Source organism: Paramacrobiotus metropolitanus, unplaced genomic scaffold (genome assembly GCF_019649055.1).
Source record: "Paramacrobiotus metropolitanus isolate TYO unplaced genomic scaffold, Prichtersi_v1.0 Parri_scaffold0000207, whole genome shotgun sequence".
Classification (NCBI taxonomy): Eukaryota; Metazoa; Tardigrada; class Eutardigrada; order Parachela; family Macrobiotidae; genus Paramacrobiotus; species Paramacrobiotus metropolitanus.
Window position 1 is genome coordinate 7,640 of NW_026570427.1, and position 52,667 is coordinate 60,306.

At 41.2% G+C, this 52,667-nt stretch overlaps 3 protein-coding genes across 3 annotated transcripts; all 3 read left to right on the plus strand.

Annotated features, from left to right (window-relative positions):
* The first annotated feature begins 3,956 nt into the window (after nt 1–3,956).
* On the plus strand, nt 3,957–6,205 carry LOC129600984 (uncharacterized). The gene is made up of 2 exons (XM_055499674.1): nt 3,957–4,241; nt 4,961–6,205. Exons 1-2 carry the CDS (start codon nt 4,004–4,006, stop codon nt 5,770–5,772), a joined length of 1,050 nt encoding a protein of 349 aa, XP_055355649.1. The 5' UTR covers nt 3,957–4,003; the 3' UTR covers nt 5,773–6,205.
* A 7,829-nt stretch (nt 6,206–14,034) lies between these two features.
* On the plus strand, nt 14,035–16,723 carry LOC129600991 (insulin-like receptor). Its single transcript, XM_055499682.1, is given in 3 exon segments — nt 14,035–14,254; nt 16,301–16,389; nt 16,391–16,723. Coding segments are annotated over 3 exon segments (642 nt in total).
* LOC129600977 (insulin-like peptide receptor) lies at nt 16,699–33,083 on the plus strand. The gene is made up of 17 exons (XM_055499668.1): nt 16,699–16,869; nt 17,951–18,111; nt 18,691–18,874; nt 19,118–19,225; nt 19,949–20,100; nt 21,132–21,381; nt 22,027–22,275; nt 22,822–23,088; nt 23,680–24,164; nt 24,656–24,767; nt 25,392–25,585; nt 27,854–28,131; nt 28,899–29,097; nt 29,483–29,547; nt 30,592–30,938; nt 32,342–32,610; nt 33,000–33,083. The coding sequence occupies exons 1-17, from the start codon at nt 16,839–16,841 to the stop codon at nt 33,066–33,068; spliced, it is 3,420 nt and encodes a 1,139-aa protein (XP_055355643.1). The 5' UTR covers nt 16,699–16,838; the 3' UTR covers nt 33,069–33,083.
* Nucleotides 33,084–52,667: the final 19,584 nt, after the last annotated feature.

Below are 52,667 nucleotides of genomic sequence, written 5' to 3' on the forward strand. Positions count from 1 at the left end.
CTTTCTCCCGACGGACGTTGCACCCATAAGCGGTTTTCGCGCACTACCTATCATTTGTATGCTTATCATTTGACTCTAAAATTATTTAAACAAAGGACATAAGGGTTTGGGGTACGCTAAAGCCAAAGAGACCGTTTTTGTACATCGATTTTGTACTATATACCGGCACATTTCCCTTAATTTTATTGAAACCAAAGCTCATCTGCATATGCTGCATTTTTACCGGAGGTAAAAGGAATGCAACGAAAGCCGAGTAACAACAGGTCCGAAGTGGTGTGTCGGCTGCAGCGTCTACCGTGCTGGTACTGCACTGACCCGGTGAGTGTAGGTGATAAAAATGCGCATATAATTGTTAATCGAAACAGCACCGCGTCCAAGCGCAAGGCGTATTTAAGGGGCTGCATCCTAGATCTGGAAGCACTGCGATTGTATTATCGCGCCTTGTCATTTTTTTCTGTGGTACTTGTACTCTGCGCAACGGCGAAACACAGTGTGACCTTATAAAATTTGTATACATACCGGCGCTTACATACGCACTTTATGCATGACCATTAATTCTGTTAATTCTTCAATGACTTTATATGAAAATTGACCTTTTAAAGAATTATATAGTTGACCAACCACTTTTAACCCGCTTATTAAGTGTGCCAAATTTTACGCGGCATCTGCCAGATTTTATCGTTTGCCAGTTGCCAGAGTCTCCAGGTTTTATCGCTCGCCATGCCACTGGCAGTGCCATTGGCAGGTGCCACTGCCAGGTTTTACACCCTGCCGATCTCAGCAGGGCGCCATCCGAGGGAAACCGAGGAACGGCCGAAAACTGCACCGATGGGGGAATCGAACCCCGGCTGCGTCGTAAGATCCGCGTAGGCAATACCACGGCGCAACGTGTTAAAAATTCTTGAAAGACTTTGTCGCTGTACATGAGCCGCTTCTTTCCTCACAGAGGGTTGACAAGGATTTCTTGAACGTTGACCTTTCTATGCTTGTAACGTTCAAGATTGTTAAGCTTAAGGGAAGTATGTCGGTACATACCTACATGGTACCAAATTCGGGTACATGTACTGAAATTTTCACTTTCGCGCAGTCCCCGAACACTTTTTTGCATTGTTTTATCACTTTTATGGCATGCTATAGAAAAGCAGTTTGTGTACATTGGCGTGAAAGCCGGTTGGTTGTGCGCGCAACATCCGGTTGGGAAGTTATCGGGGAAATAAGATTTCAAAAGTTCAAATACGAGGAGGTGCACCAAAACTCTCACTATATAAACCGATCCTCTTCAAATTTCGCATTAAAGCGCACATTACCATGAATATCGTTTTTACACCGAACGTGGTTTCCACCATCGTTTCGAAATTTTAAAATGATTTTCAAAAATAATGACACGGCGTTTTGGCTATTGTCACCACAATTCAATTTATTGCTTAGAATTTTGCCACCAGCGGCTCCATTCCAATACTGTTCCGGCCACCACCGGCAGAAAAGGCACCAAGCGAAGCTTATTGACACTTATTGGATCACTAAAGTGCGGGCTTGCATTTTCGACATTAAACTTAGCTTCTTCAGGATTTGTTTCTGTTGAGTCCTGCAGCCAATTATCGCAAATCGTGCCCAATTATAACTGACCATCCCATTGCTGCTGCACTTGCAGAAACGAAATTCCGGTGCCATCTCTTCCGGTTGATCTCAAGGCTTTCTTAATCAGTGGTGCCGATATATGCAGTTTTACGAAAAAAAAATACTGGGATTGATGCTGTTTCCGGTAGGCGCGAATGTTCAAGTTTGCATAACACAAAAGGGAATTTGCATAACACAGAAGGGAAAGGTGGTTGAATTTTCGTTTTTAATTTATGTCCATTTTTTTATACAGTATTTTAATTTTACAAGGGTTGGGCTTTCTGTCACGTACGCGGTAATGGGGTGGTAATACGACTATACGAGATACGGGATAATACGGAGTGGTAATTTGTCACGCTAGCGTTACAAGTTACAAGTTAACAACAAGGGAGTGGGGGTGAAAAATCGTCTGAAAAAAACAAACTTGAATCGGGTAGAGCAGCTTTTAGTGCAATGTATGGAATAATACAAATATCTGTATATTATGATACTGTACTTGTGAAATGTAAACATTCAGTTCGAACGGTGCATTATTTAAGCCGAAGTAAAAGTCAAATTTATTATAAAATTAAACATACTCATTCTAGATTCTAGAAGCGGTGCGCGTTACTGCGTATGGTTATGTGTGTTATTAAGAAAAAGATCAATACTACGCGCGGCCTCCACACAGTCTGCAGATCTCTCAAAAACTTTTAAAAAAATCTGATACCACAGTTAGATCGGCCGTGGTTCAGAACTGCGTCACATGACGTTTATTTCTGGATACGTCCGATCAGAATCGTGCCGGCACGATGGCCGCAAACGATCCAGTCCAGTTCAAGGAAGCTTGGACAAATTTTGCTGGATACAATACGTAGAATTAGTCATTAAAACGCAAATTAAACGGAATAAAATGTACTGAGTTTTGTTACTTTCGTACAACGCCCCACCACCAAATCAATTAAGAAATCACAGGTTAGACTTTCGGCTTTCGTTGTCAGTACAATTCTATGTATATGTAGAATATTAAAAGTTTCAAACCATTCTGACGGTACGTTTAATAGAAGTACTGTAGAATTACAGTAGTTTATCGGGCTGTTCGATTTTTGTTAGGAGTCACTCTTCCAAAAATTCGGTACAAGTTTGATGCAGCATTTAGAAATGAAAGGTGAGTGAGTGACTGAGCAAGCAATACTGTCTTGTAAGCAAAATCGCTAGGTGAGTGAATGAGTGATCCAGCTACCACCACTGTCCAGTGAGCAAAATCGCTACTAGTATGGTCGTTTAAGTGAAACAGTGTGATAAGTGAATAGGCGATGGTCGTTTAAGTGAACCAGTCGAAATATCATTTGCGATTTTCTTTCGGATTTTTTCTTTGTCCGATTAAGCAAGGCGTACCCTTTACAGAGGACTTGAAATTTTAAAAAAGCTTGAACCGTTTTCTTGCAAATGCGTCGCAAAGAAATCAGTGACGAAAGCACTTTAGCCACGCCACGGGTGCCACTGCACTACGCTCAAATAATTGCAATCACCGCCATACATGGGCGGCTGTTAATTCAAGTCAGTTAAATTTATGTTAAATTGAATTTTTTGTTCGTTTCTTTGAAGCTGGTGTTTTTAAGCTGAATTCGTTTTAGTCATAGCAATCTTCTTTGTACAACCGCCCATGTGTGGCGGTGATTGCAACTTTTTGAGCTAGTGCAGTGGCACTCGTGGCGTGGCTAAAGTGCTTTCGTCACTGATTACTTTACGACGCATTTGCAAGAAAACGGTTCAAGCTTTTTTAAAATTTCAAGTACTCTGTAAAGGGTACGCCCTGTTTAATTGGATGAGGAAAAAATCCGAAAGAAAATATTGGTTTGTGGAAAATGATAGTTCGACTGTTTCACTTAAACGACTGTAGAATTTCGAAAATCTCGATACAAATTCTCCTTAAACGACCATACGGGTCGGTAAATAAGTGAGTGGGTGACCGAGCAACAACTACTGTCCAGTGAGCAAAATCGCTGCGTGAACGAGTGACCAAGATATTCGTTGATTTCAGCCATGGATCACAAGAAACGCGAAGCCGAAGCCGCAGCTGTTTCTTGTACGTATTATATTATGCGTATGGGTTACATGGGTATGTGCATTATATGTATATACGCATTATACGCCGTGTCATGTGTGTACATCATTTTGCAGCGTAGGGTACGAGTTAGGTAGCTCGTAACTTAACAACCCTCACCTTTCAAGGACAGGTGTTAACAACAGATCACCATGACTACCGATGCATCGTTAATTACCCGACAAACAGACTCTTGAATTGCGCTTTGATGTTGACCCTTGGGTGCTTATCATTAGTGCTCCGGTAGTGTACGTACTGTGCCGCTCCTGCAACGCGACAACTGCTAACTATAAATAGTTTATGAATATTATATTTTTTTTACCTACAGCGCTCTTTACAAATATCGAACTTATCAAGTTGCAGCGAACTAAGATGTCTGTGTGCACACGAAGGACGCGTCCCAGATTGGGCCAGTGGTCAGGATGCTCCTGGTGTCTATCTTTGCTGCTGCAGATGTGTGAGGGCTTTCCGGCACCATCTGGAAGTCTGCCGCCAATCAGCAGTGGCCGTATGTCCCGAAGAGCGGGCAGCCCGGATTGTGAGTACAGTGTACCGTTTATTACTTACGAAAGCGCCTTGCCAATTTCGCAAAATATGCAATACATTCTAAATTATTTTATTTTATACATGAACATAAATTTCGATTGTAGAGGAATATATCGCCAAAAACACTTATGCTTGTAGTTGTTTAACAGGTACCGTAACGGCTCCGCTACCTACCAGTAACATTAATGGAATACAACTGCTGTGGGTACGCACAGGCGGCAGGCGGTCAATTTCATTCAATTTCCCTTTTAGGAATTGTTTTCAATTTTACTGATCGTTCTCATCATATGCCGTTCTGGTGACAAAACGTTTAGTAAAATGGCTGAATTAATATACAGTAAAACCTCCCTGATACGTACACTTTTATGTACGTACACCCTCTGTATTAAATACACTAAAACACTTAACCAAAATTACTCTACACTGCGAAAAACACCTCTGAGTTCCGTACACCGCTACACTAGCGGTGGTTCCGAACCACATTATTGCACGAGCGCGAGCGCCAATACCATTGGGAAATGGTATTGGGGTTGTGGAATTGCAAAAGCGTGACGTACGCTCTTCGTGGCGTCAGACAAATTTTATGCTCTGGACGAAGACTTATTGCCGCACCTCGCGCTTCGCGCTCGGTGCAAATTACGTACGAAATTTTCTTAACGGAGGTGTACGTATAAGAGAGGTTTCACTGTACGTGTGAACGATATATTGTAGTGAACGACATGCTGGCGCAGGCGATGGTCAACAGCCGGCAAGACGACCGCATCGTACTGCCGCAGCTAACCGCCAGCCACGATGCGTTGGACAGCGTGGTAGTACGGCCGCGACTCGGGGAGGATGCGACGTTCCAGTGCGAAGTGCTGCCGGGCATGGACTGGCGCGATGTCGTCTGGCTGCATGAGAACCGCATCGTGTTTAAATCAGGACGACTGCTGCCGCTGCCGGTGGAGGACATCTCGGGACAGGCCTACAACTATAGCCGCATAAACCACACTCTCTCCCTCCACATCCTGAATGTGACCATGCGGTCGGGGGGATCCGTGCAGTGCATCACCGCCGCGCCGGGCTCCGACTGGCGCGTTCTGCAGCGCTTCATGCTGCTGCCGCTGATTACTGACCATCGCGACGTCTTTTTCTATGAGGAGCACGACACTCCCTACCTGAACGTCACCGAGGGGAAGCATGTCGCCGTGCCGTGTACTGTCCGTCTGCCCCTCCCGGAACGCATCCACAGGAACCTGCACAACCATATGATCTGGCGCCTTAACGGCCGTATCATCGTCGGTCCCGAGGAGGCGCCGTACGGGCCCCTGTTGTCTACCCCGAAACTGGCTGCCACCACCCGCAGAGCGCCGCCCCCCAACCGTCCCGGACTGCTGGCCAGCTTTGTTTTCAACTTTCGGGCGATTCGACTGAATGATACTGGAGAGGTTCAGTGCTTGTTCCGCCCGCATCAGGATATCCACGAGTGGATCATCCATACGAGGGCGCTGTGGGTGTTTCCTGAGAATGACTTGCCATGGTAGGCGATGACTGCTGTACGACAGTCAGAATGCAATTTCTTGCAGACATTGACTGATGCAGTCCTCTAGCCGTTTGCTTCTGTAATTAAAGATATTAAATTACACTAGGAAAGTGCACTCGCTTTTTGCGGGCACTGCATGACCGAAGCGCGTAGCAGGAATATGTGTCTAAATTGGAATAGTTTGGGCAGAGCCTCTAAAGGTAAAGCAATTTGAGCTATTTTCAACACAACAGCACTAGAAGATTGCCAATGTAATCGGGAAAGCCATCTATGTAACAGAAAATCCGTCCACGGCTCTAATAACTTTGTTTTCGCAAGCGAATGGTTTTTTTAAATGTAACTTCTGCTATACCAAATAGAGATCATGTTGTTTTATTTTAGAAATATTGTTGTCCCTGCTAGACAAACTTTTCTACTCGAGATGTTGCAGTCTTTAACACCGGACGCATGTGGTATATAATATTTCGACAACATCTCTCACATCAGAGGTTTTTTACGGTTACTCTGCAAGAACAATCCCGTCTTGATTAATAATGCGATGTTATCACTTTTGTTAGGCAGTAACAGCACTTGTGGAATGGTCCAAAAGGTCACACCTTATTCTTTACTACGGGTCAGTCATCTCAATAATTTTACCAATGGTGGCCAACGAGTTCCCATTCTAGCGATTGTATAAAGGATAAAGTCAGCAAAAACATCTGCTGGGCGTTTTTGCCGGTCCGGTTCTCTCAAAATTTATGGGACACAAATATAAATATGCAAACCCAGAAAAGCACTTTTGTTCACGTCACAGACAAAACGGAACCAGCCAATAAACCGTTGCCCATCTTTGTTGCGTATTTAACTCGCACTTTCTAGCTTTGTGTTCCGTTTTCCGACTTGCATATTACTAACTAATTACTGTAAGCATATTACTGCAGTCTGTAACTCAAATCTTCCCAGCGCATTTAATGTAGCTCCGTTCAAGCACGGTACTAATAAATTAAAATGTTAAATTAAAATTTGTGGAAACTACAGCTTTTTTAGTTTTTTTGTTTGTTAAAATAAAAAATTTAACTTGCTCTTCATGCTTCGATCAGTTCTTGTATTTTCTTGAGACGAACTGTGATCACCGTAGGAACAGGCACAGCCTCAGATGCTGATGGGCTCGAAGACGAAGAGCAGAACATGATTAATTAGTTCAAAAACAATACGAAGTTACGGACTACCGTTGTTAAGTGCTAAAGAAAACTATTTCAAACATAACAGCTATAGAATGCGAGAGAACCATCAGGGAAAACCTGAGGAACCTGCTGTTAAGCCTCCTGAATCCTGATCGTAACATATTTCATTAAGTATTGTAGGTGCCCGGTGTACGTTGGAATAAGCAGCTTATCTGAGTTGCCATTTCAAAAAAACTACTCCGGAGTAGTTTCTTTATTTTGCTTATCCTGGGCGGGATATGCCAGTTCTGCATATTTACGTCACGCCATGCGAACCAACTGCCGTAGAGGGGAGGTGCCTGTGACGTGAACAAAAGTGCTTTTCTTGGTTTGCATATTTATATTTGTGTCCCATAATTGATGCAGTTCAGATCATAGACACACAATAAGAATTTAAAGCCGCTAGGAGAGAGGGCGGGTCCAGTAGCTTTGCCGGTACGACTTTTTGTTTTGTCAAATGGACTACCTCTGTCTGTAGCCTTGACGGGCAACGTTGACAGGATATTAAACTTATTAATGTTATTACAAAATCCTGGAAGAGAAAAATTTACGTACGACGGATTTTTTTTTAACCGACTGATGGTTCTGTCAGTCACAAGCGCATTGTTAGCATTTGGAAAACAGATTCGAAATGTTTCCATCACCACAATTTTTATAGATCATGAGTGTATGTGGCTACGGTGTCCATCCTTTTTTGGATCAGATGGTGGTACCAACGAACTGGCAAAACAAGTTACTCGGGGTGTAAGCGAGTACGGTTACCGTGCTTGTGTATTTGTCCTTAAGGTGTGTTGGTGGCAGTGACCGACGAACGGACATCGCCAGTTACATGGGGTGTAAGTATATACGGCCACCCCGCACTGGTGCATCTCTTTCCAATACACCGTGCTTATGTACATTTGGTGGCGGTGACCGACGAACGGACATTGCCAGTTACATGGGATGTGAGTATATACGGCCACCGCGCACTGGTGCATCTCTTCCAATGCACCGTGCATATGTGCATTTGGTGGCGGTGACCGACGAACGGACATTGCCAGTTACATGGGATGTGAGTATATACGGCCACCGCGCACTGGTGCATCTCTTCCAATGCACCGTGCATATGTGCATTTGGTGGCGGTGACCGACGAACGGACATTGCCAGTTACATGGGATGTGAGTATATACGGCCACCGCGCACTGGTGCATCTCTTCCAATGCACCGTGCATATGTGCATTTGGTGGCGGTGATCGACGAACGGACTTCGCCAGTTACATGGGATGTGAGTATATACGGCCACCGCGCACTGGTGCATCTCTTCCAATGCACCGTGCATATGTGCATTTGGTGGCGGTGATCGACGAACGGACTTCGCCAGTTACATGGGATGTGAGTATATACGGCCACCGCGCACTGGTGCATCTCTTCCAATGCACCGTGCATATGTGCATTTGGTGGCGGTGATCGACGAACGGACTTCGCCAGTTACATGGGATGTGAGTATATACGGCCACCGCGCACTGGTGCATCTCTTCCAATGCACCGTGCATATGTGCATTTGGTGGCGGTGATCGACGAACGGACTTCGCCAGTTACATGGGATGTGAGTATATACGGCCACCGCGCACTGGTGCATCTCTTCCAATGCACCGTGCATATGTGCATTTGGTGGCGGTGATCGACGAACGGACTTCGCCAGTTACATGGGATGTGAGTATATACGGCCACCGCGCACTGGTGCATCTCTTCCAATGCACCGTGCATATGTGCATTTGGTGGCGGTGATCGACGAACGGACTTCGCCAGTTACATGGGATGTGAGTATATACGGCCACCGCGCACTGGTGCATCTCTTCCAATGCACCGTGCATATGTGCATTTGGTGGCGGTGATCGACGAACGGACTTCGCCAGTTACATGGGATGTGAGTATATACGGCCACCGCGCACTGGTGCATCTCTTCCAATGCACCGTGCATATGTGCATTTGGTGGCGGTGATCGACGAACGGACTTCGCCAGTTACATGGGATGTGAGTATATACGGCCACCGCGCACTGGTGCATCTCTTCCAATGCACCGTGCATATGTGCATTTGGTGGCGGTGATCGACGAACGGACTTCGCCAGTTACATGGGATGTGAGTATATACGGCCACCGCGCACTGGTGCATCTCTTCCAGTGCACCGTGCATATGTGCATTTGGTGGCGGTGACCGACGAACGGACATCACGCTTCCCATTAATTCTGAACATAGAGGACCTTCGCTACGCTTCGGTCGACAAAGCATACGGCAACGATTTTCGTTGAACAGGATCGGTTTTCCTCACTTTTTTTGTTTCAATCTGTTGAATTTTTACTGGGCTAAGTTTGACAGCTCATCCAGTTTGTGTGACATTGATCGACAGCCATCATCAACATAATGTTAAAAATAAATTACCGTAACTTGAAACTAATTTATCTGCAAATGCCATAAATAATTAAGAATAGCTGCCAGCGCCGGTACACTATATGAGCTCCAAAGCCCGAAAATTAAAAAAGCAAAGTCTTCTCTCGAGTGGACAGGTTAAATACTGTACCGGTACTTAAGGAAAATGGCAGGGAAGATGGCGTCGAAAATGGGATACGTAGTATTACGTACACTAAAACTTTCGCTTTCGCGCACTCCGAATCACTTTTTAGTAATACTTTATATCATTCTAAAGCTAATGATTTGTGTACATTGTCCTGAAAACCGTTTGCGCGCGCAACATCCGGTTGCCGAGATATGGCGTACTAAAATGGGCGAAAAGCTTAAATGCATTGTTGTGTACCAAAAGTCTGATTATTATCCGATCTTCTTGAAACTTTGCTATAAAAGACACATGGCTATGAAGTCGAAAGTGAACCAATTTCAGGTTCAAAGCACTTTCCCATAATGTTAAAATGAATTTAAAATTTTTTGAAACTCATTTTAGAAATCGGAAAAAAATGCTATGGATCTGGTATTGGTTCACTTTCGACTCATGACCATGTGCCTTTTACAGCAAAGTTTTAAGAAGATCGGGTAATAACCAGACTTTTAGTACACAACAATGCATTTAAACTTTTCATCCAATTTTGTACGCCATATCTTGGTAACCGGACGTTGGGCGCGCAAACGGTTTAGCTTTATAAATCGTTTAGCTTTAGAATGACATAAAGTATTACTACAAAAAAAATTAATTCGGAGTGCGCGAAAGCGAAAGGTTTAGTGTATGTATCCCACTTTTGACACGATATACCGGGCCATTTCCCTTAAAACAGCCGTAGCATTTCTTGCACAGCCAGCCGCAACGCGAGTAAAGCAATTGAAGGAACGGCTGAGTTGAGACGGCGGGTGAATGCATGCCGCATGGGCCACTGCCAAAACGCCGGCCGAACTTCCAGGCAACCGAATTTTTGTGGGGTAAAAACGCCGGCAGAATTTGTTTTGAACAATTTCAACTGTAAGTAAAAATGCTAAAAAATATTACCTGCCTCCAGGCATACTTGCCACGCGGTGTAACGAAGGTTTGGGACTCTACACTTACAATTACACAAGTATCTTTATCGGCATGATTTTAGTGTTGCTTTAAAAGCGTGCACAAAAACTCGCGAAAGAGAATGAAGAGGCCGCGCAAAAGAGACAAAATTTAAAGGAGTATCCACTGCGCTTCCAAAAACCAATCACTAATCTTTCATTGAGCGCGCTAGCTGTACCTTTACAATAGAAATTACAGTAGGAACTTGCACAAACTATACGTTTCGTATCAATCGTATGGATTTTTCGCGTCATGTACAAAAAATATATAATAAAAACACTGTATTTACATGATATATTTTAAATATATTAATAAAAAATGTTTTTATTGTATATTATAATTTTTTAATATAGTATTTTATTATGTATTTTTATATACCTATGTATAACACGGAACGAGGCCTCTGTCTGTCTGCACAATTTAAATGGATTATACCTTGTAGCATGAACTATGTACTGTACATGAATTTTCGCACGTACTATTTCTTAACTATTTACCAATAAAAATTAGAGAGGCAAAAGCCATAGACCAGCGCGCACGTACATTCATCTGCACCGGAAACGGAAAGCGGATGCCGTCTTGAAGCGAGCCTGCACTTCCTGTTGTCAGCCGCGCAAAGTTGTTAATTACAATATGGGAACAGGGAGGTGACCGGTATATTGTACATGGTAATCATATAGATACCCGTACATAGGTGTACATGCTCGGGGATTTCCTTTTTCGTATACTCTAAAACACTTTTTTGCGTTTTATGACATTCCGTGGCTAACTGGTTCGTATACGTCAGCGTGTAAAACGTTTGGGCGGCGCCATATGCGCTTGAGGAGTTTTGTACGGGTGAAATACTGTACTGGCAACCTGCACTGGAAGGAAATTCGTACTGAGTGCGAGGTACACCATTTTTCTGGATATCAAAATAATAGGTCCACTTCGCTAACGTACGTGCAGCCCCTGCTCATGGACCTAGATATTTTTATACATTTTTTAAAAATATAACAAAATATATTCAGCTAGTACATTACAACAGCGTACGCACTTTGGTTTAAACTGCGCACGCCATGCGGTCGTACATTATACTAAAGGCAGCCTACAAAACCAGAATAAAATTCATAATGGAATTACTGTCTGTATTCGTTCCCATAAGTGCGGAATCGCAGATGGTAATTGTTTACATGAAGAGCACATTCTGGAAATACAGCCGGGCCAATGTTCGCATCATATGGGCGCTGCAACATTAGCCGCCTTTATTGACCCATTGAGGCTCGTGCTAATGAGTCATTAGCGGCAGCTGAACAGCGTCAAACGGAAATCCAGGTGAGCCGGATGCGGTGGGATTTTTCCCGCCGATCAGCTATCGATTGCCGAATCACGCGATAAATTCACGATAAACGCTTGTGCTTGCTGAATTACTTCCAACAAACAATTTCGTGCACTGAAAGCAACAATTCGTTAACAGCTGTGTAAGCAATCCTATAAAAGCGAATCAACTGGAAAAAACCGAGAAAATGGTCGCCAAAACCAAGAAACTGAAAATTCGCTGAGTGTCGCATAGCGCACCCGCCTTGGCAAGCACTTACCGCAGCAGAACGCTCTATCAGAACCGGAAAAATACAAATTCACTGTGTGTCGCACAGCACGCCCGCCACAGCGGCGGCTAGTGTGAAAACCGTGTTGCCGCTGCCACCGCCCTGAAACGGCGGTGTGAGTTGTTATTCTCGTCCATATTGGCGGTCATTGGCTGCTTTGGTTCGGTTCACAACGCCGCCTCCCAGCAACCAACCAATCGCCCCGCCCACTCTTGACGTCACGGTACAATCGGGTCGTACAACAGCGCATTGAAGTCACGGTACAACCGGGTCGTACAACACCGCATTCAACACACCCAGTGCAACGGACAAGCCGTATCAACCGTATGACCGCACCACTCAACTGGTAAACAAGCCCGTATAAACATGACCGTTCCATCAGCGCGACGCTGCAGTAAATCCGTAAACGGGCCATTTTAGGAGTTTCCTACGCAATTTAGGGATCAGTCTGTTTGATGTTTTTTTATTCCTGATTTTAATCTTTTACCTGTCACTTGTACAAAGCTGAAACGGTCAGAATCCCTGTTCCTTGGATTTTTTATCGAATTTTATCTGTCGTGCGGAAAGTAGTGTGTTGACTGAAGAACCTGTGATTTGACGGTTCTCGCGCTTTTTATTGGGATCCTCCGTCTTCTTCTCCTGGCGACCCGGGTAGGGGACGACCTTGACGCGTTATTGGGCCCGGTCTATGGAGGACAGAGTGTGGTGCTGTGTTGATGCGTGTGGATGAAATGATGATGATCATGATGATGAGGCGCATCATCAGTCTTCCCTGTGATTAGTGTTAACGGACACCCACCACTCGTCTGCCAACGGGATTCGCCGTACGTCAGCTGCTCCGTGAGTTCGCAAGTGCTGACGTCCTGGGAGAAGTGGAATAGTGTAAGGTGTTAGGGGAAATAATCCCGGAAAATGAAATAATCACGCTGACGTGGGGATTTGCGGGGGAAACTCGTAGAGGATTTTGTCGATTTTCCGATTTTCTGTTAATGATTAAAATTGTTTAAAATTTATCTTCTCATTTTTTGATTCGTTTTTATAACGCAGACAGTGTGCGTAAGCAGTTAAGAAATATTAAAATTAATTTTAAATGTGTGGAAATGTATTTGTTAATCAGAATCGCAGAATTTCTTTCAGAGCGTCGCAGAAAATTCGGATTTAAATTGTATTATTTTCTTCGATGATATGTGAACGAATAATCTGCGTTTTATTGTCTTGATTTTTATCAGATTTATGTGAAGGAATATTAGCCTGATGTGTAAATTAATTGGACACGTTTTCCATTGCCTACTAATGTTTTCAACATTTCTGTTGATTTTTTATAATTTTTTTAGAGTGGATTAATTTAATGGGAATTTTAAGGATTTTTTCGAAAGAATATTAAACGGTTTTACGGGGATTTTTTTAGTTTTGCAGATTTTCCATGGCCTGCTAATGTTTTGCAGCGTTTGGATTATTTTTTTACGAGTGTTTCGAAAGAATAATTCAGTGGAAATGTTTTCTGAAAAGCCTTGAATAATAATTTTTAATTTTTTGCGGACGAATATTGAGCAGTGCAACGGGGTGTTTTTTTTCGTTGGAGTATTGCATAAAAATTTAAAATGGTCATTATTTTTCTCAAAAGAGTAAGTGTTGGCTGACAATTTAAGAAGAATCATCCTAAGAATATATAGTAATTAAATGTGGATTTGTTTCGAAAGAACATTGGCTAATACTCTGTTGGGATTTTTTTCCCGGAAGAAAATTGCAATAATAATTTAATGGGCAATTAAACCAGGTACGCAATGGAAGTAGGTGAATATCAAGCGATAATACGTTTCAGACGTTAATTAAGCGTAATCAGGCTTGAAATATCGTTGGCTGACCGCAGGGTGGATGCGCGGTGCGGGTGAATGGGATAATTGGGTTAATTGGGTATCGGGTAGTGTGCAGATAGCTCCTGGAGGGAAGAAATGCTCATCGTGGACCCCATCCGGCCGTTGGCGCTCCTCTGTCTCCTCCTCGTCAGCGGCCTGGACGCCGCCCGCGGCGGGCAAGGCGCCCAGGGCGACGGCAGCGTGGAGGACGAGATGCGACGGTTTATTCGCCAGGCGGTCACCCCCACCACCCGCAAGACCGTCCTGCGGCAGGCGCCGCCGCCTACCGACCCGCCGCGGCTGGCTAATGAAAAAGGTACGGGGAAATTCTTTACTAGAATTTTACTGGAATTTTTACCTTTTTTTTGTATTGCTCCCCTTTTTGTTTCTATTTCTTATTTTTTTCCCGAATTTTTTTCAGTTTAATTTTTGAGGGTTGCAGTTCTTGGTTATGAGAGTGCTTACGATTTTTTTATTGATTAAAACTCTGATTGTAAATATTTTTTTTTACTTTTGTTTATTGGAATTTTGAAGTCTCAGTTCTGCTGAAATTTTAAATGATAAAAATTTTATTATGAATATCTTATATTATCAGTAGCGGTGATTGATAACAGTTCTAATATTATTTTTTGAATAGGAAATTTGTTTATTATTTTATCGAAGAAAATTCTAATTAGGAAATATTCTGCGATTATTTCTGGCGTATGGGATTTTTTGAAATTATTAAAATGTCGATCAGGAATTTATTCGTTCTCTTTAACCAGATTTTCGTCTGTTTTATTTTTTGAATCGGAGTTTAACCATTATTTTATCGAAGAAAATTGTAATTCGACGATTTTTTATAGCGTAATTAAAATTGTATGCATGCGGTTGGTTTGTGTATTAAAATTTCAATCAGGAATTAATTCTTTATTTTATTCTTATTTTCCGCCAATTTCACCGGGATAATTTTTATATCACGGTGATGATTTACAAGCGCCGGATAAAATTGCGGTATAAATTTGTTATTCCATCCACCATCGATTATTTATTTAAAAACAAATGACCGCCGGTGGTGGTGAGAGCGCGCGAGAGGTGTCAACACCGTATAAAAACTAGGCTTTTATTACGCTTTTTATGCATACAACCGGTGTGAGTATCCCCCGCTAGCGCCGGGAATTCCTTGTCGGGAATCTAATCCGATCAGCGTCATTTGCCTATTTATCAGGCCGCGGCGTAATCAATAATACTGAAACTACAGTCTGTGTGTCTCGCTTCCCCATATCCGCCCCGGCGCCAGGAAGCGCGCGGCTGGATTAATTGCATTTTATGAGGAGGAAAATATCCATCCCCGTGTTGTTCCGTGCGTTGGCTGACCGGCCGCGTCGAGAGCGGTAATCAACGCGGAATTCCTGCATGATAGGCATCGCGAGGTGATGCGCGACCGGTAAACACGACCGGGCACGTGCTGATAGTGATAGAGGGGAGGTTATGTAACGGGGGGTGCTTGTTGTCGGCCTGGCGTGAAAGTGCACGCCGTGGTGCATAATGACCTGGTGAAATATTGGTGAGATGGAGGGATTCCGTCGCGCTCGGATTGGCGTTTGACAGTCAGGGAAATTGCCCGTGAATTATTTTTAATAAGGTTTTTCTGGCTAATTTCTGATTTGTACTAGGGAAATATTGGAAAAATAATCAGGAAAAATTCGGAAGAAATAGAGAATAGCAAGCGGGTAAATTATGTCTTCATTAAGGGCTCTCTCATTAGTTTTCTTAAGTTTATTGGGGAAAAATTAGAAAAATAATGCGGAAAAAAATTGGAAGAAATAGAGAACAGCAGGCTGATGGAATTATTTTCCCGGAAAACAATATTTTTTCCTATTAAGTTTTATTTGAGAAAGTAACGAGGAAAGAATTATTTAGAAGGTACACAGAAAACCTCGAAAATAAATAAAACAATAAAGTAAGAAAAAAACATAAAATTGAGAAAAAATTATTAGGAAATGATCTGAAAATAGAGAATTGATTAAATAGAGAAAGCATGAATTTATTATTTAGAAAAACGGAAATACATGTAATTGCAAGGAAAGAATTATCCGGAAAATACAGAATAAAGACTGGTGGATAAAATTAAGTAATAAAACAGTAAAATCAGAAAAATCCATAAAGTTGTTAAAAATAAAAAAACTGCGCAATTAAATAAATAGGGAAAGCGTGAATTTATTATTACGAAAAACGGGAAAAATAGCGAGGAAAGATTATTCGGAAAATACAGAATAAAAACCCGAAGATAAATAAAACAGTGAGAAAATCAGAAAAAACGGATAAAATTGTTAAAAAATAATAGGAAAAAAATTGGATTACATAAACTGCTGGTTTGCAGTGTGCGGCAGCATCGACATCAACACGGAGGTGGACACCCTCGTGACGCTGCTCTCCCGCTGCACCGTCCTCGAAGGCTACCTGTCCATCGGTCCCCTTCGACGACGCCAGCACCTCCTGGGAGAACGTCAGCTTCCCCCTGCTCCGCGAGGTCACCGACTACGTCCTCCTGTACCGCGTCACCGGGGTCAAATCCCTCCAGGCCTTATTCCCGAATCTCGCCGTCATTCGCGGCCGCAGCATGGCGCGCGACTACAGTCTGGTGCTGTTCGAGAACATGGATCTGGAGAATGTGGGGCTGGTGGCGCTGGTCAGTATCCAGCGGGGCGGCGCTGGTCAGTATCCAGCGGGGCGGGGTGTTCATCTGGCGGAACGGGCAGCTGTGCCACGTGCACACGGTGGACTGGTACAAGGTGGTGTATAAGGATTTCTACGGGAAGATCTCCATCCGGGAGAATCGCGAGGCGGGACTGTGCGGGAACGTGTGTCCGGGGAATTGCGAGCGGTTCTATGATTCCGCCGGGGGGATACAAAGACCCATGTGCTGGACGGCCGGGGTGTGTCAGCAAGGTAGGGGAGCGACTTCCGGTCGCAGTGATTTATTTTTTTTTAATTATTGTGATTTTTAGGAAATTTATTTTGATGATTTATTGGCGAATTTTATAATAATACTTCGTTTTAAGAAAATTATACAATAATACTTCGTTTTAAGAAAATTATTCAATAATACTTCATTTTAAAATAATAATAATTTTAAATAAATAACAATAATAGTTATTGTGATTTATCGAAAATATATTGTGATTTTTAGAAAATTTATTTTGCTAATTTATTGGCGAATTTTCCAGTTAACTTTATTTTGAAAAATAATACAACAGTACTTCATTTAAAAGAATATAATAATAATTTTAAATAATTGCAATTATAAGTCATTTTTTTTAAAACAAATAGAGCCGCATAACCGGAAGTGAGAAGCGCATCTGTGCGCCTCGCTTCCAGGATGCACTATTTTTTCAAATATTCCATAGAAAGAACTCGATAATAAATTTGTAAAATAAATTGTCTTTTTTTGTTAAAATGAAGAATCATTGTAATTTTGTAGGAAATTTATTTTGCTAGTTTATTGGGGAGTTTTCTTTCTGGAATGATTGAAAAAATAATGCATCATACAAGCGATGCGCATAGATGCGCTTTTTCACTTCCGGTTACGCGGCGCTACTTTAGGTGTTTTTTTCTCGCTACCATCGCGCAACATGTGTTTGTTTTTACTTCTGGTCCCACGGATGCTGTTATTTAAAAATGATTGTTAAATCGTTTATTGTGATTGACATATTTTCGTAACAGAATTTGGTAATTACGAGAATTTTCACGGCCAGTTTTAATTGTCTTAAAATTAATTTTATTTTTTATATTTTTTTATTTATTGAGTATTTTTTAATCGATTTTTAAGCGTGGTTCCACATTTGTAATTCTTTGTAAGAATCGGCATTCGGCATGAATAATTCGGTAAATATTCTTGTAAGGCTGCGGCATCGATCGTGTTGCTCTGCCCGCTATTTTTCTCGACGGAAGCCTTGTAATTATTTTGGGCGGAAGAACAGCGAAGCCCCTGTTGAGTAATTAACACTGTATACGATTTCCTGTTCCGCAGCGCCGCCCACCTGCAGCGGCGAGGGGGCCGGGGTGGCCGGCTGCTGTCACCGCAACTGCCTGAGCGGCTGCTACGGGCCGTCGCGCAACGAATGCCTGGTGTGCCGCTCCGTCCACCATAACGGCGCCTGCATGGACGTCTGTCCCGAGTTCACCTACAAAGTACGTACAAAAAGCCATTATCTTGCCGCCATTTTTTCCTCATTTTTTGTGTGATTTTTTTAATTTTCCCCGAATTTTTTCACGTTTTTTTTGTTGGAAAATAAATTGATAAAATAAATGCTTAATAATAGTATTACCAAATAAATTCGCATGGTCTATTCCCTGTTTTTTCCCATCGCTTTTTATCATGGTTTTCTGATTTTTTCGATTTTTTTCATGATTTTTTCTTTGAAAAAATAAATCAGAATTAGTAATTAATATTAAGAATTAACCAGTAAATAAATTCGCATGGTCTCCGTTAGTTTTCCCCATTTTTTGCATGATTATTTCTTTGACACAATAAATTAAAATATGTAAATAATAATAAAAATTAACCAATCAGTAAATTCGTATGTTATGTCCGCTATTTTTTCCCATTTTTTGTATGAACTTTTCTTGGAAAAAATAAATTCAAATAAGCAGTAAATAATAATGATTAATTTATAAATATATAAATAAAATCGGGTGGTCTCTCCGCTATTTTTTTTTGCATTTTTTTGCCTGAGTTTTTTGTTGAAATAAATAAATTTCACGTGGTAGTTATCGGATCGGCGGTGTATTTCGGAGGAGCAGTGCCGAGCACACCGCGGCGGCACTTTCAAGCTGCACAGCGGATCGGCGACCGCCGTGGGTAAGCAGTGCGTCCCGTCCTGTCCCAACCGCTTCACCGATGATCCCACCGATAAGAACAAGTGCATCGGCTGCATTAAAGCCTGCCCCAAAGGTAAACAAAATCAACTGATTTTCCTACACTCATAATTTACGATTATTTTTGATTATTTTGTAAAATAAATATTTTCAGGAATATTTAAATTTTACTACGCTCATATTACGATTATTTTTGTTATTTAAGATAGATATTTTCAGGAATAATTATGTTAAAATATACGAAAAATTATGTTGAGGCTTTAACGTTAAACGATAGCTAGATAATATTTTGAACAAAATTTTAATATGTTTTCGGTAGTTTGCACGATGAATATCAGCATCGGGACGGCATCGGAAGCGGAGCAGCTATACAAGCAGCGCTGCACGGTGATCAACGGCAGTCTGGAGATCCAGATCGGCAAAGGCGGTAGGCTCGCGTGGCTCGCTTAATTTATTTTGTACAAATGGATTTGATTCGAATTTGTACTAAATAATTTGATTTCTCACTTTGTAAACCGTGTAATAATAAATTTGATTTTCTCTTTCATTTAATTAATTTTGTAATGACAAATTTGATTTTGGTCTTTTGTAATTTTTGTATGTAATGAGGAACTTAATTAAATTTTTTCGTTTATAAATTAAATTTAATCTGTAGTCTTTTTCTGTTTAATTTTGTAATATAAGATTTAGTTATTGAGCTGTTTAATTTTGTAAATAAGAAATTTAAATTCATTTTTATTCCGTTTAATTTGTATTAATAACTGTAGTTTTTTTCTGTTTACTTTTGTAATAAAGAATTTAATTTGATTGTTATTTCGTTTAATTTTGTGCTATTTACTGTAGTTTTTTCTGTTTAATTTGGTAATAAAGAATTTAGTTGTTGAGCTGTTTAATTTTGTTATAAGAAATATAATGTGATTTGTAATTCGATTGATTTTGTACTAATAACTATAGTTTTTTCCTGTTTAATTTTATAATAAAGAATTTATCTTTTAATCGCTTCCGTTTCATAATACTTCTGTTAATTTAGTGTTTCCTCTGTTTAATTTTGCAGAAATAAATTGAATTTTCACTCTGATTACTTCGCACACAAAAAATATATTTAATTGCATATTACATGTAATTGGCTTCGTTTGGTACAAAATTACAGACCAGATGGTGGCGGCGCTGGAGCAGGCGCTGGAGGATCTGGAGGAGGTGAAGGACTACATCCGCATCGCGCAGTCGCACGCCCTGGTCTCCCTGGGCTTCTTCAAGAGTCTGCGCGTCATCCGCGGCGAGCGCCTCTACCTCGGCAGTTATGTAAGTTCATTCTTTTACAACACGCTGTTGACATTCCGCAGACAATGCGCAATTTTGCCGTTACGTGCCGGGCCGGGAAATGCGTGACGGTATTGTCGCGGTTGCGTTGTTGAGTGTTTTGTTATTTCATCATCCACCGTTAACGTACGCCGGAATATTTATGCGATTTTGCCGGTTGATCATTTTTATGCCGTTGCATAATTTTATTACCGGCGTGGGAAGCAGTTAATGTCGTAATATTACAGTCGTTCAGGTTGTAAATTACACAACGAAAAAATATTCCCGAAATTGCTCGGTATGGTTGTTTAAATTAAATTATTAATAAATTTTCTCAAAATAAATGTTCCTTTTTATTGTTGAAACTAAAATGATACAAAAATTGTTAATAATTAAATTAAATTAAAGAGTTATTATTAAATTAAATTAAATTTTTTATTAAATTAAATAAAAGAATAAAAATAGTTGGAAAGAAAATGTCAAAGCAAATGCTTAGAGAATTGATTAGAATAAAAATGTTGCTTCATTTAAAATTGCAAGACTTGAATTTCAAGAATTCATTTCAAGGCTTGAAGCAAGAATTTCTTGAAATAAAAGTGGTTACTTGAATTAAAATGGGAAAAAAATTGCCTAAGAATTCATTAAAGATGGTTGCCTAAATTGAAATATTAAATAATTTAATAAAAAAATGATTGTGTTATTAAAATGGTTAAAAATTGCCTAAAATTTAATGGAATTGTTGTTTAGATCAAAATGTTAAAAAATCATTGCCTAAAATTTAATAAACATGGTTGCTAAATTAGCATGGTAAAAAATTGCTCAGTGTACAATTTTTGGGTTAAATTAAAATGATAAAAGAAATAACTCGAATAAAAACAGCTGATTAAATGAAATAGAAATGGCCAAAAAAATTGTACAATAAAAAAATTGCTCCATTTTGGCGGGAAAAACTGGGAGACAATTTCCGGGGATAGCGATAATTATAGCGAAATTGGGATTTATTTTTTTTAAATTTCTGGACATGCTATTGGTAGGCGCTGCAAGTGATGGACAACCAGAATCTGGAGAATCTCATCGAGTTCAAGGACCGCGCCCCGCTGGAGATCACGAACAAGGCGGCCAACATGTCCTTTCACTACAATCCGCGGTTGTGCCTGTATAAAATCGAGGATTTCCTCCTTCAAACCAAACACAGCAAATTCTATACCACCAAAGATATCAGTGAGACCTCCAACGGCGACCGCGTGGCCTGCAACATCACCAAACTCACCATCCTATCCATCAGTACGATCACATAAATATCTGGCAATTAATACAGCAATTTTACTATTTTTTTCTTATTTTTCTCTGTAATAATTTTTTTACCGGTTTTTTCTCCATTTAATGTCTTCGCAGTTCTGTTATTATTATATTTTATTGCAGATTATGTTTTCGTTTGTTGTGCTACATATTTCCGTTGGTTTTTTTATTTTTGTGAAATTAATTAATACCTATTTTCATTTTGACTTATTAACGTTGTTATTTATGTAATTTTTTTAATGTTTTTTCCTATGTAAGTTGTTATTTGTGTTACTATTTGTCATTATTCCGTTCTTCTTTTATTTTTTTCTGTTATTTAATTGTTCATTATAATTTTTATTATTTAGTTTCTTATTTATATCTTTTTTTATTTATATTTGATGTAATGGTACTTATAAAATTTTTTAGTTAATAGTTTTTTACTAATTTGTTGTGTTTAATTTGTATAATTTTTTATTTTTAATTTCCTTTCTTATTGATATTTATTTTCTGTTTTTTTTTGTAATGGTACTTATAAAAATTTTTTATATTTGATAGTTTTTTAATACTTTGCTGTATTTTAAATTGTTAGAATTTTTTATTTTTAATTTCCTATCTTATTGTTATTTATTTTCTGTTATTTGTTTGCAGTGTACCAGTGGAACAACGAAGTGGAGGTGACCTTTAGCACCTTCCGCGAGCTGGAAGCGGGCGCGGACGATTTCCGCGCGCTGCTGGGCTATATCCTGTATTATCGCGAGGCGCCGGGGAAGAACGTGAGCAAGTACGAAGGCCGCGACGCCTGCTCCTCCGACCTGTGGAAGCGCATCGACGTCGGCCCGCACGACCTCGGCGAGCTGACCAAGTCCGCCGGCATCGACGTCAAGAAGCTCAAACCCGGTCAGCACAATGATTTTCGGCTGTACTTCATTCGTAAAACATTCTTTGACTTTTTACTGAGTATTTTTAGAAGGAATTTGATACAGGTTAATGTTAATTTGCTGTTTATGTTCCGGATAAAATTTGCGCTTTATTTTCCAGCTGAGTGTACATAGAATATAGCGAAATAAATCGCTTGGCCATGTAATTCTTACTTTCTTCTCCTGTCAATCATTCGGATTAGTTTTTAATTCAGTATTTCAGCAAATGTTTTATTATCATATGCCTAAAAACAGGTAGTGCAGAATTCAGATTTATGTCACGATAGAATTTCCTGTACTACGACTATAGTTTAGTCTAACATTCGAAGAATTTCTTGTGAATTTCTTTAAGATTTTTAATTTTGTATTGAATATTTATTCTCCTTTTTTTCCAGGGCGAATTAGGGATTTTTTCCCCATGGAATTTTTTAAATAAATCGTTATCAAATGTTTTTTTTTCTTATGATCTAATTCCGAACGGAATTTTTAAAAAAAAATCGTAATTAAATAGATTTTTTTTGTGCAGCGCGGCAGTATGCGGTGTACGTGACGACGTTTACGATCAGTACGGAGCGGAAGGGCGGCCAGACGGACATCATGTACTTCACCACCCGGCCCAAGCAGCCCAGCAAGCCCCTGGAGGTCCGCACGGAGTCCGTCGGCCCGCACGACATCAAAGTCTACTGGAAGCCGCCCAAGGAGCCCAACGGCCCGGTGACGTACTACCGCGTGCGCTGGTACAAGGCGCGCGCCCCCGCCGACCGCCTCACCGAGCGCAACTACTGCAAACAACGTAAGAAGTGACTTTAGCAGAAATAGTTTTGCAGCAAATATTTTATATACTTAAGTATATATGAAGCAAATAATTCTTTCTTTATATTATTTTGCTACAAATGCTTTAGTACAGTATTACTGTTCATGGTCAGTTGGATTTAGTATTAAGAAGTACTATTACAATATTTTTCATGGTTTATTTTCTGGAAACATTTTGGGCACAGATTTTCCTGGAATTTGTTTTTTTGGAAAATTTGTAAATTTGTAAATATTTCGTACAGTATTTCTCTTGAATTCAGTTTTTTTTTAAAAATCCGCTATAAATATTTTAGGGCATTTCAGAAATTTTCTCATTATTTATTTTGCTAGAAATATTTTGGTATCAGGTTTCGTGGTCAGTTCTGCAGTAATACCGTCACTAATGGGTATATGTTCTACACTGGTACGAGTATATTTTTAACAAATATTTCGTGAACGCTACTGATATTTTGGATTTTTGTACAATTTATTTTCCTGGAGATTTTTATTGGGATTTTTTCCGTCTAATAGGATTAATTTTCAAGGAATATTTCCATAACATTTTCCCAACATTCCGGGTATATTTTCACAGCGATCCAGCGTCCACGCAACTACTTCGAAGAACTGACCACCACCACCACCCCCCGGCCCGACCTGTGCCCCTGCAACGCCACCCTGGGGGGTCCCGGCGGCCCGGGCGCCGTCCAACGCCTCCCCGACGAGGAGATGATGAAGGACACCATCGACATGGAGAACTTCATCCTGGACAACGTCTTCTACAAGGGCGACTTCGGGGGGCGAGCGCGCCGCGACACCGCCGCCGCGGGGCGCTCGCGGTGGGCGCGGCAGGTCACCGGCAGTGTCCTGCCGACCACCGGCGCCCCGCGGAACACCACCGCCCCCGCGGACGGGAATGGGACGCTGCTGGTGACGATTCCGCCGGGGCTGACGATGCCGCCGGTGACCCTCCGCACCACCACGCCCAATCCCAAGCTGGAGGCCCGGGAGACGCAGGTGCGTGATGCGCGCGAGTGGCGCATCCGCGGGCTGCACCATTTCACCGATTATGTCATTTCGGTAAGGCGGTTCTGGCATTGTGAAGGAGTTTATGCAATTTGTGTATTTATTTTTCGTGAATTATTGTTTTCCTGTGATTTGTTGCTTATTGAATTTTTTCTGCTTTCGTTAGATCGTCATTTTGCACTCATACATTATGGTTTAATTTGCCTACTAGGAATTTTCTTAATAATGTTACGCAGAATTTGTTAACAAGTAATAGTAGTAATTGTATAATTATTTATTAATTTATTTAATAGTAATTTATAATTATGCAGAATTTGCAGTATAATTGATTTTCCTGTTTAATTAACAGTTAATTATCGGTTATGGTGTTTCGATAGTATTTAGTTCACCATTTTAATTCCAGTTGCAATTTAGCGGTATAATTTAATGAAGCGTTTGATTGGGAGTCAGAAAGCTGATTGTTTATCGTTTTACAGTTGCTTGATTGTTGCAGCTTGATTAAGCTGCTTTTTTTTTGCTATTTGATTTACAGTTGACTATTGTAGGTGTTTGCGTGTCATGAGCCGTCGTCGGAGCCGTCGGACCAGAACAACAGCTACATGTACCCGCTCTGCTCGGATGAGGCCTTCGCCAATCCCAGCCAAACCCTCGCCAAACGTGAGAATACACACCAAAACATATATTTTTGTACTCAGAATTTTTTCTTGAATTTAAAAAAAAAACATTTTCATTATTTCATAATACACATACAGTTTATAATAAATATTTATTTTTCAATAATATACATTCAATTATATCCGTAGTAAATATTATTAAAATAATATATAAATTTATATTAAATATTTTATTACATTTATACTGCATAATGTATTTTATTTTTTGTATGCTGCATAATATTTGTTTTGCTGGTGAATTTGTTTTGGTGAATTTGTATATTTATATGATATAATTATTTATATTATATAAATAATTAATAATAATATAATATTATTGTAGTGTATGCCATAGCAACACTCATGATGTTGTCCTCTGTAATATTAATTGCTCAGTTGAATAGCGCGCTGAAAGTCTAAATTAATAAATCGTATTAGCGTACGCGACAATTATTTAATAATTTTTATTATTTATATTATATATTATTATTTATTTGGTATATTTATATTATATTATAGTTTATATTATTATTTATTTCTATTATTTTATTTATATTATATTTTTTGTATAATATCTTTTTTTCTGCGGAATAATGTGGCTGATATGTGGCGTTGGCCTTGTGAACAGGCGGCGCGGACGACATTCCCTCGGCGAGTGTGCGCGTGTCGCTGAACGAGGTGAACAGCAGCAGCGCCGGCGCCGGCGGCAATCCCGACGAGGTGGCCGTCGCGCGCAACGTGCACGTGTACTGGAAGGATCCCCACCAGCCCAACGGCGTCATCGTCACCGTCGAGATCGAGTACCATCTCGTCGACAAAGAGGTACCTCACCGACAACATTACTCGTCTTAGGCATTCCTTCATTCATTTTATTCACCCGAAAATTCACCGATTTTTCCTGATTTTAATACATTTAATGATTTCCGTTTGTTTTTAGCTTTTTTTTTTAGTTCACCCATTTTTAATTATTATGTATCTGATATTATTTTGATAATACTGGATTTGTGTAATTAATACTTACAGTTTAAATAAAAAATACTGATAATTCTTGAAATTTTGAAAGTAGTTTAAATTTAAAAAAAAAACAACCTATAATAGTTGGATGGTTAACTGGTTAACGAATGCTTGTGATTTTTGGCCCATGCGTATATTTGTACGGTATCGAGTGTGTCGTAGTGCAGTGGTGCAAATGATTGGAACTCTCACAGTTAACTAGTTTGCTGCTACGTAATGCCAGTTCATTGTAGCCGAAATTTATTTTTTTTCATTTAATGTACGAAGGTGCAAAATCGTTTGATTCCAGCCAACCTGGTTCAGATTCATTGTAGCCGAAATTTATCTTTTTTCATTTAATGTACGAAGGTGCAAAATCGTTTGATTCCAGCCAACCTGGTTCAGATTCATTGTAGCCGAAATTTATCTTTTTCATTTAATGTACGAAGGTGCAAAATCGTTTGATTCCAGCCAACCTGGTTCAGATTCATTGTAGCCGAAATTTATCTTTTTTCATTTAATGTACGAAGGTGCAAAATCGTTTGATTCCAGCCAACCTGGTTCAGATTCATTGTAGCCGAAATTTATCTTTTTTTCATTTAATGTACGAAGGTGCAAAATCGTTTGATTCCAGCCAACCTGGTTCAGATTCATTGTAGCCGAAATTTATCTTTTTCATTTAATGTACGAAGGTGCAAAATCGTTTGATTCCAGCCAACCTGGTTCAGATTCATTGTAGCCGAAATTTATTTTTTTCATTTAATGTACGAAGGTGCAAAATCGTTTGATTCCAGCCAACCTGGTTCAGATTCATTGTAGCCGAAATTTATCTTTTTCATTTAATGTACGAAGGTGCAAAATCGTTTGATTCCAGCCAACCTGGTTCAGATTCATTGTAGCCGAAATTTATCTTTTTTCATTTAATGTACGAAGGTGCAAAATCGTTTGATTCCAGCCAACCTGGTTCAGATTCATTGTAGCCGAAATTTATCTTTTTTCATTTAATGTACGAAGGTGCAAAATCGTTTGATTCCAGCCAACCTGGTTCAGATTCATTGTAGCCGAAATTTATCTTTTTTCATTTAATGTACGAAGGTGCAAAATCGTTTGATTCCAGCCAACCTGGTTCAGATTCATTGTAGCCGAAATTTATCTTTTTTCATTTAATGTACGAAGGTGCAAAATCGTTTGATTCCAGCCAACCTGGTTCAGATTCATTGTAGCCGAAATTTATCTTTTTTCATTTAATGTACGAAGGTGCAAAATCGTTTGATTCCAGCCAACCTGGTTCAGATTCATTGTAGCCGAAATTTATCTTTTTTCATTTAATGTACGAAGGTGCAAAATCGTTTGATTCCAGCCAACCTGGTTCAGATTCATTGTAGCCGAAATTTATCTTTTTCATTTAATGTACGAAGGTGCAAAATCGTTTGATTCCAGCCAACCTGGTTCAGATTCATTGTAGCCGAAATTTATCTTTTTTCATTTAATGTACGAAGGTGCAAAATCGTTTGATTCCAGCCAACCTGGTTCAGATTCATTGTAGCCGAAATTTATTTTTTTTCATTTAATGTACGAAGGTGCAAAATCGTTTGATTCCAGCCAACCTGGTTCAGATTCATTGTAGCCGAAATTTATTGTTTTTTCATTTAATGTACGAAGGTGCAAAATCGTTTGATTCCAGCCAACCTGGTTCAGATTTATTGCATAATTTATTTGAATTTATTTGTTACTTGCCGACATAGCGGCGTTGGTATTATTAGATTATTCTTATGGTTTATTTTGATAGAAACATTTTTTAATCACAGTTTTTCACAAATCAGGGCTATGATTAATAGTAATATAAATGACTACAAATACAAATTAAGAAAAATAGGAACTTTCCATTGAACTCATTAATGGCGTGTTATTAATATTACTACTCTTATTTTGTATTTAATGGAGTATTTTCATTTCGAGTCGTTATTAATAGAAAATCTATTTAAATAAGTGAGCTTCCAAGAGAATAATTCAGGAAATAACTTACAAACATTCGATGGAGATTCTGATGGGAAAAGAAATTAATGACGAATTGTTGTTGTTTTTTTTTCGGTGCAGAATAAATCGAAGATGGAGTGTATTCCGCGCACGCAGCGCACGGCCAGCCACGCCATCCTGGATTTCAGTCACGCGGCGGCGGGGAATTATTCCTTCCGACTGCGCGCCTCCTCCTTCGCCAGCAACGGCTCGTGGACCGAGGCGCGCTTCGTGGAGCTGGCGGCGCTGCCCAGCACGGCGGCCGGCGTCAGCATGCCCACACTCATCGGCATCGTCGTCGGCGTCATCCTCGCCGTCGTCCTCATCGCCGTCGGCGTCTTCTACGTCTGCCGCAAACGGTACCATCAACATACCGCTTGGCGGCAATATTTTCTGGGAGTTTAGTGGGTTTTTTTGTGGAAAATATTGTACCTTGTTTTTTAGGAATATTGCAGTGAAATTTTTCTTGATTTATTTTTTGAAATTGCTTCGCGGGACATTTTTCATCAGCTGTTTTTGATAATATTTCCAGTGTTTTTTTTTTCCCCTGAAAGTTTTGAGTACAGCATGAATTTTTCAGTATTTCACTGTTGTAAAAGATTTGGACATTTGATTTGTACTTGTTTGGATTTTTAAATTTGTTTCATCATGATGATTTTCTGTATTGATTTTTTATAAATATTTCAAACGACATTTTGCTCTGAAAATTTTAGTTTTAAGAAATTTTTACCGTGACAGTATTCTGCAGTTTCGAACAGACGTTTTGAGAAATGTTTGAAAACAGCAGTTTTGAGAAATTTTTACCGTGACAATTTTCTGATTAAAATTTTGTGGAAACTTATTTTTCGAGATTTGTCGTGCATAAATCTATCAAATAAGATTCTTTGACGGTTTATTTTTAGAAATAATTGACTAACACTTTTTCTTGTAATGTGTTAAAGAAATATTGGACCAAAATTGTTTCCTGCTTTATTTTGTAGAACGATTCACATTTCAGATTTTATTTTGTACTTTCTCTTCTGTCTTTAATTTTTTTTCGAGATCCTAAAATGGTGTCGGCAATGATTTATTTTGTCGAAATATTCCCGTAGGATTTTTCTTGATTTTTCCTCTGTTGCTTGTGCAGACTGCAGAAGGCGCTGCCCAGTCCGAACGTGGTGTCCATCAATCCGGATTATTACGCGTATAAGCCGGACGAGTGGGAGGTGCCCCGGGAGAACATCGAACGCGGCCGGAAGATCGGCTCGGGCACCTTCGGCGACGTGTACGAGGGCATCGCCAAGAACATCATCGCCGGCGTCGAGCGCCTCCTCGTCGCCATCAAGGTACCGCCGCAGATTGCTTTCGTAATAAATTAAAACCAATATAAAATAACTACTTTCAGTAATTATTTTTATGATTAATTTTATTGCTGATAAATAGTATTAATCAAGTATTATTAACAATTACTGGTAAATGGTAATAATAATGTATGAAACTAAATTATATTAATAAATTTTATTTTAACAATTATTGTTGGTAATAATTTATGAAATTAAATTATAATAATAAATTATTATGAACAATTATTGTGTTAATAATAATTTATTTTTACTATTGATCAGCCTGTTAGTTATGATTGATAGAAGTATTGTTAGTTATGATTATTAACAATTGATAATTATTAAACTAATCTGTTGGCCTGCGTAAATTCTGTTGGTTGTGCTACAGGAAGTGGATGAGGCCAAATCGCCGTCGGAGCGCAATTTCTTCCTACAGGAGGCTTCCATTATGAAGTCAGTCAATTACGCAGATTTATTTCGCAATTATTTGGCTGATGTTTATGTGAAATACGAATAGCAGTAAATTATTTGCTAAATAAATTAATAAAAACTAAATTCAGTTATTAACTAGGTGGTTTTCACGGTGAATTTGCTCGAAATAAATTCGTTTATGATTTTTCGCATTTAACTCGATGACAATAAATGATGAAAAAATTATTACGGTTTTACTATTTTCTTTCTTTGATAAATTGGGAATTGTTTTAATTCAAAACGGAAGAATTTCTTTTCCTTATCCAGACATGTTAAGAAATTAAAAGAAATTAAATTTAAACAAATCAGGTTTGAGAAATAGTTTAATTCTTTAAATTGAATGGGAAAACGTTAATGCTGCTGTTGAACCGTTTTCGTAGTGTCGTGGCTTGAAAGTTTTTTCAAGATGGCCCACCGTGCACGTAATAATTGCTGCTGGTAATTGCCATAACTTTTTCCTAATAAAATTCTCTAATTATTTTTCATGTGCATGTGTAGAAATTTCCGGTGTCTTTAAAAAATTTAAATTTATGTAGGTTGAAAATTTTTTATACTAAATAAAGAAATTAAACTTACCTGTAGCATTTAGTTGGAAAAATATAAAGCTTTCACTGGCGGTTGCCGTAGTGCAGTGGCGGGAGTGCATTGGCTCTTTTGGCAGAAACGGTTGTAACAATTGAATAAAAATGCCGGGAACTGGATAATTTTAAAAAAAAAATGCGGAAGTAATTTTTTTGTGAAGGTATAGGAATTTCCCGTGTTATTTGAAAATTAAAAAAAGTTCCAAGAAATTTTGTAAAAGTTTTAAAAATTTTTTTACAATAACAACATAAAATTAAAAGTTGAACAACAGCCTTTAAGTAATTGGAAAAATGTGATGCTGTCCGTAACGGTTGCCGTAGTGCAGTGGCTCGAAGCCTCGTCATTTGCAGAGAAGAGCGGCCGTAACAATTGCATGAAAAATACCGGAAACTGTCAGTAATATCCCCAAAAAATTCCGGAATCAATTTTTGCGGTAATCTGTAGGAATTTCCGGTGTCATCACGTGGTGAAGCTGCTGGGCATCGTATCCGAAGGGCAGCCGGTGTGGGTGATCATGGAGTACATGGCCAGCTCCGATCTGAAGACCTGGCTGCGCAATCAGCGCCCGGAGGACGACAAACCCGACCGCCGGCCGCCGGCGGTCAGCCGCATGCTGCAGATGGCCGGCGAGATCTGCGACGGGATGGCCTACATCCACAGCCGCAAATTCGTCCACCGCGATCTGGCCGCCCGCAACTGCATGGTCGCCGACGATCTCACCGTGAAGATCGGCGATTTCGGGATGACGCGCGACGTCTACGAGACGGACTATTACCGCAAGGGCGGCAAAGGTGAGTGTGCGGTTTATCTGGTTGATTTTTCTTGCATTTATTTCTGCAATCTACAGATTTTGCGAAATGTTTTGCATTTATTGCCGAGTTCTGTTAATTTGTTGCCGCAATTATTTTAAATTTTTTGTATTTATTTCCGCACTCTACAGGTTAAATTGTTTGCATTTATTGCCGCATTTATTTATTTGCATTTATTTATTTCCGCAACTGTATTTATTTTGGCAATTATTTCCGCAGTGTATAGATTTTTTGTATTTATTTTTAGTATTCATTTCCGCGGGTTGTATATACATTTTTGGCGTTTAGTTTTTGTTTCTGTTTCTGCAGTTTACAGAACTTTACGAAATTTTAATTTTATGATTTCCGAAAATTAGGTAGTTTTCGAATTTCAGGGAAGCGCCGGAGATTTTGTGTAAATTCCCGGATTAATTGGCGTCAGTTTGAGTTCCGAAATTTGCAGATGTTTCGTAAAATTATGTCAGTATTCCCGAAAATTTGCAGATTTTAAAACGTTTGCGTTTTTTGAAAGTTATGCTGTTCCCGCAATTTACAGCATTCATAAAAAATACATGTAGAAAACATTGAAATGAAAAAAGATATTAAAACAGAGGTGAAGAGAAAATTATTTTTAATTTGAATTGCGCTTTTCGCTGAATTTTGGTCAACGTTAATACGTTAGACATCTTTAGTTTCTATACGTCGTCTCGTTTCCTGGTGGTAAGCCAGTACACTACGAAACCCAATAACAGACCGATCGCGTGGTCTTGAGAAAATTAAGACGTTTAATCATGAATAAATGAAAATACGAAAATTAAAATTAATTCGGTTTAAGCTGAGAAAATTAAAGAAGCTGTGCTGGGTGACAGGGTTGCTGCCGGTGCGAAATAATTATTGTTATAAAAATAAAGAATTTTTTAGATTAGAGAAAACTAGTAATTATATTAGCAATGAATAAATGAATAAATTAATTGGATAAAGTAGTATAATTACGAGAAAAAAATTCTTCTGGATATATAGGTTAAATGTGGCCCGTAAATGAGAAATTGTGCTGGTTGCACACAGTTGTTCCCGGCGCGGTGGAAATAAAACGCAGAATAAAATACAGAATTAAAATTACAGACAAATTCAAAACGGAAATATTTTATGGAAAAATTACATGAAAAATTACATATCAGGTTAAATCAGTCAAAGTAATTTATAGGAGTTAAATTTCGTTATATGATTAAATTAACTTATTGCCGGTGCGGTGGAAAGAAAATGCAGAGTAAAATACAGAATTAAAATTATAGGGTAAATTCAAAAAATAAAAGTTGAAAAGATAAGAAAATTTTAAAATACGCCATGAAAAAATATATATCCAAGTGAATTGAATCAGTTAAAAAATAAATAATTGAATTGCATAGGATTATTGCCGGTGCGGTGGATGGCGCCGGAGTCGCTGAAGGACGGCCTGTTCACCAGCGAGTCGGACGTGTGGTCGTTCGGCGTGGTGTTGTGGGAGATTGTGACGCTGGCGGCGCAGCCGTACCAGGGATTATCCAACGAGCAGGTGCTGCACTTCGTCCTGGAGGGCCGCCTTATGCCGCGTCCCGAGAACTGCCCCGACCACATCTACGACATTATGACGCGCTGCTGGTCCTTCCAGGTCCACAACCGCCCCACCTTCCTACAGGTCAGTCACAGGATAAAATTAGACAAATAAGTAAAAAAATAAATAGAAAAAAGATTTCGAAAATAAATTAAAACTCCGATATAAAAAATTAACGAAAGGGTGTACAAATCTGATGAAAATCAGGTTAATTTATTGGAGGAAAATTGTGCCAGCTTGGTAGGGAAAATTCTGTACACTTGTGTACAATTTTAGAATATAAACAAAAATAAACAAAAATCAGGATGTAAAGAAAATACTTGTCAAACATAGAATCAAAAAAGAGAAAATAAACGATATTCGGTATATGAAATTACGGTTGCTTTCAGCTGAAAAATGGGGAATACTTGCATAGAGTTAGTATAGAGAAATCCATCAGAAAATCAAATAAAATCTATTTAAAAAAATTGCAGATCATCGAGGGCTTGTTAAAGTTGGCCGTGGTAAATTGTAGAATGCCAACGATAATTAATAAAAAATAATTACGGCAACTTTGAGCTAAAATTATTACAAAAATTGTAAAAAAATGGGGATTATTTTGCAGGGAATTTATTAAGAAAATCCCTTAAAAAATCATAATAAAGTTTGTAAAAAAATTGCAGATCATCGAGGGCTTGTTGGAGCTGGACGCCCTGAGCGCCGGCTTCAAGCAGGTCTCCTACTTTAGCACGGTGGACGTCAACGACGTCACCCCGCCCACCGACGCCGCCGCCGCCCTGGGCGGGACGGCGCTGGCCGGGCACGAGCTGCGTGACCTCGGCGCGCGCGTCATCAGTCTGCTGCGCGACCCCGAGGCCCTGCAGTCCCTCGACGACGCCGAGGCCGACGCGGACGCGGAACCGGCGGAGACGGCCTCCCTCTTGGAGGCCCCGCCCCCGGCGGCCAACCTGGAGCCGGTGGTCATCGTCCACGAGAACGGGACCGGCGAGAAGAATTCCCCACCGCTGAAAGACGGACCCGGGCATTTTCCGCGGCTGAACAACGGCGGCGATAAGATCACGGCCAACGGACTGATCACGCTGTACTGATGCAGAAAATGTAGGGGGCGTGGTACCAAAGAGGGGCGGGGTTAGGTGGGTGGAATGGTTTTTGTAATTTTTATTGCTTGTGTTGCGTTATTATTTTTTTTGCGGCCGGGGGTGGTTTTTTTCTCTCTCGTTTTTCTCTGTATCTTCTCACGCAGAGTATTTGTATTTCTTTGCTGGTCTACATCCGGGGGAATTTGCGCTGGTTTTTAATTCCGATTAAATGATGTATCGGGGCGGTTGTTGTGTTTGTATCCGATAATTACTGATTAAAATGAAGAAATTAAATTTATAAAGTAATCGATTAATTATGCGATAATATATGGATAAATACATCGACAACAAACTGCCTGATAAAAATAAATCCATACTAAATAATAAATTCAACACAATAAAACTAACAGGTATACCATTTGTAATTATATTGACAATAAGTTCATATTATTATTAATAAACAGGCACTACTAATAAATCGATGAATACGATTATACGAGTAAATCGACAATAACCTGCTTAATCAAAATAAATTCAAAAATAATAAAACAACTAGGCGGAAAATTTATAAATACTAGTACATTAAGCAATAAATCGATATGAATAAATGGACACGAGCAATAAATCGATGAATAAATCGACAATAAACTGCTTAACAGAAATAAATTCCGTAAGAAATAATAAATTCACAGACAATAATAAACCGTATAGGTTGGAAACTTGGAATTACTGTAAGTAATATTTCGCATGTCAAACCTGCTTCAAATTGCGCAGCAGCAAGAAAAAAACAAAATTACTGTACCCGGTGTCACATTCACGAATACACACCGATTATTCACAACTTGAGTTATTATTATTGTGCCGATCTGTGTAAGTCCTGCTCGATGCACACACCATGTGCATGGAACCATTGTCGATTGTCGTAGTGCAGTGGCAACTGGCAACAGCTGCGGCGATAAAAGTTATACCGGGTGGCAGAACAAAATGTCGGTTTACCGTTTTGGTTTCTTTCTCGCGGTCCGGTTGCCGCACCGTTAACTATGTAGGCTCGTTGGAATGCGAATTTTGTTAACTCCCACAATCAACCAAAGATTTTGGAAAAAATTCAGCTGCGCTCGTTTGTTTGCAACATCATGTGAACAGTTTTCGTGTCCCAGGTTTCAAAACATATTATCTCGTGGCATTTTTTTCCCTTATGGCGATCTGCATTCTTAAACTCAGAATTTTTTTGGGCCTAACACCACATTCACCACGTTAGAGCGTCGACAGTGGGGTTTATTGTTCAGTTTTTTTGCTTGGCACAGAAGCGTACTCGATTGGACGGTAATTTCGATTGGACGATAATTTTTTCGCTGAGTCATGGATAGTTTGTTACGCGTTTCCTCGTTACCCGATGCGTATCGGTTACCCAAATGCAGTTGACCTCTACCACTGTATGCCACTGTAGGAGCAGGCTTGTTCTGTACGCGCAGACCATCACTTTTGCCCACGTGCCGCAAGTTTTTGCGTTTTGCATATCGGGACCTGAGCCGCGGACCTCTCGCTTCGCAAACCACTGTACCACCACTGAAAAGCACTAAGCCCTTACAATTACTGGGTGGCTGAACAAAATGCCGGTCTGACGTACCATGGTGCGCTGGATGCGGGATCCCACCAGTGCCTGTGCTTTGTGCGAAAGAGCAATGTTTTTTGACATAGCAGTTTGAAGTCAAACCAAGATTATCTTGAGAATCAACGGTTTTATGAACTATTTTGAAAAATTGGGTAGATTTCGAGAATGTCCTGGAAAGCGGAAATTTGAAATTACCCACTCCGTGAAATTAAAAACTGCTGCTTTTCAGCTAAGCAGAATTATTTATCTCCAGTTAGGGTTAAAAGAAGAGATATTCCTCTACACAAAACAGTTGACATATTCGTTGGATGTACTTTTGGTCCCAGCATACAAATATTTTGATGAACTGTGCAGGAGAGTTAGTTTTGGATAATGGTTGCGCGCGCGCAATCGAAGCGCAACGGTTACAGTACACGGACAGGTAAGCTGAAATCCCATCCAGAATGCTGGTTTACCCTCTCCCGAATTTCTGAATATTACATTAAATTTTGTTTAATTAACGGTAATTTATTGCTGCCATTTCCAAAATAAATTTGGATTATAGTTATTTAACATTTGAATTATTACAGAGGTACATAGCATATCTGTAGTTAGTCATTCTTTGTTAAGAAAGTTATTCTTGACAAGAGGGAGAATACTGTCACGTCTTGACCTGCACCGGTGTTTAATCAAATGACAACATCGGCTCCATTGGATGTCATTCACATTGAACATCCGTGTGAATGACATCCAATGGAGCCCAATGACGCTTCCGGTAAGAGACGATGGACTGGGACTACGGACCATAAAATCGCTTGTTTTCCCTGCCTTTTCGGCATCGGCGCATTCAGTGGTAACCTTGGTTTCGGAAATCTACCAGCCTGCGACGGTAGCGCTTCTGGATCCTGTTGTACGACAGCGGAAGGAATGGACAGATTGTGAACCTCCTCCTCAATACAGCAGGAACTTTCAGTATGCATGGGACCGGCCGGCAATAGACGTTGTTGTATCTGCATTGAAAGCAGGAGCCACGGGTGAAACGGAAAAAGCAGTGCTGCTCGCTGCATTACACCGCGACTCGGGCGCATAGGTGAACGCTCTCGCAGCACCGAACCTGCACACATTTCTGCGGGACGAGGAGATCAGAATTGGCGTGGTGCTTCGTTTCGGACTCCCTGTGATAGAGGAACACCCATGCGTGAACTGCGGAACCATTGTGGAATCTAATGGCCATCACGGGTTGTCATGTTCAAGCAGTAAGGGGAGATGGTCGCGGCACGTTGAACTAAACAACGAAGTCAAACGCGGGCTTGAGATTGCCGGATCTCCCGGTCAGTCTGTACAAGCTTGTCCGGCAATTTCTGTCGTAAAGGTACAGCTAGCGCGAAATTTGCGCTTAAAATGATGGCCACGTCACTACGCTTATCGGATTGCCTAAATGCGCTCCGCAGATAGATTGTCCATTACTACACCGACAATTTTCTAACCACCTTCAGCCAGGCAGTCACTGTTATTCTCAATAAATTATCTGGCGTGCACCAAGCTACCAGCCAGCCAGATGCATGTTACGTATTCAAGTAGTGTGGCGTGGCGCGCCGTAGCATAGAGTCTGGCGTAACACGCAAATTTGTATATTTCGCTGTATTGAACCGGCAGAAATTACCGGACAAGCTTGTACTCGGTACCAACTGGCCTTTCAGATACAGAGGGCAAGCGGCCAGATGGCATGACTTTGATTCCCCGTTCCCGTGCGCGATGGAAGGGCGGTTGTATGGGATGCGACATGCTAGGAAACTGTGGCCATGTCCCACGTTAGTGCCAGTTCAAGGAAAGCCGGAAGCGTGGCCCAGTTGGCTGAAAAGGGTAAGCGCAACAAATATGCTTTCGTCGAAGATCTGGGATATATTTTTTCTACCTCTGGCGGTCGAAACATTCGGGACGTTTGCAGTATCTTTTGCTGAGCTCATCCGTTTCGCCGGCTATAAGATCCGCGAAATTACCGAAAAACCCCGATCTACGGCCTTCTTAAGGCAGCGCTTAAGCCTTGCAGTAGTCAGAGGAAATGCAGCTGCGGTTTTGGGTACACTAACTGCACGCCCTAAGATCACTAATGGGACTAACGATTTTGGATGTTTTTTCAATGTTTAAATTTTGATCATTTTAAGTAGTGTGAACCTGTGCTAGCCCATCTGGTCGGTGAGCTGACTGGTGTCCAATGACAACACTGAACTAACGGCCCACGCTCAAGCTCGGACTTGGACTACTGAAACTTGGACTTGGACTTCACTTGGACTCTAAAACTCGGACTTCACTTGGACTTGGACTTCATTTAAAACTGGACTTTACTTGGACTCTAAAACTTGGATTTTATGACACAGACTTGGATTTAGGCGTTTCTTATGTTTCTTATGTCTTCTTACGTTTCTTCATGTTTTCTTAGGTTTCAGGTTTCTTAGGTCTTTTAGGTTTCTTAGGATTCTGAGGTTTCTTAGGTTTCTCAGAATACCAACGGATACCTAGATAACCTATGAAATCCCAGAATCCTAGGAACACCAAACAAAACTAAGAAACCTAAGAAGCCCAAGAAACCTAAGAAACTTAACTTACCTAAGATACCTAAGAAACCTGAGAAACCAAAGAAACCTAGGAAACCTAAGAATCCTGAGAAACCTAAGAAAACATGAAGAAACGTAAGAAGACATAAGAAACGCCTAAATCCAAGTCTAAGTCATAAAGTCCAAGTTTTAGAGCCCAAGTAAAGTCCAAGTCCAATTTTAAGTGAAGTCTAAGTCCAAATGAAGTCCGAGTTTTAGATTCCAAGTGAAGTCCAAGTTTTAGAGTCCAAGTGAAGTCCAAGTCCAAGTTTTAGTAGCCTAAGTCCGAGTCCAAGTCCGAGCTTGAGCGCGGGCCCTGAACGGCCCGAACTAACAACACAATAGCAACAACAATACAACATAGATAATTATTCTGTCCCTGGCAGCGCTGCCAGGGCACTGGTCAGGAATCCCGGTTGTCAATCACTGATTTTTGATTTTGAACTAGCAGATTTATTCATATGCAAATGTGCTTGAGAGCCAAAAAGCGTATACAAACAATACCATTAACGGCTGCATGCTGCCATTAAATAATTGTCTCGCGAGAATTGTTTTCAGGTTGCACAGGGACATTCAGCACAGAAACTATAAAATTAGCGTATCGTTTCTGAAGGCTTATGGGCGTTCTTTGTACCGCAATGCGGCCATGCTGTCGTCGTAATCCGCGTTACTGGGTTCGTTGTCCGCTTCATCCCGTTGGTGCATTGACCGTCACCGTAAATGTGAATGAATATGACGTTAAAACCGTGGTACAGTAGAATACGGCGGTCTAAACAATTACGCAAAGCCAAAGAGGAAGGCGTTATCGCTGTAATTATGGCTTTTGCGCATGGCAGTGCCCCGTTCCGCACCGGGACATTTGCCAGTGTCACATTTCACCGCACTCAAATTCGACGCGCGACCTTCTCGCCGCGAAGACATTGCGCCGCGGGATATGCGGACGCTGGGACATTTGAGCTTGAAACATCTTGCTTGTGCGACGTTTTGACGCAAGAAGTTGGTCGTGCATAATTCACCGCAACTTAAATTGATACGCTTAATTTTCACAGGTTTTCCTAATTTCTTCGTAGGTTTTCACTTCTCACGTTCTTCCTTAGGTTTGTTATTGTCGTCTTATGTCTTTTTTCCAATTTTCATACGTTTCCTTAGGTGTTATGCTTTCTTATGTTTTTCTTCTGTTTTCTTAAGTTTACTACGAGTATTATTTGTTGATTTTAAAGTCTCCCAAACTCCATTTGGGAGACTTTTAAGGCTATTGGAAAATGTCTGTGGTTATTTGAAAAGGAAATTTTACTTTCGACTAAAGGGAAAGTTTACTTGCGACTAATTGTCGCGCGATAAAATGCCGCGAGTCGTGACATTGCGGCGACCAAATGTCCGGCGACGAATCGTGCTGGGCGAAATGTCGCGGTGGCCGGCAGTTCAGTGCATCTTACCAGTCGGCTGACGGGGAACGTAATGGTCGCGGGGAAGGTCTGATACGTATAGAAGCCGCCGCTGCAGTAGGCCACCCCATCGATGGTCAGGAATCCTTCACTGCATTTCTACGAACGCCGCGGTGAATACAGCTAATGCAATATTAATTAAAAAATCTATTTATTCTATGCATAAATGTTACTGGTTTTCTTGCTGAACATACAGGCAGGGTCCCCGTCCCCGCCGAGAGCTGCAACACAACCAGCATTCAATTAGAACCGGCTGGGTTGGCGTGGGAAATTGTGGCTCTCACCGTCAGGGTGCTTCCAGGCGGTGCAATTAAGGTGTACGGGCACACGACGGTTGTGAACACAGCGCTAGCCACCGTTATAGACTGTGTGCTTGTCACCGTATAACACTTTCCACAAGCTGCAAAACAATTGTTTTGAGCAGTACATCGACGTTGTCAGCGAACCCAATACCTCCGCTATCTCATCCAGCGAATACATTACTTCACCGCATCTACTCGGCGTGCTGGAGTGGAGTGTCTTTTCTTTGCCTTTGCCTTTTCACTTTGCCTTTGCCGCCGCGAACACCTTACCGTCCTAATTAGCCTTCCCAAAATGCCGTTCAAAATAACCTTTACCGTTGCATAACAGACTGCCGTTGAACACTTTAAGGCTATGGCTATGTTGACTTAATTCGTTTAGAAAGTGCAACATTTACAGTTTTTCAAAAACTTAAACAGTTTCTCAATCTACCTACTTACATAGTTAAATCCAAGAAAAATTCAGTACTAACAAACCCAGACATAAACCGAACGAGTCACTTTAAAATCGGTTTTAAAGTTACCACCCCAAAAAACTAACTAGTCCGAACACACTCTGGGGAGATTTGGGGAAGTCCAGTCACAAAGTGTACAATAAAAACCCCCCAGCACCTTGCGAGAGCTTTTTTGAAAAAACAAAATTTTAAAGTTGTAAAGAGCGATAAACACTTTTCTAGTTGCTTCTTTCAGCAACATCTTCGGTAAAACTTAATTTTTTCAAAATCGCTCTCGCTATTTAACTTTTGAGATGTTTACCCACCGACTATGTGATTTTTTTAATAAAAAATGTGCTCCGTAAATGACTAGTTACGTTTCAAAGCTTATCGACCGCTTTTTAAACGGGTGCCTTTGAAAGTTCATGCAAGTTCATGCATCAGTCATGTACATGCTGACTGTTACAGTCCACCACATGTATCAAACCAAGGAGACTATCCAGACAGGCGATTGTCCGCTTCCTACCACACTTATGTGTGACCAAAATCTATTGTCTTTCGGTGTTTGCTTTCATTCCACTGACCAGTGCTCGATTTATGGCTGTCAGTAAAACAAAAGATGTAGATCACAAATCTTTGCTCCCCATTGCTTTCATTGAATATGCGCAAACTCGTATATGCGTACGGTAATGGTGAGCCGAGCCAGTCACTGCTTCCACCGTTACTCCGCTTACTTAGTTAACTTAAAAATTCATATTTCATAACCCCGCAATCCTGTCACTTCGGTCTTTCTGCCATCTAACAGAGCGGTCTTCGATCTATATAGCGGTTTCTTTTTGCAAAACGGCATTTTAGAATTAAAGCCATCATAGCCATCCCCTTAACGTTATCGAAATAAACACTTTAACGTTATCGAAATGTTTAGCGCTGTTGTGTCTTCAGCGTGAACGTTTACGAAATTATTGTTTCAATAATACAATGTATACAGTATGAGGTACTAAAAGTGCACGGGACAACTATTTTTTATTGTACGCCTTATCAATTTCTCCCAGCATGATAAGAAAATCTCGTACAAGACGGATACTCGGCGATTTGATAAAAATAATGGTTCGCAACTTGGTAGTCATACACTGAGATGGTGGCGATTGCAAGAACGTTATTTTGGACGGCATTTTGGGAAGGCTACTTATGGCGGTAAGGTGTTCGCGGCGGTAAAGGCAAAGGTAAAGGTAATGTTGAAAAAGGCAAAGTGAAAAGGCAAAGGTAAACTTGGCCGACCCACACTGACTCAGACAGCGAACGTATTCGCTCCCATGGCAATGGCGAAATATTAAAACCAGCACGCTTTTGCTTAAGCAAATGACCACTCAGTGGAATAAAAAAGGCGCATTAGGTCAGGTGCGGTCAAATTTACTGGAGGCACCCAATGGGTCACAAAATAATTATTTAGCAATGATCATAACCAGCGAAGGCCTGCAATGATGCCACGGTAAATTGGCTGATGACATGCCATCACTTACGCGGGGGAGTGGCACTGGCATCGTCCATAATTCCCATCGCCGAGCACGACGTGTCCGGTGCCGCGGTCGTTGTGGAAGCCATCGTCGTGCTGGTTGTCGGAGTCGCTGCGGCAAAACCAATTGCACGAGAGGGTTTTAAATTATCCGACTTTTCGTTAAATACTGTCACTCACTGACGGTGAGTGATTACCGCTTCCGAGGGCCGACAATTTCTCGGTATTACTGTTGCAATATGGATTTTTCTTCTTGCAGTTATGGCAAGAAACGGCATAGAGGTTTTTTATGGCAATGCTTTTGGCTGGTCGACCCGAAGATCGGAGGTGTTACCAGTCTCTTCGCGTTAGTGCACTTACAAGTCATAGTGGTCGTCGTTGGGCAGGTGGCGGTAGTGGTAGTTGGGCAGGTTGGGACGGTTGGGCAGGTGGGACACGTTGGGCACGTCACAGTTGGACAAACTGGAGACGTAACGGCAGGACAAGCCGGGCAGGTCAAAGGAGCTGTAAATAAGCGATTTTCATCACATGACCTGCCGTTGTGTAAACACTTTGAACTAATGCTTTTCTTCTCTTTAGCATGCACAGTAATCCTTTAATTAGGCTCAAAGGGGCAAGTAAACCCTGCGTTCTCACTACAATAGTTCACTTCTACAGATACAGGTAAAACCTCACTACAATAGATTCAGTAAAAAGAGCGGCTGTACAGGATTACAGTTTCACTACGAGTATCCGAAGCGGCTGCATTTGCGGAGTGCACAGCCCGATGTGCTTATAGACACTGACAGCTATCACCTCCGGATATACATAGCTTGTCGACAAATTGAGCATTCGTAAATACAGCGAACATTAGAAATTTACGGGTAACGCTTAAATCCGTACTACAGCGCGCCACGCCACACTGTTTAATCACGTAACATGCCTTTGGCTGGCTGGTGGCTTGATGCACGCCAGATATTTTTATGAGAACACTTGTAACTGCCTGGCGGAAGGTGGCTAGAAAACGGTCGATGCAGTAAGGGACAATCAAACTGCGAAGCGCAGTTACGCATTGCGATAAACGTAGTGCTGTGGCCATCCTTCAGGCGCAGACTCGGCGCTCATATCGCTCCACCTGTACCTTTACATGCTTAGTTTGTGTCGACAAGTTTGTATATATGGAATTTGGTTATTTTTACTATGCGGTATAACGTACTGGTGGTCGCGTATGGTATACATCGCGTGCCCGTGGAGTCTGGGAATCCCAGTGCGCTGTCGCACACGCACTTATGGCTGGCACTGCAGACGGAGACCGGATCGGCGCAGCGCTGGCCTACTCCGGCGCAGGGACACCGTAAGACAGCAGCCGACGTCATCCTGGGGCAGGAGGTTTCGAATGCAACGTCCGCGGGACTACCGTTATCGGCAGTTTTCCGGGATAGAGCCGGCACTGGCACCTGGTCATTGACAGCGCTAACCGGGGTCGTTGGCATTGCCGAAGGCAGACTATTGCGATCTAGCCATGTAAATTTCCCCAATGGAACAACGAGTTGACATGCTACCGGCATGATCATGGAAAGCAGTGCCAGCGAAACCAGACAGACGTCTTTGAACGTCATTTGCGAGAACCTCTTGGTCGGAGTCATGAGTGAATCTCCAAGCGACATTCTTTGGCACAATATGCGGTTATTAGGCAACTGAACCGACAGAAAGTAGACTTTAAAAAAAGATTAGATGGGAAAGCGCGTTTATGTCAGTAATACCTCCGCTAAGCTGTACGATGTGCCTCGCAGCTCTTGTTTTTTACTCATACAGTCGTTTAAGTGAGACACTATGATAAATGAATGCGCGATGGTCGCTTAAGTGAAGCACTCAATTATTAAATTCCTCAAGCCGATTTTCTTCCGGCTTTTTTTCATCCGATAAACAGAAACAGAACGTGAAATTTTTAATAAAGTTTGAACCGTTTTTTCTGCAAGTGCGTCGTAAAGAAATCAGTGACGAAAGCGCTTTAGCCACGCCACATGAGTCACTGTATAATTGCAGTAATGACTCACCACCACACAAGGCTCCGCCATCGCCGTGTAAGAAATTAATTAAGAGAAAATCGAATTTAGTTCAGACACCGATTTTGAAGAAATGAAGAAAAAAATTAAAGTAAATATAAGCTAACCTAAACTGAATTAACAGCCGCACATGTGCTGGTGCCTGCGATTATTTGAGCGTAGTGCAGTGACTCGTGTGGCGTGGCTGAAGCGCTTTCGCGGGGGTGTCACTTAAACGACCATCGCTCATTCATTTGTCGGAATTGTCATAGTGTGTCTCATTTAAACGACCGTACGAGTAGCTTCAAGGTGGCAATGACCGCGATCCGCGAACATAACAGCAATGATAATCAATCTTACTAAGCCTTTCCAAAAAAAGAAATATTGACTAGGTCAAGCAAATACAAGCGCTGGGTTGTGGTTTTACGAACTGATAAATGCCAAATAAAACATTACAAAATTATTAAGAATCCTTAGCGTGATACAGATCAGATTAAAATGGTTAGTGAAACTGGCGTAGTAATATTGCACACGCGTTCCCTGCTTGTATTTTCTGCATTTCACGCAGCCATTACATTACACGTAGCCGCAGATGCTGTTAATTTGGGCCAAATTCTTCGTTTGAGTGTGTTTACTGAGCGATGCACGCCTATAAACATCTTCTCTAAAATAAAAGATTATTATTTTTAAATATGACTACGAGTCTCGTACTGCTATGCTTAACTGCGGCATGAAGCACCGGATCAATGGAAAGGCAACTAAGCGTTCCTGAAATCAAAAGTGTGATGAATCTATTAGTGAAGGTCTTCGGGCAATGCAGTGGCGACTTCATTCTAGAGAGGTTCTTTCCGTCTGAAATATGCGCTTGCTGTATTGCCGTTGTTTGGATCGTTTTCATAGCAAAAACTGCCTTTTCAGTTACTGCGTTTCCTGTACGGCTGATCTTGACGTGCCATAAGCCGCAGGCCGCGGTTGTTATTGTCCACGTTTAGAGTATGAGTAGACTGTTGATTGTACTCAAAATTGGCTGGCACCATGAATTGACGGCAGTTTTTTCTGCGCATCAACCAGTTATGAACTTACAAGTAAGTACACGCCATCGTTATTACCGTAGTCCGTAAACCGGTCTGCACGATTGAAGGCAAAGTTGGAAATTTTCTGCGCTGCACAAAGGTACAGTTATCAATTTGCTGCAATAGTGGTGCAACGGAACTCATCATACTTCTACTTGTGGAATGAACATCTTCTACCATGGAATGCACGGTGTTTCTACCATGATGCACATCGTTGCAGTATTATTTTCTCCAAAAGACTCAAGAAAAATGCCATATACAAGTCAATTGAGCTAGACAGCAGCTTTTTAACGTCTGATGTGAATACACGGCAACTCTTGCCAAGCGGCGGCTACTCGTAGGTATTGTAGCCGTACAAATGAGATCTGTAGTGACGATGTACATCTCATTGGTTCCAGTTCAACCGGAAACATGTGAATGTGTACGTGTATGAAATGACTGGTCATTTAATGACCAGTTCTAACGTGGATTTTCTAGACTTGTAAGATGGTCTGAATGTTCTGAAATCATTCTTGCCCATGCCCTTGCTCGTCCAGTCTGCCCCAATGGCTTTTCTGCTGATTAAAAATGCGTGTGCACTTTGACTATCGCGCCGGCATTGGTTAACATGTTCGTAGTTGCATAACTGATTGTTGGGAAATTCGCTAACTCGTAACACCACTGATAGTCACCGACGAAGCATCGATTTATCGTGGTACGAGTGGATTAACCCACTCCGCTAGCTATAGTGACAGCTTAGAAGTTGTCGCACAAATAAAATCGTCCTCATACTACAATCCATTTCCCTAATTTTCGATTCAGCTTACGGTGGTGAGTGTGGTCGTATGCGCACTGTGCTTGCATAACTATCGCTCCACGCTGAACCAGCAGAGCCGAAAAATTCTCATTCTCTGTAAGGCTATATATAAACCACAACACTTATTTGCTTTTTTTACCTCTTAACCAGAATTAGTATTACTCATATAATCAAAACTTTATACTCGTACTCATGCTAACTCTATTGAATAGATCATTTTCCACAAAAATCGTCCACTGTGGCGCACTGTGTTTCTCTTTACTTCAAACTAGTTCAAACTAGTTTCTCTTCTTTATTGTAACTGTAATAACTACTTAACTACTGTACTTGAAGTATATATGCTGCCGGAATACAGGAAAACACGCAAGGTGGTTAAGAGCATTCAGCTTTTCCAGCATCCCCTGAAAAAGCCCTGCCAGATGGTCGATCGATCGCACTGTGAGTGTGGATAGCGAGCATATGCGCATGCTGCGAACCAGATCTCACACTCACACACCGACGCACACACCTGTGTCACCGTAAATACTTATCGAACAATCCAAACGGCAACAGGATCATTTTGCGATTCTGCCTGCAGACTGAGCTGGTTGTCTTCCGTCAAGTGTATACGACAGTCAAGGATCTAATCATTATTACTGATTCAGTTCTCCTAGAACCGGAGAACCGTCGAGGTATTTTTCTGAAATCATTGACTTATACGGGATCTCGGTTGTTATCGTAGTATTTCCAGTTTTCTCTGTCCTATTACTTCTACCGGTATTCGGGCATACCTAAGGAAAATGCCCGGGTACGTGGTGTCAAAAATGGTATGCATAGACTAAAACTTTCACTTTCGCTTTCGCGCACTCCGAATCACTTTTTTGTAAAACTTTCTATCATTCTAAAGCCAAGTGATTTGTATACATAGCGAGGGGCATTTGATGGCGATCCATTTTTTTGCAGAATGCCGTCAGTCTGACGGCATTTTGGAGCCGACTGGAAGGGAGAGGCATGTCCAGCAGCAGATGCAGCACTACGGGCTAGCGCAGCCGTTGGACGTTGGCGCTGCGCGAACTCGCCAAAGGACATCTTCCCTTCCCCAGCCAGTCCCGTCAACATCGAGCGGCCTGGACGCCTGGCATGGTCTCCATGCCACACGTCGAGGCCACTCGTTGCAGACTCTTCAACGCCAGTCGCCACGGCCAGTTGCTTTCCACCAACACGCAACAGCAGCTGCCGCCGATTTCCCAGTCTGAGTCCACCCTCCAGGGCAAGTGATGCTCCGGGAATACTTAAGTATGTATACATGCCACACCCGGCAACTCGCTAACGACTATCCGCTTGACCGACAACTTGCAGACCGACGAAATGATACCCGACAGTTTGTTGCAACGATAAACTTGTGAACGACATCTCGCCGAACGACTTTTTGTGAACATTGACAACTTGCTGACGACATTTTGCTGACGTGAGAACTGAGAAAGCCAAGAAACTTGGAAAACCTGGAGTAAGATAACTCAGAAAGCTTAGGAAACCTAAGAAAATACACACAAGGTCGAGCCGAAAAGCAAGTTGTCGGTCAGTGGGTTGTGTATGTCAGCAACATGTTGGTCAGCAAATTGTACGTCGTATGCTATATTTGAAAGACCATTTTCATAGCTGTTAAATTAATTTTTAACGAAGTGTTTTGGCTTTCGCTAGTCACAGGATTTTGAAAACAAAAAGAGGGTCTGGTCTGCCAGAAACAGCGAACAAACTGCAAAACTCCGACGGACTACTTGAAGTACAGAGTGTTTTATTGGGTTGGTCAAGTGAACATTGGTTAAACGCAGAATTACGAGTAGCATTACTATTTCAACACATAATAGCACTTCATTGAACCTCTTACCGATGCAGCATGTTTCGTGTACACAAGCAGCATTACGTCGCATTAAGGGATTTGGCCCGGTACATAGCACCAAATTCATATACATTCACGTCTACTTTCACTGTCGCGCACTCCCAAACACTTTTTTGCATTGCTTTATGATATTTTGTAGTCAAAGGATTGGTATACATAGACGAAAAAAACGTTTGTGCGCGCAACATCCGGTTCGGGAGTTATCAGTGAAATAAAATTCCAAAAGTTTAAACGCGCGAAGGTGTACCAAAAGTCTCATTATAAACCGATGCTCTTTAAATTTTGCACGAAAACGCACATTACTATGAAGATCGTTTTGGTACCGAACACCACCAGCTTTCTACCATTTCTTCAAATTTAAAAGTAACTTTTAAAATTTTTGAAATTCATTTTAAAATTTGAAAAAAATGGTAGAAAGCTGATTCGGTACCAAAACGATCTTCATAGTAAAGTGCGTTTTCGTGCAAAATTTTAAGAGCATCGGTTCATAACGAGACTTTTGGTACACCTTCGCGCGTTTAAACTTTTAGAATTTTATTTCATTAATAACTCCCGAACCGGATGTTGCGCGCGCAAACGGATTCCACGCCTACGTATACAAATTTTTTTGGCTACAAAATGTCATAAAGGAATGCAAAAAAGTGTTTAGGAGCGGGCGACAGCGAAAGTTCCAGTGTATGTGCCCGAATTCGGTACTACGTACCAGGCCAAATCCCTTAAAGCAATACTGATTTCTCTGCTTCAGAAAATAAGGAGGGACCGTTTCTCCAGCGTTGTCTCATAAAGCATCTTACCGAGTGTAGGCGACCTTTTGATTCTTTACCCCACTGACATAATTGGTATTATGTTGTACGAGTTTACGGTGCGCATGTACGTGTGTTCCCTGTTGTGCTAGCGATGACGTATTGCATCCGTGTTATTATCGGTAGCCTCCGATCAGAAGCTGCGCTTCGGCGTCGGCTAGCATTCGGCATTACGGTGTGACTGAGTTGGAGTGAACATCAATAAGATTAAAACGAGTAACATCATTGTGATCCTGTTGGTGTTTGTGCTGTGAGTGACCTTCGTTTAGGGAAAGCAGTAGTGTGTACCTAGGCGGAAGTTACAGTGTAGTATTCCTGTAGTGTGGTAGTGAGTGTGGTGAGAGTGTGTTTGTGGCACCTGTTGTCTACGGAAGTGGGCAACAGAACCAACACCAATCTCCAGAGTTCCTTCTCTGCTGACTGCGGTCAGGTTGGTAGTAATACACGCGGTGCGTGTATTATGTAATGGCGCCCACCGGATATGAACGACCCTAAGGAAGTGGGAGATTGGTGAGTGGTTTGTGATTTTGGTGATTTTTTTGGTTTTGACTGTGTGACCGTAATTTCCTCAGAGGTATTTACGAGGTACTGGTTCCTAAGTGGGACTGGGAGGCAGAGCCTTAATTTGGTTTGTCCGCTGCGGGAGTAGCGATCCACAGATTCCTTAGTGGAAGGCTGTGAGGTACTGTTCCTAAGTGGATACGGGTGAAGTACTGACCTTTGTGGTCCGTGAATTATTTTGGAAAAATTAATTTGTTACGGTGTACGTTTGGCGCAATGCAGTGGGTGACTGTATTTGTGATTGTGTTACTGTAGAATTGTACTGAAAGTCGTGGAAGCGGCTTTGTCAGTGTTCTAGGTAACATCCGGGTTGAGCGGAGTACTGATCGCTATCAGTGCTTTGGTGGAATCTGCTGAGTCAGTGGATTGTGAGCTGGGTCATGCAGTCACTGTCTGTGCAAGCGGTGAATAATGGAGGGATCAGCGACTGAACCATTCGCTGTTTCTGCTGAAGAAAGCAAGAGTGCCCTGGAACAGCCATCCAGCAGTAATGGTACTGTGAAAAGCCGAAGAAAAGGTATGTTGAATGCAGCTGATTTTGCTGTAATGTTGCAAAAAGCAAATTACGTTAATCCGCCTGTAATTCAGTGGCATGTGCTAGAAGGAAAAAATTTGGAAAATTTTTTCAATAAGTGGAAAATCCTTTTGCCGCGTTCGGGTGAATTGAGTCAGTAATGGCTTAATTTTGATTCGGGTAAAATTAATCGTAAACCTCCTGGTTTTGATGTGTGGATTCAGAACGGTAGAAAGGTTCCTACTCGTTTAACTGTGCATGTAAACTTAGTTGATTACGATGATGAATTTGGCACGGATTTGCATGCCGTATGGATGCAATACGTCGAAGCAAGAATGCAGGTTTCTGCACCCGGCACTGGTGCAGCTGTGAGTGAGTCAGCAGTTCTGAGTGGCAGTGCTCTGGTAGCGCTGCTAGATGAGATTGCTGATAAGCGGCTTAGCTTAGTCAGTGCAGATAGCCTTCTTGCAGATGCTCAGAACCTTCAGGTAGCAGATCAGTCTACATTAGAAAATGCCGATGATCCAGGCCTCAATTTTTCTGCAGCTGATTTTTTCGCACAACAATTAAATGGAAGTTTAATTGATAATGAGCATGTTGAAATTGAGGTTAATGACAATGTTTTGGACAAATCATTGTCAGATGCAATTGATGCTTTGGAAAGGTCAAATGCTTATTTGATTAATACGACAGTAATTAATCAGTCTGGGAAAGCGGATGTGGCGTCAGCACAGTATGCTGATCTGGATCGAAAGTATAATCAGGTGGTATCTGATTATGTTCAGCTAAAGAACGATTATGATTGCATTCATGCAGACGCTACTGCACTGAAATCTGAATTGCAAAGTGTCGGTAAGAAGAATGCTGATTTAATTTCTCTGAACGATAAATTAGTTGTTGAGCGTAATACTGCTAACGCGCTGTTGCAGAAAGCAGAAAGAGGTTTAGCAGCGGAGCGTGCTAAATTTAAAGCCGATCGCGATAAATTGCAGAAGGTTCTCAATGACAATTGTGAATTGCTGAAGCAGAAGTATGATAAATTTTTGTCTGAAAAGAAAACTTTTGAAAACGTTTCGAAATTTAACCGTGAGCGCAGCCAGTACGTTGGCCAGGGAGGAGTGGCCAATAAACCTGCCTTATCGGTCATGAATCAGTCACGTGTGCATGGTGCACCTGTCCTAGGTGTACAGCCGGAAGTGCGTATACATGGTGATGTATCGCCAGTTCATTCAGATGTTGGTTCGGTAATCTCGGAAGCAGTGAGGTTACAGTTAAACGCTCTGGAAGAGCGCGTGAAAGGTGTTGAGCGGAAGCAGCAGGTTCAAAACGATAAGCTGGAGAGTTACAGGGTTATGCGAAGTCATGTACATGACTTGCAGGTACGGCTCGGTGAGTCGCGTACTCCCTCTCCGACGTTGTCTGATGTGAATACTGTTGTGTTTAATAACCTGCAACTGAAGCTGGAACAGCTGGAAAAAAGGTTGAAGGAACAGGAAGAGAAAGGCAAAGGGACTTTACCTTTCGATATGGATAAGTTTGCAAGTGCAATGAAAGGTGCTTTAAATCTGACTTAATGTATCCTGAAAAATTTGATGGTAAAACTGATACGAATAAAATTGGACATTTTATTCTTAGTGTTGACAATTGTAAGAATCACAATGGCTGGGAAGACAGTGACGTTATTGACAAGTGTCTGTCACGTTGTCTGACCGGAACGGCTTTGACTTGGTATCTGGATAAGCATGCCTGTCATAAAGGCAAGAAGTGGTCGGTTTGGAAAGAAATGTTGCGAAATCATTTCTCGGATGAAACTGATTTGATGGCAGTGCGGGATGAAATTAGCAATAAGAATTTTGCTAGTGATGATACGCCTAATTCGTATGTGGATTGGTTTACGACGTCATTTAAGAAGTTGAACTTGAATGAGTCAGAACGCGTTTATTACCTGAAGCAAGGTTTGAAAAAGTATTGCTTTGGTTGGTACAAGTATATGGAAGAACACGATGTCAAAAGTGTTGAGAAATTCCTTGATGGATTGAAATTACAGTTTAAGTTGCGTAACAATGAACAGAATCGGTTCATTGTTGACAAGTCAAAAGGCAGCAGTGTGGTTGGTTACTGACGGAAGTACAGTAGCTGGAAAGTCTGTGAGAAGAACAGTGGTGCATCTGGTTCTGATGCTCCAGGAAAACTGAAGATTGATTATGCGAAGCGGTTCTTTCCTGACGGAAGTCCAATCTGCTTCAAGTGCCATGGTGCACATGTGAGCAGTAAATGTACAAGCACTGCGGCGCGTAAGCCTATTATGGCTGAACCGCCACAACAGTTGATAAAGGATTACATGTTGAAAAAGGTTACGAAACCGGAAGTTAAACGCATTGAATTAGTGCGTCCAGTTATTAAGATTAATAATGTGGAGGTGATTCGTACATTACGTAATAATGTACCAGTGAGTGGGCAAGACTGCATTAGAGGCGTCAAGCCCCGTGTGCACTTCAGCTCGTTACGCAAAGAGAGCAGGCAGCCGCTTTGCAGTGGGGGTGCCACGTGCGAACAGCCGTGTACCGGTGGTGCATTGTCTAGTTCTCAGTTTGAAACGCGTGTTTACTGGCGTAAACAACAAAGTTACGTGTAAAGGTGGGAATGAATAAAGTGTTGGACTAATTGTAGTGAGCTGCAGCTGTGATATCAACAGTACTGTTGATTGTCATGCTCCATCACGCTCATACAATTTGGGTAGATTAATCAGGGTCTGGTTAATTGAGAAGATGCAGCATAAGATAATGTTGTAATTTTGAATTAAAATGAATATACCATGTCACGGCGTATTTATTTTTTTGCGTTGAGTGCTGTGGAAACAGTACTTAGTGTGTTCCGGTGGAACGCACTGGAGGGCAGTTAGGTGAACCAATGAGGCAGTGCAGTTCATTTAGCTGTGTGTGCTGATAATTTGCTAGTGGCAAATTGTTTTGATTTAAAATTGCAGCAGTGTTGCAGTTTTGTTTGAGAAATTCAGGAGTCCTGAGTTTCGGATGATCTTGTGCGTTTACGACTGCAAGTGTAGACTTGCAGTGGGGGTAAATTGCCCTATGAGAATGGATTCTGTGTTGTGTGTGTTGAAGGCATTCAGTTCTGATGCTTTCATATGGCATGTCTGGAGTTTGTGGATGGACTGTCTGGACTAATGATACGTGTGGATGACTGCTTGACTGGAGGTAGAGGATGGATGGATTCGTGGATCGGGACGTGGAATCGTTGGACGCTTGAGGACCTGCGGTGGACTGACATTCTCGTTCTGGAACGGACCACCGATGGAGTTCCTCGTGTTGGCGTCTGGATTCTGCGTGGAATGCGTGAGGATCCACAGGAAGATGGTAGTTTTCCTTTTGATTGTGTTTTCCTGGTGTTATCAATAATTAGTGCTAATTATTGTTTTCGTGTTTTTGATTAACGCGGTCGTTAATTCGTATGCAGTGGGGGTGACATAATTGGTATTATGTTGTACGAGTTTACGGTGCGCATGTATGTGTGTTCCC

What these genes read in the sequence shown, in the direction of transcription:
- LOC129600977 (XM_055499668.1), top strand. Translation starts at nt 16,839, where the DNA reads ATGTGCTGGACGGCCGGGGTGTGTCAGCAAG. An exon ending in CATTAAAGCCTGCCCCAAAG is followed by an intron (nt 18,875 to 19,117) that starts GTAAACAAAATC and finishes TGTTTTCGGTAG; the next exon opens with TTTGCACGATGAATATCAGC. An exon ending in CGTCAAGAAGCTCAAACCCG is followed by an intron (nt 22,276 to 22,821) that starts GTCAGCACAATG and finishes TTTTTTGTGCAG; the next exon opens with CGCGGCAGTATGCGGTGTAC.
- LOC129600984 (XM_055499674.1), top strand. Translation starts at nt 4,004, where the DNA reads ATGAATATTATATTTTTTTTACCTACAGCGCTCTTTACAAATATCGAA. An exon ending in AAGAGCGGGCAGCCCGGATT is followed by an intron (nt 4,242 to 4,960) that starts GTGAGTACAGTG and finishes GATATATTGTAG; the next exon opens with TGAACGACATGCTGGCGCAG.